Source organism: Grampus griseus (assembly GCF_964374135.1).
Source record: "Grampus griseus genome assembly, chromosome: 11".
NCBI lineage: Eukaryota > Metazoa > Chordata > Mammalia > Artiodactyla > Delphinidae > Grampus > Grampus griseus.
Window position 1 is genome coordinate 44,324,034 of NC_139005.1, and position 60,948 is coordinate 44,384,981.

The following is a 60,948-nucleotide window of genomic DNA, read 5'->3' on the forward strand; positions in this document are numbered from 1 at the left end:
TCTACTGATTTTCAAGAACAGTTTCTTACTACTTCATGCAAGTTTTTCAGAAACTAGAAAAGGAGTGTGCAGACAATTATTATTATTATTTTTTTTATTTTATTTTATTTTATTTTATTTGTTTTTTGCAGTACGCGGGCCTCTCACTGTTGTGGCCTCTCCCGTTGCGGAGCACAGGCTCCGGACGCGCAGGCTCAGCGGCCATGGCTCACAGGCCCAGCCGCTCCGCGGCATGTGGGATCTTCCCGGACCGGGGCACGAACCCATGTACCCTGCATCGGCAGGCAGACTCTCAACCACTGCGCCACCAGGGAAGCCCCAGACAATTATTTTTTAATGTACTAAGTTAACTAGTATTTTACTTAGGACACTTGTATATACACACATAAGTATAAGATGTATATATATACATATACGTAAGATGGACCAGTAACATTCATTTCATGCGTTTTCATTATCCAGTTTTAGGATCAAGATAACAACTATTGGTTGGGTAATATTCATGCTGTACTCAGAAATTTTTTTTAAAATAAATTTTAATTAATTTATTTGTGGCTGCATTGGGTCTTCGTTGCTGCACGCTTGCTTTCTCTAGTTGTGGCAAGCAGGGGCTACTCTTCGTTGTGGTGCGCAGGCTTCTCATCACAGTGGCTTCTCTTGTTGCAGAGCATGGGCTCTAAGCACGTGGGCTTCAGTAGTTGTGGCACTCGGGTTCAGTAGTTGTGGCTCCCGGGCTCTAGAGCACAGGCTCAGTAGTTGTGGCACATGGGCTTAGTTGCTCAGCGGCATGTGGGATCTTCCTGGACCAGGGCTCGAACCCGTGTCCCCTGAATTGGCAGGCAGATTCTTAACCACTGCACCACCAGGGAAGTCCCAGAAATTATTTTTTATTTTTATTTTTTGCCCCAAGGCATGTCGGATCTTATTTCCCTGACCAGGCATCAAATCCGCACCCCCTACATTGGAAAGATGGAGTCTTAACCACTGGACTGCCAGGGAAGTCCCCAGAAATCTTTTTAATGTTCTTATTAGTTGTAATTGTGTATGTGGGGTTTTGTTTGTTTGTTTTTGCATTAATCACTCTTGCAGGGGCTCTTTTGTTTTTGTTTTTTGGTGCGGGGGCCGCACCGGGTGTGCATTCAGGATCTTAGTTCCCCACCAGGGATCGAACCAGCACCCCCTGTAGTGGAAGCCTGGAGTCTTAACCACTGGACCGCCAAGGAAGTCCCTGCAGGGGCTTTATGTTAAATGAAACTTACTTGGCATATACGTTTTACCTCTTCTAAGTGTTTATTTAACAAGGTCCATTTCAAAGGATTCTGTATGTAAAATACCTCCCCTGAAGTTTTCTCCCCTAAAAAATAACTTTTTAAAAAAATGCCTAGTTTTTCTAACTATGTAGTACTAGAATTTTTTAGTATTAAAAATTTACTACTATCGGGACTTCCCTAGTGGCGCAGTGGTTAAGAATCCACCTACCAATGCAGGGGACACAGGTTCGAGCAAGGGACACGGGCTCAAGCCCTAGTCGGGGAAGATCCCACATGCCATGGAGCAGCTAAGCCCGTGTGCCACAACTACTGAGCCTGCGCTCTAGAGCCCGCGAGCCACAATCACTGAACTCGTGAACCACAACTACTGAAGCCCGTTCACCTAGAGCCCATGCTCCACAACAAGAGAAGCCACTGTAATGAGAAGCACGCGCACTGCAACGAGGAGTAGCCCCTCTCGCCGCAACTAGAGAAAGCCTGCACGCAGCAACAAAGACCCAACTGCAGCCAAAAATAAATAAATTAAAAAAAAATTTTACTACTATCAACAAATGATGCTGGAACAACTGGGCATACACATGCTGGTGTGGGGCAGGGGGAGATAATGGGGAAGGAGGAATTGCCAAAAGGCACAAGGAAATTCTCCTGGGTGATGGATATGTTCATTATTTTGATTGTGGTTATGTATGTCAAAACATCACATTGTAGACTTGATATATGTGCAGTTTATTGTATATTAATTATATCTCAATTATACCTCAATAAATCGTTGCCAGGGTGGGGAAGTCTTTAAACATATCAAGATCAGAAACCATAAGAATAATAGTGACTAATTAGATTATACCAAAATTAAGGATTTCATAATTGACAGCTAATGATAAAATTTAGGAAGAGATATTTGCAATGTCTAAAATCAATGAAGGACTAATATGGTAAATACATATACACTAAACTGCTACAGGGAATTCCCTGGCAGTCCAGTGGTTAGGAGTCGGCACTTTCACTGCCGGGGCCTGGGTTCAGTCCCTGGTAGGGGAAATAAGATCCTGCAAGCCAAGTGGTGCAGCCAAAATAAATAAATGAATAAAATAAACTGCTACAAATCAATTTTTTTAAATGGGAATCTCAATAGAAAAATAGGCAAAGGAGGGCTTCCCTGGTGGCGCAGTGGTTGAGAGTCCGCCTGCCGATGCAGGGGACACGGGTTCATGCCCCGGTCTGGGAAGATCCCACATGCCGCAGAGCGGCTAGGCCCGTGCTGAGCCTGCGCGTCCGGAGCCTGTGCTCCGCAACGTGAGAGGCCACAACAGTGAGAGGCCCGCGTACCGCAAAAAAAAAAAAAAAAAAGAAAAGAAAAAGAAAAATAGGCAAAGGAAAATGAATAGGCAATTCATAAAAGGAAAACCAAAAGTAAGAAAAAATTTGAGATGTTCAAACACATTAAAGAAATGCAATGAGATTTTTTGTTGTTGTTGTTGTTGTTGTATGTGGGCCTCCCACTGTTGTGGCCTCCCCTGTTGCGGAGCACAGGCTCCGGACGCGCAGGCTCAGCGGCCATGGCTCACGGGCCCAGCTGCTCCGCGGCATGTGGGATCTTCCCGGACCGGGGCACGAACCCACGTCCCCTGTATCGGCAGGCGGACTCTCAACCACTGTGCCACTAGGGAAGCCCTTTGTGTGTGTGTGTGTGTGTGTGTGTGTGTGTGTGTGTGTGGCAATGAGGTATTTTTAATTCATGGCAACTTGGAAATTTGAGTAATGTCAAGGACTTCCCTGGTGGTGCAGTGGTTAAGAATCTGCCTGCCAATGTAGGGGACACGGGTTCGAGTCCTGACTCGGGAAGATCCCACATGCCATGGAGAAACTAAGTCCGTGTGCCACAACTACTGAACCCACATACCACAACTATTGAAGCCTGTGTGCCTAAAGCCCGTGATCCAGAGAAGCCACTGCAATGAGAAGCCTGCACTCAGCAAGGAAGAGCAGCCCCTGAGAGCCACAACTAGAGAAAGCCCCGCAGGCAGCAACGAAGACCCAACGCAGCCAAAAATAAATAAATAAAAATAACGTCAAGTATTGGCAAGAAGGTTGGGATATAGAAATCCCACTATTAATGGTGTGACATTCCAGAGACTGTGGAGCTCAATATGCAGAAGAAATTATCACAGAAACAAAGCAGACATGTGCGTACAAGGATATTTATTGCAGCATCGCTTGTGGTAGCAGGAAGCTGGAGGCAATCATTGGAGTAGTGAACAAATAAAGGATAGGGATTCCCACAATAGAGTATCTTGCAGCAGTTAGGAGCAAAGGACTAGAAGGCCATGAGGGGCGTGGTCAGAGAAAGTTTGTTTTGTTTTATTTTTTTAAGATGGTAGATATTACAGCATACTTGTATGCTAATAGGAATGATCTAGTAGAGAGAAAAATTGATAATACAGGAGAAAGGGGATAATACAGGAAAAAGACAAGAAGAAATGGACTGACGGGGCTTCCCTGGTGGCTCAGTGGTTAAGAATCCGCCTGCCGGTGCAGGGGACATGGGTTCGAGCTCTGGTCCCAGAAGATCCCACATGCCGCGGAGCAACTAAGTCTGTGCGCCACCACTACTGATCCTGCACTCTAGAGCCCGCGTGCCATAACTACTGAGTCCGTGTGCCACAACTACTGAAGCCCACATGCCTACAGCCCAAGCTCCGGAACAAGAGAAGCCACAGCAATGAGAAGCCCGCGCACTGCAACAAAGTATAGCCCCCGCTCACCACAACTAAAGAAGGCCGGGTGCAGCAACGAAGACCCAATGCAGCCAAAAATAAATAAATAAATTAATTAATTAATTAAAGAAATGGACTGAGGTGTAGAACTGGAGGGTGGGGGTGAGGGTGGGGTGAGGGATGGGAATGGGAGAGTGACAGTTAGCTTAAATAGCAGCAATGACAATTCACTGTAACAAGATGGAAGTCAGAATACATAAGTGAGGATGGAGGTAATTTGGCCAGATTGGTGTGAGATAGATAAGGATGTCTTCTTTTGATTACTTTTCACAATAAAACAAGAACCAAAGGAAAAATAAAGGGATGCTGGGTAACTGCAGAGAGCGTTCGTAAATAAAGCCTCCCTTCCTTCATTTATTGAGTCAGAGCAGCACCCAACAGAGATGGCCCCTTACTTGTCAGCTTTATCCAATGTTTACATCCCTGATGTTTAGCATAATGTATTGAAGAATGGATACCAGCAAGCACACCTGGCTATCTAGTCGGGGAGGAGAGGGTTAGGGTTGGTGATAACAGGAAGAAATACAGCTAGCTTTCAGTAATGAAGACCTCCCTGTCTTTTCTCAGTAAATACAAACGACAACCTTTAAGTAAATATGACTGCTCTACAAACAAAGAAACTAAGGAGGGTTTCCTCCTTCAGAACCAGAGCCTGAAGACTAACTAAGTCAAGGTGGATGAGTGATAAAATGAAAGTCCCCTTAAGTGCTGTTAGCTCAGTTATCACGGCAGTTTGATTCTGAGCAGGGGAAGCTCCAGTCTCGGAGTGACAGACGAAATCCTAGCAAAAAACCGAAGTCCCTTCTTCTGATCACCTGATCATCTCAGCATTGTCACCGGGTGGATGACCTTGGAGTAGTCCTACATTTCCAGTTCTGTAAACTAGAGTGAAGTCCCCTAGGTCACATAATTTTTATGTTAAGTGAAACATTATCTAAGTTGAGGAAGCACTTGAAAACCACGTGGTATATGTATGTATGTGTTAATGTTGCTATTACTATTATGACTGTTATGTAAGTGGTCAGGGCAAGATCAACGCCCAGAGGGCAAAGGTAGCCTCCAGAGAGGTAGCCTCCCCAGAGAATGGGCCCTCTAGGATGAAGATCGATACAAAGCAAGTTTAAAGAATTTTAGCCAGTAATCTTTGCTCGGAGTGAGAGGTGGAATTTTTCTTAATCAAAGTTGAAATGTTCTCGAAGTCTTCAGGCTTGAAACTCCGGGGAAGATAATTAGGGTATCTGGGCAAGATCCGGAATGCAACGCCGTGTGGGGCCTCACTGCCGCCGGTTGGGCACCAGGGGGTGCCCGTCGGATCCACTTGGAGTCTGGCTAGGTTTGGGGCAGCCCCTCGCTGTGCGCCCCACCGCCTCTGGCCAGAATCCTGGAGCTAGTGCTGGAGGTGCCCAGGGTTCATGCCTTTGGGGGACGCAGTCTCTAGTGCCCTCTCCGCGTCCCCCTCCTTCTCCTCTCCAGCGACAGCCCGGGCCCGGAAGGCCTGGGAAAGTGAGCGCCTGTGGTGGGAACGCTGGCCGCCCCGACGGCGCGGGCCGACCCCAGTGTGCAAGGGGAGGCAGCTGTTCTCCCAGGCGGCCTTGGGGGGCAGCAGAGGGGACGGCGACAGGTGCGGGAGCCCCTCCCGGAGTGGAAGTGAAAAGGCGGGCTTCGGGGTCTGTTCCCAGGCTGGAAGCCACCCCCGCCCCCCAACCAAATCCCCGGGAGAGGCCGGGCCGGCGCCGGGTCTGGAGGAGGAAGCGGCCGGAGACACTGCAATTTCACGCGGCCTCTGGGGCTCGGGTTCCTCGGCAGGGTGCATGAGTTATGGGGTTTCGAGGCGGTTCCGGGGAAACTGAGGTGGCCTGAGCGGGCGGCAAAAACACCCTCCCCCTCAAAAACACACTCGGAGAGAAGCATTCACATTCAGACGGAAAATCCCCCAAGTGACCCAACCGGCTAGGGGAGTTGAGTGATTTGGTTAGTGGGCGAGGCCAACTTGCAGGGGGTCGGGCTTTGGAGCGCTCTCCCCACCCCCATTACCTTTCTCCTTTGGAAGCATTTGGGGGCGTTTGGAATCTTGGCCTCCCCTTACTTCAGCTCCCGGAGAAAAATTAGGGCGAGACCCGTCCTGGATCTGCGCGGCCAAGTTGCCGGGCACTGGGGCGTGGGGCGCGCTCGGGGCGGGCCGCAGAGGCTCCAGCAATCGCTACTCCAGCCTCGCGCCCGAGGGGGCGCGGCCGAGATTCACCCCCTCCCCCTGCGCTCCCTTGCAGACTACACCCCTCCCCTGCCATCCCGCCCCAAACTCCGGCTCCGGCTCCGGTTGCAGTTTGCAACCTCCTCTGCCGCCGCTACCAAGTCTCCGGCGGCTCAGGTGGCTCCGCTTAGATGTCCTAGTCCAGGGCCGCCCCCCGGCCGGATTGGGCTGGGCTCCCCTCACTCTCCGCTGGAGTCATGAGAGCGAACGGGGCTCTGCAGGTGCTGGGCTTCCTCCTCAGCCTGGCCCGGGGCTCCGAGGTGGGCAACTCGCAGGCAGGTAAGCGGTGCGGGAGCACCGGCAGGCTCGGAACCTGGGATTCCGAGACAAATTCGCGGGGTGCCGGAGGCCAGGGGCAGGAGCTCGGGCTGTGCGAGGCTGGGGGTGCGGAGCCCCGGCGCGCTGGGGCCCCCTGGGCGGAGACCGTCAGGATCAGGTTCTCGGCGTGGTCCGGGCGGGGACGGGATTCCCGAACCACTACCTTGCCCCGGCCACCTCCTCCCTGCCGTGTCGCGGACCCTCTGATTTGTCTCTCCGGATAGGGCTGATGCCGAAACAGTTCACACTTCTGAGGGGCCCTGCAGGGAGGGGAGCTGGGACCTCCATTCTGTAAACGTGAGGGGATGATTGGAGGTGGAGATCTTGGAAAGAGCGGGGCAGGGAAGGGGGGGTTCTCGGTTTGTTCCCAACCTCCTGCCCCCAGGGGCTCAAAAACCTCCAGTTTTGTTGTTTTGCCGGCAGGGCGGAGCTGTGGAAGGGGGGAGGTTGTTGTTGTCTACTGTTGGAAAACAAGAGAGGCACCTCCTCTTCCGTGAGTGGGCCTGCCCTGTGGAGAGCTGAGATTAACCCAAGGGCCAAGTCCAGGTGACAGCAGGGTGAGAGGCCCCGCAGAGGCTGACTGGCCTCTTTCTCTCAAAATAATAAAGTTAGCTGGTCCCCGACTTGACCAAACTTTTTTGTCAAGACCCAGATCAATTCAACTAATACTTATTGAGCATCTACTATGTACAAAGCACTGAGCCAGGAGCTATAGGGTCAAGGACTTCCAGACGCTATTTCTCTCTGTCTTTTCTCTCGCCAACCTGAGGGCCAACAGGGCACCTGTCCTGTCTTCTGAGCTCCCTGTCCTTGGGGTGGGGCATCCTTCTTAGGCCCAGAGTCACCCCCACCCCCATTCTGTTTATTGTCTGGCTGTCTCTAGCAGTCTAGACAAGAGTCAGATTGCTCCTCTGTTCCTCCTCCCACTCCCATGCCAGCTGAGCCCACCTCTTTGGGGTGTCTCTGGGACCATGGACACCTGAGGGGTGCTGGGGTTGCTGGCACTGGAGGAACCCTGTTGATTTCCTCCCCTCCCCCCAGATCTCGGCTTGGGGTTTGGCACAGTCAGGGCCCCTTCCCCAGGGTGGGAGTGGGAGAAACACCTGTGCTTCCCTCACAGTTGCTGGGCCTAAATTTAGACCCTGGGATCTTGAGATGTGAACACTCCCAGCTGGTGGAGGGCGGGGGTCTGGGGATTGGAGTGGGAGAGACTGAGTAAAGTGACTGTGTATCACTGTCCCATCCAGACCCCTGGAATCTTCAGCTGGGAACCCAGGAGTCCCAGATCCTGGCCACCTTCCCTGAGGGAGACAGGAGGCAGGCATGGTTGGGTCTCTTTACCCTTTATCTGGATCCTGCAGCCTCTGGGCATCCGGCCCTGTCTCAGTCCTTCTATAGCCCCTTTGTCCTGGCTGTGATGGGGGGTGGGGGACTTTGGAGAGGAGGCCTCTGGTTAAGGAGGGGCTGGAGATTCTTGCTGTGACCCACCCCAGTGCTCTTTACCAAAGGGGGGGTCTGTGCCACTGGCCCTCCCTGTGCCCCTAATCCCTGCGTATAGCAGGGACTTTCTAATTCCCCTACCCCCCCTCTCCTCCCCAAGCTGCCTGGTTCCTCCTCAGAGGTGCTGTTCATACTCTCTTCCCACCCAGCCCTTTGCTCCTATTTGTGTAATATGGACTTTACCCTCAGGGTGGCAGGGAACTGGGATCTCCAACACCGTAGCCTCCCAAGCACAGACACAAAGTTTGCACAAACACATATGGGCAGGTGGAATGGATGGGGCCACCTGAAATCCTTCCAAATAAGGAAACCCAAGGACAGAACCAGTGTAGATTTCTGGGCCAATAGGGGAGCTGTGTACGTGTACAAGTGTGTGTGTGTGTGTGTGTGTGTGTGTGTGTGTGTGTACACGCCCACACCCCACTTCCCTGTGCAGAAATCGTGGCTCCCTTATCTGGGGAGAAGGGTTGGCGCCTTGACTTGGAAGAGGGGGTGTCCTGCCAGGAAGGGGGTTGGGGTGGCGCTGTTCCAGAAACGACTAACCTCCTAGTCGTTTCGTTTTCAACCCAAGGACCCTAGAGTTCCCAGGCTCCTCTGGGAGCTCCCAGCCTGTTTACCCCTCTGCTGGGTCTAGCTCACCCCTTTCCCTTCATGGGGTGTGATAGGGAATGGGAGCCCTTCAGAGGTCAGGTGGTCAGACTAGGGGTGCATCAGGGAGGAGGTGTTGGGGCCTCACCAATCTCCCTCCCTCCATTCACTCCTGCCTGCCACTAGGCTGCCACTGCCTCAGGGAAGGGTGGCTGGGACAGGTGGTATCTACCCCCCTCCCCACGGTCTTTCACTGAGCCAGAGGAGAGACAAGTTGTAGGGAGGGCTTCAGGGTCCAACATTTCCCATAGCCCCTATGTCCTCCATACTTACAAAGTAAAGTGAACCCCCAAGACTGACATGCCTCATGTACCTCGAGTCTAGGCTGTCCCTAATGTGAGTGAGAGTGCCATGTTGGAAACATTCTTTTTTTAAATTATTATTAATTAATTTATTTATTTTTGGCTGTGTTGGGTCTTCGTTTTCTGGGCAAGGGCTTTCTCTAGTTGCGGCAAATGGGGGCCACTCTTCATCGCGGTGCGCGGGCCTCTCACTATCGCGGCCTCTCTTGTTGCGGAGCACAGGCTCCGGATGCGCAGGCTCAGCGGCCATGGCTCACGGGCCCAGTTGCTCCACGGCATGTGGGATCTTCCCAGACCGGGGCTCGAACCCGTGTCCCCTGCATTGGCAGGCAGATTCTTAACCACTGCGCCACCAGGGAAGCCCTGGAAGGCTTCTTAATGAATCTCCTCTGACGATGAAATTGGGTAGAAGGCTTAGAATGGAGGCAGTCGGCTGCTGTTTCCATCCGGCTTCTCTGTATTTGCTGAAAAATACTCTAGGGCTGGAAAGTGTGATGCTGAGGGAGCTGGAGTGGGCTGGGACGGGGAGCAGAGTGAGAGGAAAGCCAGAGTTGATGAAGGGGGTGCGAGGTGGGCAGTCAGCTCCCTATCTTCCAGCTTTATAGACAGAGCTCACACTGAGCCCCCCACACTACCACCAGAGGCCCCCTGCCAGTGAGGTCACTCGTCTGAGCCCAAGGCTTGAGGGGAGAGAGGGGGCCAGCGGCTGAGGACAGGGTGTCTGGGGACAGGGTGGGGCAGCCCCCTCCTCCTAAATAGAATCGCCTCATTGTGGGCCGTACCGTGGCCCCAGGCACTGCCCCCGCCCTCTGCCCCCATCCCACCCTCAGTAGACACAATAGGGGCTGTGTGCTGCCCCAAAGAGATATTTATTCCAGGACCTAGAGAGGCAGGATGGGGGTAGAGAAGTGCCCTGGTTGGAGCGGGGGAGGGAAGAGGAGGGTAACCAAGCTGTGGTCCTTTTCTAACTTCTTTCTAGGGAGGGGAAAACAACCCCACATCCTCCTTGATTAACTCCTTAGCATCTAAAGTAGTACCCAGTAGAGGCACAGAGGAGGCCCAGGTGGGAAAAGGCAATCTTTCACCTTCCTGTTCAGGGGGCCAGTGAAGGGATTCTGGGAAAAGAGGAAGTTGAGGCTCTCAGTCTGGCCTTGCCATCTGCCTCTAGGGCGGAGGCTTGGAGGCAGCTGCCTCTGATCGTGCTAAATGTTACTGGAAGAGGGCAACCAAGGGGTGGTCCTGGGGGACAGGGCCGAAAACTTGTGTCCAGGCCTCTGCCATTCTTACCTCCACTTGGAACAGTGTGCCCTGGGACTCTGAATGGGCTGAGTGTGACCGGCGATGCCGAGAACCAGTACCAGACACTGTACAAGCTCTACGAGAGGTGTGAGGTGGTGATGGGGAACCTGGAGATCGTGCTCACAGGACACAATGCTGACCTCTCCTTCCTGCAGGTTAGAGTGCCGACCTCCTTCCTCGACCTCTTCCCCCTTGTCCTCCCTACAGAAGCCTCTTTCCTGTCCTCAGGGCTGGAGTTGAGCATTCCTAAGACTCCATGGTTCCTAAGATCCAAGCCAGTGTGTTTATGGGGCAATGATTGGAATCTGGGGCCTGTGGACTGGTCGCTGTAGCCGGGGATGCACAGGGGCTGGCCCTGAGAAGGGGGCAGGGGCACGTGGGGTTCTGCACCAGGGACCAAGAGGCACCTGAGGAGGTGAGGAAGGGATAAGCAAGGACCCTCCTGGCCTGAGGAGCCCTGAGAAGGAAAGGCTAGGAGCCTAGAATTCCTCGGTTATTTCTACAGCTTGTCTTCACTTGCAGAAGTCGTGTGGCGCCTGCTACTCCCTACTCCAAAACAGGACTTGGAAAAAATTAGAGGAGCTAGAGCTTCCTCAGTGCCTTAGGGAGGGAAAGCGGATTGACACTTCTTGCCCCACTCTCCTTCTCACCCACACGATCTGCTCCATCACAGTGGATCCGAGAAGTGACCGGCTACGTCCTTGTGGCCATGAATGAGTTCTCTACGCTGCCACTGCCCAACCTCCGAGTGGTGCGGGGGACCCAGGTCTACGATGGGAAGTTTGCCATCTTTGTCATGTTGAACTACAACACCAACTCCAGCCATGCTCTGCGCCAGCTCCGCTTTACTCAGCTCACTGGTCAGTTCCTGATGATTCCTTCCAGGCCTGCCCCTCAGCCAACCTGCTGACAGGTGCCTCTTTGAGGATGACCCAAGACTGCTCCCTCTAAGTACCCCCGTTCAACGTGCCCACCACCTTGACCACCACGGTCTAAAGGTCCACTCCTCCTTAAATGATAGAGGGCCCTAACAGGGAGCTGAGGCATCTATCCCCAGGGAGGGTCCTTATGTCCTGGTGGGGCTGGAGTTGGAGCTGAGGCTGTTACACATTCTTCTGACTTCCGAGTACAGTGTCCCTTGATGTCCCTCCTTCCCTGGGAATGGGAATCCTCCCTCCCGCCCTCACAAGTCGCCCCAAGCTGGAGGACTAGAGGGGTTAAATACCACCTGGCCACCTTCTGATTCTGCCTGTCCCAGTCAGTTGAAAAACACACAGGTAGGGCACGCGGGGGTGGGGAGGTGTGGATTTGAGTCAGGGATCTACTCTCCTTCTTTCCCTTCCCCTCCCCAACTCGCTAAACCGGATCTGGACAGGTGTCTGAGGGGGAAGGACTTTCTTTTGGCCTGCTCCTCTTACAAGGCGCGCCTCCTCTGCAGTTTGGATTTAATTGGACATATCCGCCTGCCCATGTCCTCTGCTCAGACTGGTGGGGAGGCAGGGAGAAGGAGGACTTCCCTGACTAGCCCTTGACCCCGGCACTTCTCTTCCCTACCTCAGAGATTCTGTCAGGGGGCGTTTACATTGAGAAGAATGATAAACTTTGTCACATGGACACAGTTGACTGGAGGGACATCGTGCGGGACCGAGAAGCCGAGATAGTGGTGAAGGACAATGGCAGGACCTGTGAGTGGCCATGATCAAGACTGCCCCCTTGCCCCCACCCAACCAGAGTGACTCCTTTCCCCTCATCAGTGTGTCCCTAATGTGAACCCAGCTGCCACTGAACAAACCTTGGGCTCTAAACCAAGGAGCCTGCCAGGAGGGAGCAGGTCAGTCCCCTAGAACCCGAACCGCAGAAGCAGCGCGTGAAGGAAAGGGGCTAAAGAACTCTGTGCTCTGAGTGGGAAGCCAGTCTCTGGACTGCACATCCATTTCTCTTTCCACTCCTACATCGTTGCTTCTTAGAACCTACCTAGCCCTGACCGCAGTCTGCCACTCCCTGTCCACTCACTCACACATATTCCTACTGGGTTCAGTTTGCCAAGAAGAACCAAATTCCTGGGTTGGGACTGGGCTGAGTGAGGCATGTGCCCCGGGCCCTCCCCTCAGCTGCCCTGTGGGTGGTGTGGAGGCGCGGCTCCACCCCTTGCTGACAGGTTCACTTGAGCCCAGCCCAGCTCCGCTGGGGTAAGGAGGGATGCTGCCCTGGCTCTTCGCTTCCCGGGACTGGGTGCCTGTGTGCTGACATCATACCCTGTTGATCTGAGCAAGCCTTTCTGACAGCCGCTTGTGCTACTTTCCCTCCCAACCAGGTCCCCCCTGTCATGAGGTCTGCAAGGGGCGATGCTGGGGTCCTGGACCAGAAGACTGCCAGACACGTGGGTTTACTTCATTTTAAAGACTTCAAACTCATATACACTTTCATATCCTTGCCCACCCCAGCCTGTGTCGACAGGGGGTAGCGATGAGCCTCTAAGGCAAGAGGGTGAGAGATAGCCTCAGAATTCAGTCCTGTGAGCCCTGACAGCTGTGCTTTCTCTCCGTCCGTAGTGACCAAGACCATCTGTGCCCCTCAGTGTAATGGTCACTGCTTTGGGCCGAACCCCAACCAGTGCTGCCACGACGAGTGTGCAGGGGGCTGCTCGGGCCCTCAGGACACAGACTGCTTTGTACGTACTGTTACCACCGCTTGCCTGTTCTGAAATGGGATGTGGGCTTTGAGGAGGAAGTAGGGGTCCATATGTAACATGAGTCTTATGAGCCTTCTGTGTTCCTAGGCCTGCCGGCTCTTCAATGACAGTGGAGCCTGTGTACGCCAGTGTCCACAGCCTCTTGTCTACAACAAGCTAACTTTCCAGCTGGAACCCAATCCCCACACCAAGTATCAGTATGGAGGAGTTTGTGTAGCCAGCTGTCCCCGTAAGTGTCTGAAGGGAAGGAACAATGGTAGTGGAACGAGGATTTTAGATGAAATTTTAGGAGGCAAAATGGATCAAGTTGGGTGGTTAATAGAGGATATAGAGGGCAATTGGTTGTGATCATCTAGTCACCCCTAATGAATGACCCCTATGTCCCGTTCCCGCATCTATCTCCCCATGACTTCCAGCAATTGCTCCTAGCTCTGCTCTTTGGATCCAAAGAGCAAAGGGCCTTTCTAATCCATGAGACAGCACTTAAGGAACCTCGGGTGGTCGATTGGAGCAAATGCAGTGCAGAGCAGGAGGAAGGAGGTTCAGTTAGTTGGTAGTTGGCAGTGTTCCTCCCTCATCTCTAATGGTGCCCTCCTCCCTCCTAGATAACTTTGTGGTGGATCAAACATCCTGTGTCAGGGCTTGTCCTCCTGACAAAATGGAAGTAGATAAAAATGGACTCAAGATATGTGAACCTTGTGGGGGTCTGTGCCCCAAAGGTGAGTAAGAGATGGTAAGGAGTTGGTGAAGAGATACCCTTTCCCCTGAGCCTACTCAGACTCCACCCCCCACACCCCCTCCCCAGTGAGCCTCTTCTGTGTTTACAGCTTGTGAGGGGACGGGCTCTGGGAGCCGCTTCCAGACTGTGGACTCGAGCAACATTGATGGATTTGTGAACTGCACCAAGATCCTGGGCAACCTGGACTTTCTTATCACCGGCCTCAATGGGTTAGAGATTCTGCTTTCATCCCCTGATCCCCCACCCCATCCACCTGCTCACGGTTCATTGCATTGGTTCAAGCCTTCGTATGTGGAGCTGATCAGGAATCTAGATCATAAAATCTTAGAGGCCATAAAGGACCTGACAGTGCTTAACTCCCCAGCCAGGGCTTGAATCCCCTCAGATACCCCTAAGCAATCCAGCCAGCTGAGTGGCAAGGGACAGGGACGTTGTGTCCTCCTTCTTAAAGGTTTCTAAATGTTCTTACTTAAATTGGATAAAAATCTGTCTCATGACTTCCAGCTGTTTCCCCTAGTTCTGCTTCTTGGTTTGGAGCCACAAAGAGCAAAGGGACATTCTAATCCATAGGACAGCATTTACAGTGAGTGAGTGAGTGAGTGAGTGAGTGTGTGTGTGTGTGTGAGTGTGTGTGTGAAACGTTAGGGCCACCTGTCTACTTTGGACAAAATTTTAGATCTAAAGTTGCAAAAAATGGTATAAAGATTTCCCATACACTCTTTATTCAGATCCCCCAAATGTTACCAATGTACCACATGTTTATCATTTCTGTCTCTACACACCACACACACTATATATACATGCTCTTGTTTTTCTGAACCACTTGAAGGTAAATTTCCAGACATGGTGTCCCCTCACCCCACTGAAATACACATTTCAGTGTGTATTCCTTGAAAACAAGAACATTTTCTTACAAAACCATAGTACAATTGTTTAAATCGGGAAATTAGCATTGATACAAAATGTTATCTAATCTACAGACCTTAATCACATTTCGCTAATAGTCTTGCTCACGTCCTGGATCACACATTTACATTTGGTGTCTCTTCAGTCTCCTTTAATCTGTCACAGGTCCTGACCTTGACATTGCTGATAGAGTACAGGTCAGGTGATTGGTAGTGTGTTCCTCAGTTGGGGTTTATCTAATGTTGCCTCACACTTAGCTTCTAGTTATGCATTTTGATAGGAATACTACAGTTGTATTCTCAGTGCAAAGTATCAAGGAGGCACATGATGTTGATTTGTTCCATCATTGGTGATGATACCTCTGGTCACTTGGTTAAGGGGGCGTCTGCCAGCTTTTCTACTGTAAAGTTACTATTTTCCCTTTGCAATTAATAAGTATCTTGTGGGGAGATATTTGCCTGAAGCAGTTTTTATGAGAATTGCCAAATGATGATTTTCTAACTCCATTATTCCTCCTGTATTTATTTGTAGGCATTCTCGTGTGAGGGAGAGCCTTCCCTTCCTGTTTATTTACTTACTTGTTTGTGTGTTTAATCTGTGTGGATACTTGTTTTAGTCAACATTTCAGAGTCTCTTACAATCATCATTCCAGTTGTCCTTGGTCTGTTCATTGTGGGGCCCCTTCATGATGGCTCCTGTGTTCTTTGGGCTTATACCCCTCATTCTTTGAGCATTTCCTTACTTTTTTGCACAGGATGCTGTAGGCTCATGTTATATTTCTCCTGCCTCAGCCATTTCTCCCAAGAGTCCTGTTTCCTTTTAGTGGAGAACGCTGTTTGGAAACTAAGTTCTGAGGCTAGGCGTGCTCACTGCTACTTGGTTATGCCTCTACCTTGTTGACTGGTTTTTACTGTTCTCCTCAGAGACCCCTGGCACAAGATTCCTGCTCTGGACCCTGAGAAGCTCAATGTCTTCCGGACAGTGCGGGAGATCACAGGTGAATGGGAGGAGAGCCTGCCCTTACTGAGTATACCACTTGAGAAAATCATGTGCCAGGCGTCAGGGGAGGGACCGGGCAAACCTGAGGAAGGAAGGGGAGAGGCTCCCCACTCATGTGCCCCTCTCCAACCCCTCAGGTTACCTGAACATCCAGTCCTGGCCTCCCCACATGCACAACTTCAGTGTCTTTTCCAACCTGACGACCATTGGGGGCCGAAGCCTCTACAAGTGAGTAAGGGGTGTGGAGGTCGTCGCATCTCCAGGCAAAGAACCCAGTTTCTCAGGCATCCTTGAGTGAAATACAAGGCATGGTCTCATACAGTGGGAGTTTGATGGGGCAAAGGCTAAAGGAGGGGGGAGTCCCTCTCAGTGGGTTGATTAGCCCAGAGCAAATTTGTTGAATGGAAATGAATCCACTGCGTGCTCAGGTTTTCCTCTGTAGTCTCCCCTCTCATCCAGTCTCCTTGTTCTCAGCCGGGGCTTCTCACTGTTGATCATGAAGAACTTGAATGTAACATCTCTGGGCCTCCGATCCTTGAAAGAAATTAGTGCTGGGCGTATCTACATAAGTGCCAATCGACAGCTCTGCTACCACCATTCTTTGAACTGGACCAGGCTGCTTCGGGGGCCTTCGGAAGAGAGACTGGACATCAAGCATAATCGGCCCCGCAGAGACTGCGGTGAGGGAAAGGGCCCACGGACGGGGCGATGGAATCAGGCAGGAGAGGGGTATAAGGGCTGCTCTGCCCTGCAAGTGGGAGTAGGGATGGGGGACAGAGCCAAGGAGAGGGGGACATTAGGCTGGAAGCAGTAATGAGCAAGAGTTCAGGAACAGGCTTGTTAGGAGACCTCAGACTCCTCCTAACCCACCCCTTCCTTTCCAGTGGCAGAAGGCAAAGTGTGTGACCCACTGTGCTCCTCTGGGGGATGCTGGGGCCCAGGCCCCAGTCAGTGCCTATCTTGCCGAAACTACAGCCGAGGAGGTGTCTGTGTGACCCACTGCAACTTTCTGAATGGGTACAGTGAGGGGGGAGAGTCAAGAAGGGGTTGGGGGATGGACCCAAGGGATGGAGCTGTTCACGTGGCACCTGAAAGCCTTTAGACAACTTTCTGTATATGCCTTGGTGGGAATTAGGTAGGAGGCCCTGTGGTTGGGAGATCAGAGCATAAAGGTCAGGCCTTGGAAGTGACCCACCTCCCTTTACCCCCGGCCCCCCACTGCAGGGAGCCTCGTGAGTTTGCCCATGAAGCTGAATGCTTTTCCTGCCACCCGGAATGCCAACCCATGGAGGGCACTACCACGTGCAATGGCTCGGTACAGTAGCAGCACCAGGATCTCTAAGGGAGAGAGGGCGGGGCAACACTGGAGGGTCTAGGGAATGATATGGCCAAATTTCAAGGCCATAGAGAGGCACAGGGAGGTCAGATAATGCTAGGGTCTGTGAATGGAGGATCCTAAATGGCTGGGCTAGTTCTTGTTGGGAAGTGTGGAATTGATCTTGGAATACCATACTTCCTGACCTTCTCTCTTCCACCCAGGGCTCTGATGCTTGTGCCCAGTGTGCCCATTTTCGAGATGGGCCCCACTGTGTGAGCAGCTGCCCCTTTGGAGTCCTCGGTGCCAAGGGCCCCATCTACAAGTACCCAGATGCTCAGAATGAATGTCGGCCCTGTCATGAGAACTGCACCCAGGGGTCAGTGATGGGATGATAAAAGGGTGTTGGCAGAGGGGTAAGAGTACAGAACTAGAGGGAAAGAAGATGGTGAGGAGAGCAGAAAGAAAGAAGGAACTATGACTTAAGAACCACTCCCAGCTGTGTAGTGAAGGATTGGAGAAAGGGAAACTCAGTAACAGCACAAAATGACGCTACAATTTGGGGAACCTGGAATAACCTCAGCTCAGGGGAGTTTCATTCAAGAGAGGGACTCAGGGAGGATTGGTGAGCCAGAGATGGGAGCCCTGTCTTGGGATATGCTTTGGGCTTCAGGATGGGATGCCATGGTAGGGTCTGAAACAATGTACGTTGAGAGTGTTGGAATTGAGCTTCCTGTGGAAGTTTACCAAGCTCCCATTTAAGGAGGTGACTTTCTTCTCCAGGTGTAAGGGACCAGAGCTACAAGACTGTTTAGGCCAAACACTGGCACTGATCAGGTATGGTGGGCTTGGAGATTTAGGGAGCTGGGAATATTTGGGGAAGGGCCGTTACCTCCTGGGAAGATTAAGTCTCTATTCATTCTGGCCCTCTATATACAGGCTACTATCACTGGACCTGGGGACACAAGAATCCAGGCTTCTGGTCTTCCCTTCCTAAGATTAACTTGCAGTAGTCTTGGGGTGGAGATTGAGGTTAACCCCTTCATATTGCTCAAGGATATATGTAGATGTGAATGTTAACTTCTTGCCCCAGATCTGCGCTATACCTTTAGTACAGGTGTAAATGACATTTGTAAGGGAAGTGTAGACCCAGGATAATTCTGGGCTTCTCTGTCCCACAGCAAAACCCATCTGGCAATGGCTTTAACAGTGGTAGTAGGATTGGCAGTGATTTTCCTGATCCTGGGCAGCACTTTTCTCTATTGGCGTGGGCGCCGGATTCAGAATAAGAGGGCTATGAGGCGCTACTTGGAACGGGGTGAGGTGAGTGCCTAGCTTACCCTTGAAACATACCCTATACCATCACCCTTTAAGATCCTCTTCCTTCCCCAGAGCTTTGATCCCTTTCTTCAAGGAGGTAGTATGGTCCATTAGAAAGGACTCTGGCCAGAGAAATGGGAGACATGAATTCTAGTCCTGATTTTGCCATTAATATGCTGTATGACTTTGAAGAAGTTAGCTTCCTTCTCTGTGCCTCAGTTTATGCATGTATACAGAGGAAATAATAACATTCATCCTTACAAGGTGGCTGTAAGGGTAAAAGGGGATGATGTATGTGAAAGTGCTTTGAAAAACAGAGAATTGTATAAAAGTACTCAAGGTGATAGTATTACCAACTCTCTCCCAACAAAGGGAAAACCTGACCCTCTTGATTTCTGGTCTCATGAACACAAACAACTTCCTCAATCCTCAGGTCTTTTATTCCCCCATATGCCTGCAATGCTTTCCAAGACTAGAGACATTCCTCTTCCTGCTTCCACCCCTTTGGGCTTTGCTGCTCTTGGCATCCACCTCTGGGGAGGGGGTTGGAGAGGGACATGGGAGTGGGCTTTCCTGAGTACCTCCTTTCCATCTGTTCCAGAGCGTAGAGCCTCTGGATCCCAGTGAGAAGGCTAACAAAGTCTCGGCCAGAATCTTCAAGGAAACAGAGCTGAAGAAGCTTAAAGTGCTGGGCTCGGGCGTCTTCGGAACTGTGCACAAAGTGAGTGGCCCACAGGAAGTCTGGGGAGGTGGGAAAAGGATCTAGGGCAAAGGAGGGAAAGATTCAGAGACAGGACTAGCCTGGGGAGAATGACCTTAGGCTGACTCCTGCCCAAAATTTCCCAGGGAGTGTGGATTCCTGAGGGTGAATCGATCAAGATTCCAGTCTGCATTAAAGTCATTGAGGACAAGAGTGGACGGCAAAGTTTTCAAGCTGTGACGGACGTAAGTGAAGGCAGGTGTTCTGTGTGCCACTAGGAGAGGGCTGATATTAGATACGATTATGTAGCAGCACGGTCTCGTGTTAGCAGATACTGTGTTAGCCATGTTGATGTCTTCGAATGTTGGGGGAGCCCTGGTCTGGTTTTATGTGACCCTGTTTGTTCCCAGGATGACCCTTCTTGTGTCTCTTAGCACATGCTGGCCATTGGCAGCCTCGACCATGCCCACATTGTACGGCTGCTGGGACTGTGCCCAGGGTCATCTCTGCAGCTCATCACTCAGTACCTGCCTCTGGGCTCCCTGCTGGATCATGTGAGACAACACCGTGGGGCACTGGGGCCACAGCTGCTGCTCAACTGGGGAGTACAAATTGCCAAGGTGAGAGGAGACTGGAGGAGTTCTAAGATGAAACTGCCTGTGGGCCCACAGGGAGGGGACCAGGAGGTTCAAGTGTTGAGAGGTGCCTTAGGGTTTGAGGTGATCCTGAAGCTCAAGGACCAATTTCCCCAACCTTGAGAATACTTCCTTCCCTATAGGGAATGTACTACCTTGAGGAACATGGTATGGTGCACAGGAACCTGGCTGCCCGAAATGTGCTACTGAAATCACCTAGTCAGGTTCAGGTGGCAGATTTTGGGGTTGCTGACTTGCTGCCCCCTGATGATAAGCAGCTACTGCACAGTGAGACCAAGGTAAGGTGACACAAAGGCTGGGTAAGGAGGCAGGGGTGGAGTGAAGCATGGGGACGGGAAGTACTCTGTGGTCTCTTTGAGAGGCCAGCAGATGCTGCAGGGTTAGTCCAAGGAGAAGAACCTGGAGATGCCAGAAATAAAAGTTTAGAGAGCAGCAAAGAATGACGGAGAACATGGGTTTAGAAATGCTAAGAAAGTGTGTGGAAATCAGCTGGTGACACCTTTGTCTTTAATCCCCCAGACTCCAATTAAGTGGATGGCCCTCGAGAGTATCCACTTTGGGAAATACACACACCAGAGTGACGTCTGGAGCTATGGTCAGTCCATCTGGATGCCCACCATACCATCACTGGTCCAAATTCCAAAGATGCCTTTTGAGACCCTTTCTTAGAATCTCTAAGCCCTTCAGATCCTGGGTCAGATCAAGTTCTGCCTTCTCTTCATCTGCATGCCCATGTCTACTATTTTGCCATCAACTAGTCATGTCTTCCTATACCAGGAGTGACAGTTTGGGAGCTGATGACCTTTGGGGCAGAGCCCTATGCAGGGCTGCGACTGGCTGAAGTACCAGATCTGCTGGAGAAGGGGGAGCGGTTGGCACAGCCCCAGATCTGTACCATTGACGTCTACATGGTCATGGTCAAGTGTGAGTTACCTGCTGATTTCAGCCTTTTTTTTTTTTTACTCCATTATTGCTTCATTGGACTGAAAACCTAAAAAGCATAGATAAACAATGCTCAGTGATGAAAAGTGAATACCCAGGACAGCGGTGCATGCCCCAAACGGTCTCTGCCCAATAAACACTAAGCACTCTCCACATTATTGATGCCAATGGCATCTACGTGGATGCCAGGCTCCCCACACAAAGATGAGGGAACAAAGCGTCAGCCATTTTCTAAGTAGCTTCCCTCCCTACTCCACTCCCCTCTTATCGCTCTCCTTCCTACATCTTACCCCCAGGTTGGATGATTGATGAGAACATTCGCCCAACCTTTAAAGAACTAGCCAATGAGTTCACCAGGATGGCCCGAGACCCACCACGGTACCTGGTCATAAAGGTGAGTGGAGATTAGGAGGTGCCAAGGAGATCTAGAGAAAAGGGAACTTGGCTGGAACCAGGATGTACCTTAACAATCAACCACCTGCCCTCACAGAGAGAGAGTGGGCCTGGAATTCCGCCTGGGGCAGAGCCCCCTGCTCTAACAAACAAGGAACTGGAGGAAGTAGAGCTGGAGCCAGAACTAGACCTAGACCTGGAGTTGGAGGCAGAGGAGGAGAACTTGGCAACCACACTAGGCTCTGCCCTTAGCCTGCCACTTGGAACACTTACTCGGCCACGTGGGGTAAGATTTTCCAGTTTCCCAAGACTTTCTGCACCCTAAGCCCTCTGTACACCTGCGCCCTCACGAATCCCACAGGTGTCCATATTAACTATTCAAAGGCCGCTGTGGTGAGTAGATTTCTCTCTTAATCTAAACTTCTTCCTCACTTGTTTCATCCTAGAGCCAGAGCCTTGTAAGTCCATCATCGGGATATATGCCTATGAACCAGGGGAATCTTGGGGAGGCTGCCCAGGTAAGGTCTGTCTCTTTAAGAGGATGCCAAGAGGCTGGGTGGCAGTGTCTTAGGATTGATAGGGGTAGTGTGGGAGACTTTAAAAACCTCTGAGGTTTAATCAGTGTCCTACAAAACAGAAGGCACTGAACGACCCAAGCTCCTTCTAAACAAATCTCTCTTCTTCCCTCATTTCTGTTTAAATCTCCATGTATTATTTTCCTCCTTAGAAGTCTGCAGTTCGTGGGTGTAGTGAACGCTGCCACCGTCCAGCCTCTCTGCACCCAGTGCCACGGGGACGCCTGGCATCAGAGTCATCGGAGGGCCATGTGACAGGCTCTGAGGCCGAGCTCCAGGAGAAGGTATCCATGTGTAGAAGCCGGAGCCGGAGCCCACGGCCACGAGGAGACAGTGCCTACCATTCCCAGCGCCACAGCCTGCTTACTCCTGTCACCCCACAGTCCCCACCAGGGTTAGAGGAAGAGGATGTCAATGGTTATGTCATGCCAGATGCACACCTCAAAGGTGCCTGACTTTCTGTAGCGCTTTCCTCAAATCTTTCTCTAATCCTCCTTCCACAGGCTCCTCTTGATCCTTCTGTCTTCTCTGATCATATCCCTCCCTATTCATTTTTTCCTAAGACTCCCCCACTCCTCACTGCCTATTACAATGAAGTAATACCACATACCTAGCCTCTCTTCTCAACCCTCAGGTACCTCCTCCCGGGAAGGCACCCTTTCTTCAGTGGGTCTCAGTTCTGTCCTGGGTACTGAAGAAGAAGATGACGACGACGAGTATGAATACATGAACCGGAGGAGAAAGTGCAGTTCATCTCGTCCCCCTAGGCCAAGTTCCCTTGAGGAGCTGGGTTATGAGTACATGGATGTGGGATCAGACCTCAGTGCTTCCCTGGGCAGCACACAGAGTTGCCCACTCAACCCCGTGCCCACCATGCCCAACGCCAGCACAACTCCGGATGAAGATTATGAATATATGAATCGGCGACGTGGTGGAGGAGGTCCTGGGGGGGATTATGCAGCCATGGAGGCCTGCCCAGCAGCTGAGCAAGGGTATGAAGAAATGAGAGCTTTCCAGGGGCCTGTACACCATGGCCCCCAGGTCCATTATGCCCGCCTCAAAACTCTACGTAGTTTAGAAGCCACTGACTCTGCCTTTGATAACCCCGATTACTGGCATAGCCGGCTTTTCCCCAAGGCTAATGCCCAGAGAACATAACCCCTGCTCACTGAGGTACTCAGGGAGCATCTGATGGCAGCTAGTGCCTCTGGAGGGTACCCCTCTTCTCCTTAGTCTGTCTCCCTCACAGATCTCAGCCCCATTTCCCTAGTCCTAGACAATTCCAATCAACCTTTGGAGGCCTTAAACACTCGGACACAAAATTCTTGTGGTATTAGCCAGCTTTGCACTTTTTCTCTTTCCCAAACCCAGGAAAGGAGATGGTTTTCCCTATTTTATGTGCTTTCCCAGTCCCATTCCTCAACTTCCTTGGGGGAACTCCCTGGCGATATGAAGGATTACTCCCCATGTCCCTTTCTCTTAGACTCTGACTTGTTGAGACTAGGCTTTAAAGTGTGCCTTTGTTGCCCATCAGACTTCGAAGGAAGAGGAAAGGGGGAAACCTGGCAGGGGAAAGCAAAATTTTGGCTTGTGACCCTTAACCCCCTAGAAAAAATGAGAAGCTTAAAATCTTGTGAAGAGGTTGGGAGTAGATATTAATGATTACTATTAACTGAGCATTTACTATGTGTCGAGCATCATGCTAAACTTTACCAACATTATCTAACTTAATCCTTGACACCAATTCTGTATGCTAGGTATTATCCCATTTTACAAATAAGGAAACTGAGCCTTAAAGAGATTAAGTAAATCAAATAGCAGGTCCGGATTCAAGATTTTCCAATGCATGTGCTCTTACTGTAAAGTATCAAGGAAAACTGATATATAAGTCAGAGCCCTTGAAGGGGCATTGTCTTCTTGTTTTTGCACTGAATCAAGTCTAACTCCAGCAACTACAGCCTGCTCCTACACCCAGACTTCTTATCTCAGAAGGTGGGAGTAGGGGGTGGTCAGAAGGAAAAATAACTGGGCATCTCTGTGTAAACCATAACCTACATGTGCTGTATATGATCTCCACCCAAGGGACGGATTCACAGTGGTCCCAAGAGCCACTTTTAGGAGCTATTCTCATCCAGTAGTGGGAAGCTTCCAGGTGGCATAGAAAGAGGACCCAGCTTCAGACTTCTGTCCCCATGGATGGGAAACTGGGGGTATCTGTTGTTAGCCCTGAAGTTTTTTTGTTTTGTTTTTATACGTCTGAATAAAAATGCCAACGTTTTGCAGCTTCTTGTCTGTCAAATAAAAACCTTTAGTGTGTGAGGTAGACCGCCCCTTTTCTCTGTCCCTCAGCAGTGGATAGCTACCACTATATGCTTCTTTCTCTGTCTCCTGATAGGCCTACTCGGCCCCATGTAGCTTTCTCCAGCCACTTTTCCTTATTCCCTTAAGACCAGCATAGGGCACAGTCCTTCTCACTTAAGGGTTTTACTAGGAATCTACAGGGCAACCAACTGGGAATAACAAAACAAGCAAAAACAACACGTTTAGGAAGTTAGAAAAAGCCCTAAGAGGTGGAATACTGAAAACGCAAATGTTTTAGAACTCCCATTCTCTTAAATCTCCGTGAACACTTCCCCTAGGTGCCATCAAAGCCTGTTGTTAAACAATAGTGCCATCTTCAGTGGGAGTCCCGTCTCTAGATTGGGAGGCTGTAAACGGATAATCCTTCAGAAGTCTGGCTGCTCAGTTAGCCCCTGCTGCACAGACTCCTGATCTCCTTCCACACCCGCTCTGCCCCTCCCCGTTCTCGCAGCACCTGAGGACGAGCGGACTGGCCGGGCCGGTCCCTCCTGCCACTCCAGGGATCCGGGGAAGGGCGTACGCGCCCTTAACGCAATCTCCCCGACTCGCCTCTGTTCGGCTCCACCCTGCCCCGCAGCCTCCAAACACACTTCCCCGCCGTAGCTCCGCCCCTTCTCCCTTAGCCCGTCCCTCTCTATTACGGGTTCTCGCTCAGCGCTCCTGGTGATTGTGGTTTTTCCGGGAGAGACCACGCTTCTACTCACGCTCTCCAACGGCTCCGCCTTCCCGCCGGAGCCTGACCCTTCCCAGCGTGCTCGGCGATTCCGGCGTGTGAGGCCCTCGGAAGGCAAGGCCCCAGGGCCTGGCTTAGGGACGCGAAAGGCAGACTGGGAATTGTAGTTTGATAGCCCGCGAGGGGGGCTAGAGACTGGCGGTAGGAGGGACTCGTTGTCCCAGCGTGCCCTGCGCCTCAGACCGCGCGCTCGCAGTTTCTCGCTCTCGCCCGCCCTCCGCTCCCTAGCTTGCTCGCGCTTTTGCTCGCGCTCTCCTCGCGGATCGAAGGGACTGTGGCTACAGCCTGTGGCTGGGAAGGGCGACAGAGGCGGCGGTTCAGGAGAAACGAAGCTGCAGGGGTGGTGGTGGTGGGAAGATGTCGGGCGAGGACGAGCAGCAGGAGCAAACTATCGCCGAGGACCTGGTCGTGACCAAGTATAAGATGGGGGGCGACATTGCCAACCGTGAGTGCGGCCTCAGGGGTCCGGAGATCGAGGCTGGGAGGGAGGGGCAAGGGGGACGGTGTTGAGCTGGCCCCTGAGGGGCTGGAGCGGTGGGGTCATGCAGTGTGGGCTAGTGAGGGCCCCGCGCAGGTTTGCTGGAGGTGGCGTGGTGGGGAGGCTCCGTGTCACGCCTGGGACCTGAGAGGCTAGGCCTGGGCTGGAGTCTCTGGAGATGCGGGCGGGCGAGCGGGCGGCCGGGAGGGGCGGAGAGCTGGGCCTCCGGCCGGCTCCAGCCCTAGGTGGTTGGTAAGGAGGCGAGGCGTATCTCTTGCCCCTCACCCTTCAGTCCGGATCTCTGTCTCTGATTTTGGCAGCAACGAAGCCATCTCGAAAAGGAAGAGCCCCTCTATTTTGTAGCGGCTCTCCGCCGTCAGGAGCCTAGCCGGCACGTGTTGCCAGGTCCCCTGCGGATCGCCGGCTCTCTCCGCTGTGGTCCCTGACACCAGCTTCCCTACCACGTGCTTTGTTGTAGTTTTTCGTTCTTTACTTCAGCTCCTTCCTTGATGGGGGCCGCCTTCTACTCTTTGGGCCAGCTCAGGGACCGTTGGAGGGCACCCCATAACTCTTGGAGATGTATCTCACTGTTCTCGAAGTTATTCATCACTACCTCCAATCTGCGCAAATGGCTTTAGTTAGTCGTCAAATTTGATTGTTCTCAAGGTTTTCACAACTTTAGGAGTGTTTTGAGGTCCTCCCCCCAACTAGGCAAACCTGTGAATAGTACTGTTAAAGGGGGGACTGATGTTAGAATCTCAGAATATTAGGACTGTGCTCTGACTTACTCAGTAGCTGCCCCTGCCACTCTGGACAGATGTCTCACTTTCTGACTTCTCTTTTTCCAATTTAAAACCCAGTTAGGGGGACAGAAAGTGCTTGTCTTTGGGCTTTTAAATGGTTTTGACAGTAAAGATAGGCATTTAGGATGCCTTTGATCCTATGGCTGAAAACCTGAGGTTTTCAGACTTCCAAAGAATCACCAAAACTTGGATCACAGAAATCAAATCTGAAGTCCAGGATGGGCCGCGGAGAGGGTATCCGGTGAACAAAACAATGCTTTATAACATAATGGACATGGAGTGGTTTGAATCAGAAAAAAAATTTTTTCCCTCTTGCAGTTTATAACTTCTGAGGCACTTGTGATTCCAGATACCAGTTTGAAACTCTTTTGGGTCACATACCTCTTTGAAACCTGCTAAAAGCAGAGCTTGCTGAAGCTCAGGGACCTTAGTTTAAGTCTCCTTGACTTGTTATTTGAAGAAATAAGTTTACATAAATTGGGATTACTAACATCTAATTGGGGTGTCTGGGAAGGGAAGAAGGTAGCATTTAACGGTGCATCAGCTTGGAGTCAGCAATTGCATGTCTGTCTTCCTGTTGTCCCTGACGCCTATAAATTTCCTCCAGGCTGCTTTGCATGTATGTTGGATACCTTGGTGAGAACCCCCTTAAAGTTCATAATCCTGTCCTACCACACCACAGATACCATCTTTGAAAGTCTCCCTTGCCTAAGGAGACAGATGGTGCATACCCAGTTGTCACACTATATAAGGGAGGAAAGGGAGTGTTGGCTTTTTTATTTCAGGAAAGGAAGGTAGAGATTTCGAGATTATAGGGAGGTACATTGCAAGAGACAAAACTTATTCCCTCTTTCATCCTTTGAGCAATGGCACTAGGGAATATTAGAAACTCTAAGTCCAACTTCTAGGTGTTTCTTGGATGGTAACTTAGACAACACATGCAGGACTGATACGGGGTTCTGTTCCCAGGGGTACTTCGGTCTTTGGTGGAAGCATCCTGTTCAGGTGTGTCGGTACTGAGCCTGTGTGAGAAAGGTGATGCCATGATAATGGAAGAGACAGGGAAGATTTTCAAAAAAGAAAAAGAAATGAAGAAAGGTAAAAATAATCCCTCACGAATTTCCTAAGTTTGACCCTTATTCAGTCCTGTTTGTTTTATTGTAATGATGCAACCCCTACCCCAGCACTCGTTGAGATATTTGGAAATTTGGAATGGCAGGGGGGATTCAAGCAGTTTCCCACCCAATCCAAATTGATCAAACTTAAGCAAGACCCTGAAGAAAATCCACTCATCTTTCTGAGGGGCAACAGGGCTCCAAGAGAGTGAGCAAGGCAGTAAGGCTGATTGTCTCTTTACAGGTATTGCCTTTCCCACCAGCATTTCAGTAAATAACTGTGTATGTCACTTCTCCCCTTTGAAGAGCGACCAGGACTATATTCTCAAGGAAGGTGACTTGGTAAAAATGTAAGCTTAAACTATTTTAGAGCACTTGTCTTCTTCCTAAGCATTCACAGTAGTGCCAGTTGCTAATGCTGTACTCTGCTCTTGCCTTTCAGCGACCTTGGGGTCCATGTGGATGGCTTCATCGCTAATGTGGCTCACACTTTTGTGGTTGATGTAGCTCTGGTAGGTGGACCACTTTGAACGCTGTTCAGCCAGTGGGGAGTGGGGGAGGGCGCACTGCTGCTTGCTTCTTATCCCCAGCCCCACCACCACGCAAGTTTTGAGAGAGTATCTAGAGAAATGAAAGAGGAAAGGGTGTTTTCTCTCCTGACCACTGGCTGCGTAATGGACACAAACAGATATTAACTGAAAGACCAGCTGTGTTAAAGAGCTTTCCAGGAAGGCACTCACTGCATTTCCTTATCTACAGGGGACCCAAGTAACAGGGCGGAAAGCAGATGTCATTAAGGCAGCTCACCTTTGTGCTGAAGCTGCCCTACGCCTGGTCAAACCTGGAAACCAGGTAAGCTGTTGAGTCCAACTCCAAAGCTTGTTAGAGCCAAAGATGCATTAGGCATCTACAGCTATTCTATACTGAAAGAGAAGAGGCAGGAATTAAAGAGTAATACCAAAGAGCAGTTAAATCTGAGTGCCTACCTTAGATGGTATTGTGCTAGGTGTAAGGGGATATGTGGTCCCTTTCTCATGGAGCCTGTAGAGATCCTTTTTCATATTTTGGATGTGCATCTTTCCCCAAAATAATTTGAGATAGAGAGCTTACAATAAAACACAGATACCACAGTTTTAAAACTCAATTTTAGAAGCTTATAAAACAAAAATCATAATAGTACCAGTAAATTGGTGGCAAAGAGGCCAAAGCCCCTTGCAAGACAAAATTAGGAAGCCCAGGGATCATAAACTGCTCATGAATTCATACAATTTAGTGTGTTAGACTATTAATGGAGATTTTTCTCTAACGCTTAGATTTCAGAGACCTGTTCAATACTTAAAGCATCCTCTTTTTTTCTGTGCTCTCTTCTTTACACTTTTCATCAGTTTGTCCCCATTGTAACTTAATTGCATCATTTTTACTTAAACCTCTGTTGTAGGTTTCTTACAGTGGTACCTACTTCGTAGAGCTACCATAAAGCACTTTGAACAGTACTTGGCACATAGTAAGCCCTTGTGTCAGCTATTATTATTTTGCACGTTAATTATTTTTATTATTTATATACTGTGTCTTTTCATTATTTATATTGTGTCTTTTCACTGAAAGGTACTGTTAATATAGTGGCTGTTGTCTAGCTGTGACATTAGACTTTCTGAATTCTCACCCTGTTGCCACCCCATACTGATTTTAAATAACTTCAAGTTCAAATTTCCTCATCTGTAAAGTGGGGAAAATTGAATTGTGCCTTATTATCACATGGCTGTGAAGATTGAGATCATCCATGTAAAAAAGAGTTTCTATACCCTTTCAGCAGGTTAGAATTCCAGGTATAATGGACTAAACACTATGGTCAGAAAACCTGGGTTTATACCAGGTTCTTTTGGTTAACTGGTTTAACCCTGGGCAAATCATGTAACCTTTCTGAGCCTCAGTTTCCTCCTCTAGATTGGGTTGTAGATCTGCACTATTCACCTTAGAGAATCATTATCTAAGTAGACCATCTTCGTGAAAGTGCTTTGTAAAATGGTATGCAAATGTTATTTCTAGGTTGTAGGGATGATAGGGCCTATGAAATGAAAAACCAATGCGAATCATTGCACTTGCTTGAGGATATTAGATCTCTCAGTTCTTTTTTTTTTTTTTTTTTTTTGTGGTACGCGGGCCTCTCACTGTTGTGGCCTCTCCCACTGCGGAGCACAGGCTCCGGACGTGCAGGCTCAACGGCCATGGCTCACGGGCCTAGCCGCTGCACGGCATGTGGGATCTTCCCGGACCGGGGCACGAACCCACGTCCCCTGTATCGGCAGGCGGACTCTCAACCAGTGCGCCACAAGGGAAGCCCTCTCAGTTCTTTTATGCTTCTTGTTCTCATGGTAGACAACTTACTAGCCCGTGTATCTTATCTTTTATTTGATCTTGTACTTCTAGAACACACAAGTGACAGAAGCCTGGAACAAAGTTGCCCACTCATTTAATTGCACACCAATAGAAGGTGAGACCTCAGATAGTAGGGTTGGGGGTCTAAGTATGAGTGGTTTTGCAGAATTAAGACTTTTGCTCCCTTGAGGATCCATCTTGGCTCTGACATAATCCAAGCCAAAAACCTCAGTGCCCTGTGTTTCCATAGCCAGGCACTTTGCTCTCATTACGTGGGTGGGTGGGTTGGAAACCTTTTGGGATTCTAGGTGAGTGGTACCATAGACTTTGTCCAATCTGCAGGTATGCTGTCACACCAATTGAAGCAGCATGTCATCGATGGAGAGAAAACCATTATCCAGAATCCCACAGACCAGCAGAAGTAGGTGCCCTGTATGCCACCCTGTACCTTCTGTCATACCAGACTAGTCATGAATTTATCCTTCCATACTCCAGGCTAATCTTTTTTTTTTTTTTCAGGCTAATCTTATCTACTTTCTACTCTAAACTCCAGGAATTATTTATTGCTCTTTATGGTTCCCTTTCTGTTCCTTTTAGGAAGGACCATGAGAAAGTTGAATTTGAGGTACATGAAGTATATGCTGTGGATGTTCTCGTCAGCTCAGGAGAGGGCAAGGTGAGTAATGTTTACCAGAGCTAGCGGGGTGGGGGGGGGGTGCTGAGGGTGTGTTCCAAGAGCACCAGACCAAAATGTGATCTTTTTTAGGCCAAGGATGCAGGACAGAGAACCACCATTTACAAAAGAGACCCTTCTAAGCAGTATGGCCTGAAAATGAAAACTTCTCGTGCCTTCTTCAGTGAGGTTGAAAGGCGTTTTGATGCCATGCCTTTTACTTTAAGGTACTACTGCACTTACAAGCTCAGGGCTTGGAACCAGTCTGACCCATAGACCACACACCCAGGAGCACTCTTTTATTTATTTATTTATTTTTAATTTATTTTATTTATTTATTTTTGGCTGCGTTGGGTCTTCCTTGCACGCGTGCTTTCTCTAGTTGCGGCGAGCGGGGGCTACTCTTCGTTGCGCTGCGCGGGCCTCTCATTGCGGTGGCTTCTCTTGTTGCGGAGCACGGGCGGTGGCTTCTCTTGTTGCGGAGCACGGGCTGTAGTCACATGGGCTTCAGTAGTTGTGGCTCGCGAGCTCTAGAGCGCAGGCTCAGTAGTTGTGGTGCCAGGACTTAGTTGCTCCGTGGCATGTGGGAACTTCCCGGCCCAGAGCTCGAACCCTTGTCCCCTGCATTGGCTGGCGGATTCTTAACCTCTGTGCCACCAGGGAAGCCCCCAGGAGCACTCTTCCTTCCCCCACCTTTCCCTCCCTCTCTCTCCTTTCCTGCCTAGACTTGTAGCTCCAGCCTGTGTGCATGCCTTCTCCCCTCTGCCATCTCCCTCTCATAGAAGGTAGTGTAAAAAAGCAATCCTACGCATGATTTCTGCCTGAGGGTAGGAGTTATTTAAAAACATGAGCAAAATGGTAAGACATGATAAGGAGATAAGGATACCTGAATTTGTCTCTCCCTCCCTAGAGCATTTGAAGATGAGAAGAAGGCCCGCATGGGTGTGGTGGAGTGCGCCAAACACGAACTGCTACAACCATTTAATGTTCTCTATGAGAAGGAGGGTGAGTTCTAAGAAGAGAGTTGTACTTTGGAGCCCCTGATTATGGTCCCCTCCTCCCTATAGCTCACAGAAAAGAGGATGGATGACAAGGGAACATTTTATCAAAATACTTTGTTTCTCTCATAGGTGAATTTGTTGCCCAGTTTAAATTTACAGTTTTGCTTATGCCCAATGGCCCCATGCGGATAACCAGTGGTCCCTTTGAGCCTGACCTTTATAAGTCTGAGATGGAGGTCCAGGATGCAGAGCTCAAGGTTAGTGTGGGATGGAAAGGGGCGGGCACGTGGCACTTGTCTTGGGAGTGAGGAATAAGTGATGGGAAGGTCCTGAAGAGAGCTACAGTGCTGAGAGTAGCACTTGGTGTTTGCTCCACATTCCTCAAAATTTGTTTTCCTTCTTCTATATGTTCCAGGCCCTCCTCCAGAGTTCGGCAAGTCGGAAAACCCAGAAAAAGAAAAAAAAGAAGGTTCGTTACAGTCATCCCTCTCTGGCAGGGTGAACCTGATCCCTCTTTATTCCACCTTCCTGGGTCATGGTGGGTGTATAGATTTCTGTATGTCCTTATTTCTCCCCGTCTCAGCCCTGACCTAGAGAATTAGGATATTTTTGTCCTTGGTCCCCCAGACACTACCCTAAGTTGTTGGAAACTGACATGTCTTCTCCCTCTCCTTTCCATGAATGTAGGCCTCTAAGACTGCAGAGAATGCCACCAGTGGGGAAACTTTAGAAGAAAATGAAGCTGGGGACTGAGGTGGGTCCCATCTCCCCAGCTTGCCACTCCTGCCTCATCCCCTTCCCACCACACCCCAGGCTCTGTGAAATGCAGTTCGTCTTCTCCACCCAGGACCACCAGCAGAGCGGGGTCTCCCTGTCCTCGTCCCAGTCCCCCAACCCAGCCCCCTTCCAACAACAACCAGCTCCAACTGACTCTGGTCTTGGGAGGCCAGGCTTCCCAGCCATCGAAGACTACTTTAAATAGAAAAGAGAAATTGAATAATAAAATCAGGAGTCAAAATCCATCGTCTTCAAGCCCCTCTTTCTAGCCTTTTTCTACTATTCTCTGCTTGGTCGAGGTTTATGACCCTACAACAGAACGGGGAAGAGGCTAAAGTAGCCGCCACCACTAAAAACTCAGCTGAAATGTTTTTATACCACTCCAGCGTCAGCATTTTCCCATCTGTTGGGGCTTGTTCCTCTCTCTTGTCCCACTCTCCCCAAGATTTTATCAGGGCTCAAAATAGAGGAGCTATTCTTCAGACTGTTTTTCTTCACATGTGGCAGATTCCTTTTATGATCCAGGCTGTCTAGTCAGGCCCCTCCCATTTTTAGGAGCTGGAGCCTGCGTTTACCAAGGGATTCTCATCTATCAAATGGATCCTCATTTGTAAATCTTTGTAGTCAATTTTGTTCTGCAGGACATTTTTTTCCCCCTCCACAAGGCTGTAAAGAAGTAATCCATCTCAACCATGTCCATTTCTTTGGAGTCAGTGGGATTCCTCCCTTGCTCTATCTTAGAAACCTGAGTCGGAAGCTCCACTGTGGTTTTGTTCCCTGTATGAAATATTTTGACCTCCCTTTCTTGAAAGAAAGACCTGGAACCAGAGGAGCAGACTGATTGAAGAGACAAAACTCCTGGCTTTCTGAAGCTGTGGACTTGGATGAATTGCTAGGGGTTTGGAGAGAAAGTTGACGAATTTCAGTACCTCTGGCATGCTGTCCCAGGGAACTAGGGCTCCCGCTAACTTACAAGGTTTTTAAACACATTGAAAATGACATGGCGTTAAAATAAATTTGGATTTGCTCATAATCATGTGTCTTTGTTTGCTGCTCTTATTTGATGGCGGTGAGAGAGTGTGAGTTGAAGTGGTGATCATTTGGAACCTGTTTTGTTTTGTTTTGTTTTGTTTGGCATGCAGAATCTTAGTTCCCCAACCAGGGATTGTACCCATACGGAATCTTAACCACTGGACTGCCAGGGAAGTCCCTGGAACCAGTTTTCTATAGCCATATTTTACCTTTCTAAAACAAGGAATACCTTGAGTTGGGGGGACATAAATCCTGGGTTCTCTGAAAAGAGTACATTTTCTATGGGAGTTTGTGATTTAGTTTTCTGACGTAAAAACATAAACCTTGCTGCCGACACTGTTCGGGACATTAATGTTTACTGCAAAAAGTAAGAACACTGTATGCAAGTGATCTTGATTTAGGAAGCCAGGAAGAATGCATTTAGTGTTATGCAATTTTTCAGGGCCAGCCTGAGATTGGATGGGTAATTTGTATTAGAGCTGCTTCCGCATGAGGCATTGCTGACCTGAAGATACTATGCTGAGTGAAACTGAACACATCCCTTCATGAGAACTTACAGAGAGTGGGCAATCAACAGGTGAGATCCCAGCGGATTTGATATAAAAACAATCCTGGGATTTTTTGTTTTCAAACACATTACCTTCTGCTGGTGACAATACTAGAACCGCTTAGGCACTTGGAACAAGGGCCCTAAATTTAGAAACCTTGTTTTTCCAGAGCTAAAAAGTGAAATTTTATAAAGGGAAACCACTAAAAAAGGGATTATAACAAGCCGTACCGTATCTTACAGTGAATAAGGTGAAGTCTGTATGATGAAGAGTTCTCTTTCATCCATAACTGTAGCCCAATCTTTGGGTGTCTTTTCCGGGTACTTCTGACCTAACCATACCGTGAGACTGGGAAGTTGTCTTGCCACCAAATACCATTCTTGCCCTAAAGAAACGTGTAGCTCATCTTGCTTCCCCTCTGTCCATTGATTTGATCTTCACCCTATGCAGAAGGAGAATCACTTAAGTATTTTCTGAACAAGATGCATCGTGGCCAGGAATATAGTGATAATCTGCCTCAGGCATTGTAGAGAAAGACCGGACTTGGCTAGGAAAAGAGTTTATCTTCGATAGTTACAAAGTTCTCTGTAGTATGACAGCTTTCTCGACTCCTCACTTTACATCCTTTCAATGTTCTGAAATCTTAGGACCTTTGTAAGTTCCAAGATCGAATCTCCCTGCAGCAATTTAGTTTAGAAAATAAGGTAAACCAGTAAAACAAATCAGGAGTTTTTGTTCAATCTGCACCTATCCATAGTAAAATGGAGGATATCGCCAACAAACTGCAACTCCCATGAAGCAATGAGAGGGAAGGCGGAAGTAGCTGCCCTTTGCTCGTTTGCACCTCTAGGTCTCTTATTGGAAATATGTGCTCATATTTAAATAATACAGTATCCTCATAATAAAACTGGGGAAAGGGGAATTTTGTAACTCAAACTCAAAATACTGTTTTCCAACAGAACTTTCCTAATTCAATCACTTCTCAGATACCTAAGGCCGAAACCCATTGTTACTCCCCTCGGGGAGCCCCGCCCCTAGGGGCAGGGCGAGACAACGGAAATGACGACAATGAGCGTTCCATTAAATATCCGTAGGCGGGCCTGTAGCCCTCTCTCGGCCTTAGCGCCATCTTCGGAGGTGAGTGTCTGTGCTGCTGTGTTCGGTTTCCGAGTACAATCCACTAACATCTGATCTCTGCAGTTACCATCGTTATAGCAAACTAACTACAGACTTTTTTTCTTTCCCCGTAGAAACCTCCGCGCCATGAGAGCGAAGGTAAGCAGTCCCTGGCAGTGATCTGAGGCTGTTAAGAATTGGCGATTGTGGGGGTAGACCTTGGCAAGGGAAGTCCGCCATCGTTCCGGGATCGCTGGGTTCTCAAGGGTGCCCAAGATATGTTGGGAGAGGAAGGATAGTTTGGGGAGAAGCAAAGGAAGTGGTGGGTAAGTGCTGTGGTGAGAGAGGCTGGGAGTGCGAGAGAGGGCGGGAGTAGAAGAGCGCATGCGGAATTCGGGGTTTCACGTCTGGGATCCGGGTGGGAGTCCAAATTGTTGATGTGGTTACTCATATAATGCTCTTCATATCCCTGCCTAAACTTGTTACTAAAACTAATGATACCTTGTTTTATTGTCTGCCTCTGGTTATGATCGGTTGCCAGTGGAGGAAGAAGCGAATGCGCAGGTATGCTGAGACATTTCCAGTACATGAGGGGGGAAGTGGAGCGCGCCTTGGATAAAACTTGGGAGGAACATTTGGTTTAGAAATCTAAAACAACTTTAGGTGAAAAACGTTATGAGCATTGACTGGCCAAAGCCAGGAGTTGGGACACAAGACGGTAGCATCGTATTGTTGATTTTACCCCTCGCTTGTATTGTCTAGATGTAAAGTGCGAGGGAAAGACTGAGCTCGGGTTTGTGGGCAGGAGGTGTATACTTATGTCTGGTTTTCAGGCTGAAGCGCAAAAGAAGAAAGATGAGGCAGAGGTCCAAGTAAACTTGTACACCCATGGAAGCCACAGGAGCAGAAACACGGGAAGCCAGAGGCCAGGGACGCTGGTACAAATTGTTGGACTGCTTGCCTACTGTCTAGAATTTGTCTCAGTGGATCTGGAACATCGATGGCCATTCTGATCGCCTCGACCGCCTTTGAGAGACCCACTTTGCTCGTATCAAAACGGCCCCTTTTGGCCCTTTGCCCTGGACCTTTTGACATACTGGACTAGTTCTATTCTCAGTTGTGGCTGAATGTAACATGTAACAATAAATCATATCTTTTGCTGTCTTAGCTGAAGAAAAAAATTCGTCTTGTGTGTTATGTGATTTTTATGGTTCCATTGGCTGGGGATTCTGTACCAGTACAGTCGACCTCTCTACCCCGTGATGTAGAGGAAGTCAAGCAAGCTCCTTAGGCTGCAAGTCGGGTGTGGGGGTTCTGGCCCTCGGAGCTGCTGGAGCATTGGGTGCCCTTTACTTCCTGGAAAGGGTGTTAACACACGTCAGGGAGAGTGTTCAAGCTGATCTCGCGGGCACAGGGGCAAAATGTGGTTCCCCTCCTCCCTTGTCTAGGCCTGCATTACAAAGTCGTTTTGGGGGCTCTTGGCTGTTGGGTCAGGTTGCCATGGTGACACGCAAAGCTTGCTGGGAACTTCCTGCGGCTTGTCGCGCAAGTACTTCGCACACCATAGAGTGTGGTTCCGGGTCTGGTGGCTAGAGTGTCATTTCTTCCGCAGGAAGCGGAAGGGCGATAGGGTAGGCGGCTCTTTGTCGAAGCTAGAGGACCGGCAGGCGGCAGCAGCAACTACGGCGGCGGCGGCAGGTGAGGGAGGCGGGAGACTTAGGTGGAGGCCGCGCCCGGAGGGGAGGAGTCGGGGCCGGCCCAGCGGCTGGGCTCGGCCGGGCTACACAAGGCCCCCCAGGACCGACTTGGCTCTTCCTCACGTATCAGGGCCGAATCCCTTTTCTGACTGACCCCGCTTCGCGAGCAAACGCCAGCTCTGTGACGTCACAGCCCTGCCCATCCCCTCTGCTTGATGTCACCTGGAGTCCCCTTCCCCGCTTCACTAAGTGCTCCGTTTAGTGTCCTATTCACCTGGTCCCCGGCTGAGCTCCGGCGGCACTGCACAGAACCTGCCAGGCTAGAGACATGCTGCGGTAAACTCCTAGGACTTTTTTCGCAAACTCTGGGGTGTTGAGAAGCGTCACAGTCACCGCCCTCAAGTCTAATCCGCCATCCCATTGCACTGTCAGTCGCTGCCCTTGCACGGCTCCCTGTTCGGAGTTCCTAACCCCAACCCTAGGCCGGGCTTTGATCCCCACATCCTCCTTCACCTTGAGACGGGGTGCCCCTCACGCTTTGTTCACTTAGGGCTGGTTTTCCAACCCGTCCTCCTAGGCTCTCCAAATTAGTTCTGTTCCTTACTACTCTCTTCTTACTGGCAGCTTCTCCCTTTGACAGGGGAAGTTCAATTTGAATCCTAAGGAAATCTTGACGTGCCCAGAGCTCTTGCCATTTTGTCAGACTTCATTCTTATAACAACCACCCCGTAGTTCTCCATTCTTACCCCTTCTCACACCCAAGTCTCTGTTTTTCTCCTGTTCAGAACCCAGCAGTGATGTGGAGGTGGAGACCCACAGGAGCCCCGGACTTCACCTGAGCTACCTCAGGTATCAAACAATCCTGGGAAAGTTGGGTGGGGAGGAATATCAGATATGATTATCAGCTTCTGGTGGGACTTGTAACACGGGTCAGGCTTGGATAGATGCCATTTATTTTTCACCAGGTCATTTCCCTTTTAGTGAAAAATTTGTGTCTTCTCTTTTCCCACTCTTTTTTGCTTGATTGTTTCTGTCTTTCTGAGACTACCTCCCTTTGGAGGAAGATGACCCCTCTTTTACAGATTTTCTTGCAACTCTGGCCTGTGACCTAGTCGGTTCATTTTAGGGTTCATTTTGTCTTGAAGGCAAAGTCAAGGCAATGGACCGGGTGGTTGGGGGCGGTCAAGGCCAAAGAAATTGGAAAGATTCCCTTATACTCAAGGGGAAATAATATAAAGGTTTCCTATTTGAACAGCAGGGGGAGCCTGAAAAGGCTAGGAAAGGCTTAGGAGGTCAGACACGTGGTAGCAGGGACTCCTAGTCTTGTTGGCTGTGGGGAGAGGACAGCGCTAGAACCAGGGCAGTGGACTGACGTTCTTGAGCTCTTCTGGGAAAGAGGAGACTTTAAAAGCTTTTATAGAGTCTGTAAGTAAAGAGCATCTTTATAGGGCAAGGAATGGTGTGGTTTGATGTCAGTGGGATCTTCCGATGGAGGGATAGGAGGGGTATAGAATGGGGAAAGAAAGGTCACTTGTTCCTGTGAAAGTAACTCCTTCCTATTGCCTTGATCTTGCCACAAATGGTTTTGTCCTTTTGAGGTCTATAAGTAGAGATTCCAGCTGTAGAACTCTTCCCCTGAAATGGAGGGGGAGGGGGCTGACCACCCTAGAGTTGAGAATAATGGTAATATGGGAGAGAATACCAAAAAATGACAGGTTTAGGTATTGCCCTAAAGCTGGTGATACCAGTCTTTTTACTCAGGATTTCGTGGGGTCTAGAGATCTGATAACTTCACAGAGTCCTCACCTGAGATCCCATGGAAGAGGGGGGTCAGGGAAGTAATGTCACCAGTACTCCATTATCCACGGCCCTTAGTAACTCAGCAGCTTATCTTAGCCACTGTTCTCAGTCTCCTCTTAGCCTAATGAGACACCAACAGCAGTTTTAATTTTGATTCCACAACTTTAATAAGGTCAGTTCAGAAGGGGAAATAAAATCCAACACTGTTCTCTCCCTGCTTCCTCCTTGGCATATCACCATTAGTGAGATGAGGTAGCTTCACCCCAGCTCCCTCCCTCCGACAGCCAGGCAAGTGTGAATCATTCTGACCTAGACCAGGTGCACAGGGCCTGGGCAAGACTTCTGACAAGCCAGCCAGTCCAGGCAGAATTCTCATCTGTTAGATTCTCCATCTCCAGAGCCATTATGCCTCTGGCCTGCCTCTTGCTGGACTGCCTGCCGTACAGTCAGCAAGAGTTTGGCCTCACTGGAGGACTCCTGTTTGACACAGCTCTCCTCTTTCCTAGCAGTCACCAAGGGTGGCAAGAAAAGGAAGAAAGCCCTGAGTTGGGGGGGACCAGGATGCCTGACCGGGACAGCTATGCCAACGGCACTGGGAGCAGCGGTGGAGGCCCTGGAGGCGGTGGCAGCGAGGAGGCCAGTGGGACAGGGGCAGGCAGTGGCGGGGCCAGCTCAGATGCTATCTGTAGAGACTTCCTGAGGAATGTGTGCAAGCGAGGCAAGCGTTGCCGCTATCGCCATCCGGACATGAGTGAGGTGTCCAACTTGGGGGTGAGCAAAAACGAGTTCATCTTCTGCCATGACTTCCAGAACAAGGAGTGTAGCCGCCCAAACTGCCGATTCATCCATGGCTCCAAGGAGGATGAGGATGGCTATAAGAAGACAGGAGAACTGCCCCCTCGGCTGAGGCAGAAAGTGGCAGCCGGCCTGGGCCTTTCACCAGCTGACCTACCAAATGGGAAGGAGGAGGTCCCTATCTGCCGTGACTTTCTCAAGGGTGATTGCCAGAGAGGCGCCAAGTGCAAGTTCCGTCACCTGCAGCGGGATTTTGAGTTTGATGCCCGAGGTGGAGGAGGTGCTGGTGGTGGGGGCTCAACAGGCCCAGTTCCCCCAGGACGACGTCATGACCTCTATGATATCTACGACCTCCCTGACAGGGGCTTTGAGGACCATGAGCCAGGCCCCAAGCGCCGGCGAGGTGGATGCTGCCCCCCAGATGGCCCCCATTTTGAATCATATGAATACAGCCTGGCTCCACCCCGAGGGGTGGAGTGCAGGCTACTAGAGGAAGAGAATGCCATGCTCAGGAAGCGGGTAGAGGAGCTAAAGAAGCAGGTCAGCAACCTTCTGGCCACCAACGAGGTACTGCTGGAACAAAATGCCCAGTTCCGCAATCAGGCTAAGGTCATGACCCTGAGCTCCACTGCACCAGCAACTGAGCAGACTCTGGCCCCCACTGTGGGCACTGTCGCCACTTTTAACCATGGCATCGCCCAGACTCACACTACTCTCAGCAGCCAGGCTCTACAGCCTCGCCCCGTGTCCCAGCAAGAACTGGTGGCCCCTGCGGGAGCTCCAGCCGCTCCCCCAGCTAATGCTGCACCGCCTGCTGCTCCACCACCCCCACCCCCACACTTGAACCCAGAGATCACGCCACTGTCGGCTGCTCTGGCTCAAACAATTGCCCAGGGAATGGCACCCCCACCTGTCTCCATGGCTCCTGTGGCTGTATCTGTGGCTCCTGTGGCTGTATCGATGGCCCAACCCTTGGCAGGAATCACAATGAGCCACACCACCACTCCCATGGTGACTTACCCCATCGCCTCCCAGAGCATGCGTATCACAGCCATGCCACACTGATGGGGCTAATGGACATTCCCCTGGTATAGCCTCCCAGGGCTGGGGTCGAGGGGCCCTTACCTACCCACTCGCCTAGCCCTCCCAGGCCCTGTCCAAAGGGCTCACTCATGAACTAGGACAAGAGACTACAGGAGTTTGCTTCTGAGCAGGGGTTGGGTTGGTGTGTTTTCTCTCACCTCCCTTTTATGAGGGTCCTCTTGTCCATCTTCCAGCCTCACAGAGGGGGCTTGCATAGGAATGCAGACTGAAGCCAGCAGAGGAAGGACTGACTGAGGGGTTGTGTGTTCTCTGATGGGAATTTGGGGGACATCGTTGGTCTTGTCCTCTCTTCTGCACAGCACAGGTTCCAGCACTGGCTTTGGAAGAAAAAAATACCCTGCCCAGAGGGGAAGCCAGGAAAGATTGGGAAGTGGGTGGCCAGGAGAGAAGGCCTGATAGGAGCCTTCAGACAATTTGGGGCCTAGCTGAGTTGGACAATACAGGAGCTGCTCCTGGGCCCATGGGAAGGCGGGGACCATAGTACTCCAGCCCAAAGACTAGGGGAGCATTCATTACCTTGGCTTGGCCTGGACATCCATAGGGCAGGGCCCACCACGTTCCAAAGAAATAAAAAAATATATTTTTAACAAATGGAGGCAGTGAAAACTTGCTTAGATATTCTGTGTGGAAGATGGGAGCAGTAAATTGATCTCCTGCCAAAATGAAATAAAGACCCCACTCTCACATAGTGGTAAGGATGGATGGAGGCCAGTGAAGAAGGGTAGGGACCCAGAACAAGATCAGATGGGGCTTTGGGGAAGGTATGTTGTGAGGTAAAAACATTGGAGCCACCTAGTCTTGTTTAAAAATAGTCCCATCTGTTTTGGTTTCTATCTGCAGGAACTATTCACAGGTTGCCTTAGTAACCAGGGCTCCTAGGGTCATTTAGGGGGCAGGTACTAAGAAGGGTGGATGTGCTGGGACATGGGAATGGGATATGTATCGACAGATCCTTCCCTTATTCAAACAGAGCAGGGCAGGTGGCAGTTGCTCTCTGAGTTGACAGCAGTTGATGTAACTCCTACCCCATCCCTTCCTCAGTCACCAGTGCCTTAAGCCTTCAAGGCTTAAGAGGTGCTGGGGAAAGGAGAGTTCTTCTGGGGACACAAGCCTCAGGGTTCGTCCCTTTCTTCCCTCTGCCTCCACATAGAACCACAGAGGTTTTAAATCCAATTAAGAGTCAGTAAGGCCAAGGGTCTCAGTAGCCAAACCTCAGTTCCTCCTCAGCTCATGGCTGATGGAGGGGAAACAACTCAAGTGTCTAGTCTATGGGACAGTGGATTTGGGGGTAGAGAGAGTGATCCTGGTTTGTTCTTTCCCCATGATATCTGCTGCTACCTCTTGCTCTCTTGTCTGGTTGATCACTCAGGTTACACCTGGGGTTGGAGATGGTGGGCTAGGTTAAGGCCAGTCATTTAAAAAAAAGGGGGGGGGCGGTGCTGCAGCACGAAAGACTAAAAATGGGCAAATACTGAAATATTGTTTGTGGATTCTAAAAACCACATATTGATAAGCCTGATGTTGATTTTCTGGCACAATTCTGGTTTATTAAAAGAGATGGTTTATGAGCATTTAGACAAATGTGATCATAGATATCAACATGAATTCATCCTAGCCAAACCCTGACAAGCTAACTTTATTATTTTTTTGCCAAGTATCTCTAAAGAGATAGATTTGGGAAACTGTAGATGTCGTATGTACTTTATTAACGTGCTCCAGCTAAAGACCACCAGGAATACACCTGCAATTGAACAAGTTGGGTTTAATGCTCATTGCAGTGATGGAGAGAGGATGCCATTTGGAACCACGGTGTGTCTTGCAAGAGGGTGTTAGGAAGGACCCTACAGGACTTGAACTTCATTAAGTGAGTCGGGGGAAGGTTCAAGGAAGTGGAGCTTCACTCTAAATTGAGTGCTGTCAGGGAAGCAGGGAAAATTTTATAATTGCATATCTTTATCTTCTCTAGAAAAAGGGCAGACTAAAGTGAAGCTGAAGCTGCATTAGCTGGGAGAGGGGGATGTTTGGTGTTTTGTGGTTTGCACACTGACCTTGTCTAGTGCTTAAACAAAATTGTGAAGTGATCTTGTTTTTTGCCTCACTTCATCACAGTCACTGAGTAGTCTTGTCTGATATTGGTGTTTTGTGAGATTGTGTCCAACAGTACCTGTGAGCCCAGGTCAGATCCTAATAATTCCAAAGCCTAGCTGTGTCAGGCCAGCTCCCAGATGTCAGGAACTGCTTTCCTCTTTCTCACCTGCTAAGTCATTGCAGATAAGAGAATAATTATGGGTCAGTTAACAGTAGAGTTTGATGGAATCAAAACTGAACATTTGTGCCTAGTAAATGTTGACTAGCACATTCATGTTAGAGAAATCCCTAGTCTCTAGTGATATACCCAAGGGCTATGGTTTTTTTTTTTAATTGTATAAAAATATGAAAAGCCCAGTTACCAACAGTAACACAAGGAAACACTAAGTAATATGGAAAGTGTCTGTAACTTGTATTGACTAAATTAATACAAAGGGTCAATTTGGACTGACCGACCTTCCCTCTAAAAATTGCTTGAGCCTATCTGAGAAACAAATGCAGAGATCTATATTAGCAATAATTCATGTGAGAACAACATGGGACTTCCAATTGGCTGCAAAAAATTAAAATCTTATTCTTCATGATATGTCAGTTAATAAATATCAAGAGGCTGCTATGTTCTAGGTACCTTTCTAGAAACTCCATAAGGGTAAAAGAACCATAGTGCTGCATTGTAAATATAGTAGTTCTACCACGTCTATCTGAGTGGAACCAGTTCTAAAGTATTGTGTGTTCTTCTAAATAGTTTTTGCAGAGGGCCATTGGCAAACCAGTGGGGTATCCGAAAAAAACTGGCAAGAGAAGACTGAGGGTTGACCAAATAGATGTCTTCAGATATATGAAGGGCTACCTTATGGAGAAAAAGGTCCTGTGTTGCTGCATAGGAAATAAGCAGAGAGTTCTAGAAAAATTGCTAACATGTGAGTACTTAATATAAACCAAGGTACTGTGTTAGGCACTTTACATGCAATATTTCACTGACACAATGGGCATTATTATTATACTTGTTTTGCAGAGGAGAAAGACTTAAAGAGGGTAATCAACCCAAGTCTCCACAACTAGTAAGGAATGGAACTAGGAATCTCTTCAGGCAGTCTGACTCCAGACTTGGCATAAGAAAGTTCTAATGATAGCCATCCAGCAATGGGACCACTACTTTCCAGTAACTTACAAGGAATAATACAGAGGAAGTTTCCTCAAATCCCGTTGCCCCTTCCATCTTGGAGAGTAGGCTGGGACCAGATTACCACATCCAACCCTGGGAGGCAGCTGTAGTTTACATATAAATGCAGATTGCAAAACCAGGAAGTCTAAGTGCTCTCCTCGCTTAGACACTTCCTCTAACAAATGGCCATCCTTTTTCGTGTTACCCACTTACTGCTTATCACCACCAGGTGGCACCTGGGCAGCAGAATTGTCAATGGGCGGGGACCCATCTTGTTTACTTGTTCCGGTGCCTTGCAGCTGCTGATTCTGTGGCTCCTGGGCCCCAGCTGGGAAGAGACCTTCCTGGGGATGAGCTTTTGTCCTCCATACACTGTCTTCAGTAGGAGGATCTGATGATCTAGATAGGATGAGAAAGGGGAAAAGTTTGAAAAGGAACTTCCATAGGTCACCCTCTTCATCCCCCAGCCTAAGGGATCCCTTCCCCTACTCCAGTGTTTGGCAAATTTCAGTTTATAGGGAGGTTTCCTTCTGAGGATGTTCATCCATTTTCCTGCTATAGTTCTGGTTCATCAAGTTGGTGGGCACTCACCTCCTCCAAACTCCTTGAGCTCCTTTTTTACCTGCTCATCTCTGAGAATACAGAGAACATAGGAGGCAGATGGAAAACTGTTCCTTACACAGTTCTGCAAACTGAAAGAAGCAGTTTAGATACTGTTTCAGAGAAGTAGAGAAAGGGAAGTGAGAAAATTTAAGATTAAGGGAGGGAGGGATAAGTTTTAAACAGCTTTGATGAAACATAGCCTGATGAAATCTATGTCCTGCAGAGCCAGATAAAATTTAACAGCTGTAAACCAAACAGAATAACACAAGCCCCACATACATCGCATTAGAAGGTAATCATGACCAATCTGTCCCTCCTGGGCTTCCAATCAGTCCAGTTTCTAAGTCCCTGGACAACAGTACACCTCTAAGTCCAGTTAACTAGTAACAAGAGTCATCATCAATATACCCTGCATTTTTTCCTTCCTAAACCTACACAGTGCGATGTAGAACTTAGTTCTACATCTGACTGTATTCTAAACCTTCCTTATAACCCAGGCAAATGAGAAACAGAATTGTCTCATTACTCTTGATTTCCCATTTTAGTGTCCTAGCAGTTCCTCAGGGTCAGGAATTCTTGGAAAATGTAATCATTTCTGCGGCAGCTGAGACCCCACCCCCCTTGGAGCCAATTTAGTTTTAATTTGCTCTTTAAAATAGAGATGACTAATTCTTGGACATAGAATGAACTAACTTGGAGATTTCTAAAGAGAAATAAAGCCTCACTTCCTATTCACTCCGCTTTTTTCCCCCCTCCCTCTTGCCTGAAGGCTAGATTATCTCAATTCTGTAATTTTCGGGTTCTCCAGTTTTCTCTAGAGTCTGTCGTTACACTGCATAGACAAAATAGAGGACTGGGAACAAGATAAACAGGGTCGATCATCGAACACTTTCATTCCAAATAGGGTAATTTACTTTCCTTTTATAAGGACAACCAGCAAAAAAAAAAGTGGAAGGATAAGGAATGTGCTTAAAGTATGAAAACGTGGGAAAGGAGACAAATGAACATGTAGGAATCGCAGACCAAGTTCTGCCAAACCGTCTGAAGGGAGGGGAAGGAAATCCCGACGCTCCACAACCCCTCAACTTCGCAACTCCAGCTCTCTCTAAAACAGAGTAATTGCCGGTGCGGCTCTGCATGACGTCATACCATAGGCACTCCAATCCCACGTGGGGGAGCTCCTGGTCCCGCCTCTCCTCTTGAAATTGTACGCCGCTCCTCCCCCTCTTTCTGGCTAATCTCATGCTGCTCTTTAGCCTTTTTTCTCCTTTTCCCGCCATCTCAGACCGCCCATCTTGGCACTCCGGTCCAATCAGGAAGGTACTGCCTCTCCCGAGCCCTTTCCTCTCCCCGAGGCAGGGGGCGGGGTTTCGGTCTTTTGACTCCACCTTCATCTATGCGGCACGGACCAACCCGAACCGTCAGAACGAATGGGCGTGGCTCTAAGTCCCCTCCCCCATTCTGGGGTTTATGGTTTGTAGGCGGGGAATCTGGTCTCAGAAGTAGGCAACCTCTAGCTGGTCTCTGGGTCGGGCGGGTCCTCCCAGAGGTGGCAGCATGGACCGCTCTCCTAGAGACCGCCCCAGCCCAGTGGACCAGCCCTACGTTCCCTCCGACCCCCATGACCAGCCTCCCACTGCTCACGCAAAGCTGGACCAGAGTTCTGGGAACCAACCTGCCGGCCCAGGCGCCGCGGGTGAGGCCTTGGCGGTGCTGACTTCGTTCGGGCGGCGGTTGCTGGTGCTGGTGCCGGTGTACCTGGCCGGGGCAATAGGACTCAGCGTGGGTTTTGTGCTCTTCGGCCTCGCCCTCTACCTGGGCTGGCGCCGGGTCCGCGAGGAGAAAGAACGGAGCCTTCGAGTAGCGCGACAGCTGCTGGATGATGAGGAGAGGCTCACGACGAAAACTCTTTACATGAGCCATCGAGAACTACCTGCCTGGGTGAGCGACCACCCTCAATCCTCAGTGCAGCATAGTCCCCTTCTTGCCCCTTAGTTCTCGGGCTCTCCCTCCCTGTCCTTAAAGTCAGCTCCGCATCTTGGGACGATGGGCCCCAGACTTTCCCCTTTGGCCCGCTAGCCTCTTACCTGCAGGGACGCGCCACTCTTTGGACCGACTATCCACTACCCGCCCCCCCTTCCACACGCCCGGATCCCGATTCTTCCACAGAATCAGGACTTCTTCCTCTACGCTTGGGCAAGAGCAATAACATTTGGGGAGCCCGTCTCAGCCGTGGCTCTTCCTCCAACCAAACCGCTCGAACGCCCCTCCTCGTTTCTGGTGCCACTCACACTGCTCCTGGGCGTCCCTGTTCCCGTTGCCGCTCAGTGGGTTCCCTCCTCTTTCCTGTCCTCCCCAAGACTTTTTTTTTTTTTAAACCTATTTAAGGCCATAAGGTTCTTCTCCCTCTTCCCGCTCATATCCCGAGACCCTCCCCGGGAGCATTGCCCAGTCGAGCTCCCGCACCCGGATGGACCCTCCGGCCCTAGCCTTCCAGCCTCAGGCGGCCTGGCCGCAGCGCAGCGGAGGCGGCTGCTGGACAAAGGGCGGGAGTACTGGGGGGAGGGTAGTGTGACTGCTGCAGTGCCCGCTGCCGCACTCCACCGCCCCTGGCCGGCCCCACCCTTTTCCGGGCTGCGGGCTGCGCCTGCTGGGTTGGGGCCAGGACCCTATTTCTACGCCCCCTCTCCTGTGGTAAGGGCCCTCGATGGCTTCTCAGGCCTTGCAGATGCCGAGCCCGTTACCCGGCCCTTCCCGGCCCCTCCCTTCCTGCTCCTCCCAGCAGAGGTGCCTGCCTGGGGGAATCAAAGTTGACACTAGGCAGGGCTTCCCTGGTGGCACAGTGGTTAGGGGTCCGCCTGCCGATGCAAGGGACACGGGTTCGTGCCCCGGTCCGGGAGGATCCCGCATGCCGCGGGGCGGCTGGGCTCGTGAGCCATGGCCGCTGAGCCTGCGCGTCCGCAGCCTGTGTTCCGCAACGGGAGGGGCCGCGGTGGTGAGAGGCCCGCGTACCGAAAAAGTTGACACTAGGCAAACACAGCTATGCTTCCCAGACCCTGGACTGGGGAGGAGAAAGGGGCAGAAATGGTCCCATGGGACTTGTAGCCCAGGCAGCAAGAGTCTCTGTTCTTCCTACTTCTCATCATGGAAACTAATTTTCCTCCTAAAGCAACTACCCCTCCTCCTCCCCCAGTACAAAGCACAGGTGTCCTTCCTTCCCATCAAGAGTAACACCGATTAAAAAGAAAGAAAACACCAGCCTGGGCCTGTATAGCTCTTCTGGCCCCTCCCTAACACAGGAGCCGCATCCTGCTTCACCTCTTGGTGTAGAAGCCCCAGTTCGAGGGGCAGAGGGAAGGCTGGTAAAAGGAACCAGGACTTCTCCAATCCCAGGATTTCCTCCTCAAACTCTGATTTGTCAGGACCTCCCCCTCCGGAAAGAATGTGCCCTTCTCTTCCCTCCTCCTCCTCTCTGCCCCAGCAGCTGTCATCGTTTCACACCCCTGAGCTATCTGCAAAGCAACTTTGTGTGGCTGACACTGTCAGCTCCCAGGGCCCCAAACCCCCTGGAGGAATGAATCCTCAGGACATCCCGGCCCCTCCCCCAACCCCTGGGTGTGAGGAGGCCCTGTCACACTTAGCTTTCCTTAGTGAGCATCCACCTGGCATCTTAGGAAACTACGGGCAGAGGACAGTGCTCCTCACTATCTCCACGTTCTCCACCTCCAGGTCAGCTTCCCAGATGTGGAAAAAGCTGAGTGGCTAAATAAGGTGAGGGTTGCTTGTCTTGGGTTTTGTTTTTCCTGAGGGGGAATGGGGTTCGCTCTCTTGTCAGACCCTGCCACGCTTCAAATCTAGCCTCCCCATGGGGAGGAGTCTGAAGGAACTTGCCTTTAGAGGGAAGGCAGTGCTCTCCTATGACAAGCTCCCTTTCCTCCCAGATTGTGGCCCAGGTCTGGCCCTTCCTGGGCCAGTATATGGAGAAGCTTTTGGCCGAAACTGTGGCCCCAGCTGTTCGAGGATCTAACCCCCACCTGCAAACATTTACATTTACACGAGTGGAATTGGGTGAAAAGGTACGTGTGTAGGAGGGAAAGTAACGACAGGGAAGAGATGGAGCAGGGGAGATGGGTGGCCCAAAGGGGCCTTTCCCTCCCCTCTCAAGCATTCATCTCTGCAGCCACTGCGCATCGTAGGAGTCAGGGTTCACCCTGCTCAGAGGAAAGAACAGATCCTGCTGGACTTGAACATCAGGTAATGCCACTCACCACTCTTCCCGATTCCCTTTCCTGGTCACTCTGACTACTTCACTCCCCTTACCCACTTCAGCCTAGTACTAACCCTCTGTTCTCTTCCTCACCAACTCCCAGCTACGTAGGTGATGTACAGATCGATGTGGAAGTGAAGAAATATTTCTGCAAAGCAGGAGTCAAGGGCATGCAGGTGGGGCAGTTGTCAGGGGCCTCCATAAGAAGCCTTTGCCCTAAGTTTCATTAGATATGGGGAAGTGGGAGGTTGGGAAAACCAAGGCTGGGGAGGTCTGGGAGGGAAAGAAGGCCGTTTCTGAGGAAAGGCTTTGTTCGTCTCTTCCTGCCCCAGCTGCAGGGTGTCCTACGGGTGATTCTTGAACCACTCATTGGGAACCTTCCTATCGTGGGGGCTGTGTCGATGTTCTTTATCCGACGCCCGGTAAGGGAAAACGTTGAGGAGGGGTAGGGAAGCGGGGGAAGCAGAGAGGACTGGAAGCTATGGGGAATGGGGGAGGGAACTGACAAGTAGGCTGAGGGTCTGGCAACTGTTGGATGGGTGTGACCATGCCACCATATGCTCTGTCCCGATCCCCCTGCTCTTTGCTTCCAGACCCTAGATATCAACTGGACAGGGATGACCAACCTGCTGGATATCCCAGGACTCAGGTATGAAGGATTTATCAAGCACCTGCTAAGTGTTCCAGCCCTGGTTTGGGGGTTTAAGGGATACAGAGCAGTAAAAGATGCAGCTGATGCCCTCTAAGAGCCTTGACCGTAGTTGGGGAGATCAGACAAATACCCCTGAAAAGTTTCATACTGTGATTTTTCTTCTGTGGGGTGACTGTGCATTTTGGTAGAGAATGAAGTGGGCTACAGACTCCTCAGCCAGGGCAAAGGGCAAAAGAAGAGCTGCGATGGCAGTGAGGAGGGGACAGAGCAGTAGGTGGGAAGTCAGGGTAGAAGAGAAGCAAAAAGGTATTTTCAAGAAAGGACTTCCCTCTAGCTTTAAGGTCTCTCTTGGTTGTGGGAAACATAGTTGGCGGTGGGGAAATATTGACACACTCACCTCCTTTTCCAATCCCCCATTCAGCTCCCTCTCTGACACCATGATCATGGATTCCATCGCTGCCTTTCTTGTGTTGCCCAACCGATTATTGGTGCCCCTTGTGCCTGACCTTCAAGATGTGGCCCAGTTGCGTTCCCCTCTTCCCAGGGTATGGTCTCTCCCCTATTAGATAGATCATTCTCTCGGGAACCCTGTGGTGGGTCTTTAATTTCTCACAATATGATTCCTACCCTCAGGGCATTATTCGGATTCACCTGCTAGCCGCTCGAGGGCTGAGCTCCAAGGACAAATACGTAAAGGGCCTGATTGAGGGCAAGTCAGACCCCTACGCACTGGTGCGAGTGGGCACCCAGACATTCTGCAGTCGTGTCATTGATGAGGAACTCAACCCCCAGTGGGGAGAGACTTATGAGGTGGGAGAGCCAACAAGTGGGGCTATGTCAGATGGGGAGGCTCCAGGAGATTTGAGAGAATATGCTGATTGGATGATCTTCACACCTGCGGACCCTCATCCCTCTGTGTTCTTCAGGTTATGGTACACGAGGTCCCAGGACAGGAAATTGAGGTGGAAGTGTTTGACAAGGATCCAGACAAAGATGACTTTCTGGGCAGGTGAGACTCTGCCTGTGTTAGGATTCTAAATCCCCAGGGCCACCAAGGTCTCAGAGGTACTTATAATCCTTTTCCAGGCCTGGGAATCATATTTTCATTTTCCTTCCCAGCCTTCCCACCCCTCATCCCCACCACACACACATGCATATATATTTCCGGAGGGTAAGAAGGGAGTCTGAGATGTGCCAGTTATTTCTGTGTGGATGAGAAGGGGGCCAGTGAATGACATGTTGCTAATTGTAACACTCCCCTCTTTTCCCTTTCACTGCCCCCAGAATGAAGCTGGATGTAGGGAAAGTATTGCAGGCTGGAGTAATGGATGAAGTAAGTTGAGAGAAGAGGAAGGTGGAGGGTGCTGTCCCCCATTGTGTAGACGGTGGTTGCTACATTGGTGGGGAAGAGATTGGGTGTATATGATCTCTACTATACCTCACTTCTACCTCTCCCTCCAGTGGTTCCCTCTACAAAGTGGGCAAGGCCAAGTTCACTTAAGGCTAGAATGGCTTTCACTTTTGCCGGATGCAGAAAAACTGGAGCAGGTAACTAACACTGAAAACAGGAAGCTAGCAGGGGAGAAATACATAGCTAGAAGTATGGGGGGCTGGAGGGATGAAGGTCTGACTACTACCACCCCACACCAGGTTCTACAGTGGAACCGAGGAGTCTCCTCCCACCCGGAGCCCCCATCAGCTGCCATCTTAGTTGTCTATCTGGATCGGGCCCAGGATCTTCCTGTGAGTGTGGCTTCTGAGGGCAGGTGAACAGGAAGCCATGGGTGCAGCATTCCCACACTCTCCCTTCCCCTGGCCTGCTCTGCTTCAGTAGCAACAACATGTAACACAAGGGTTCCAAAGAGGGGGTCCAGGAGTACGATTTTTTTTTTTTTTTTTTTTGGCCTGCGCTGGGTCTCGTTGCTGTGTGCGGCCTTTCTCTAGTTACAGCGAGCGGGGCCTACTCTTCATTGCAGTGTGCGGGCTTCTCATTGTCGTGGCTTCTCTTGTTGTGGAGCATGGGCTTTAGGCGCACGGGCTTCAGTAGTTGTGGCACGTGGGCTCTAGAGTGCAGGCTCAGTAGTTGTGGCGCATGGGCTTAGTTGCTCCGCGGCATGTGGGATCTTCCTGGACCAGGGCTTGAACCCGTGTCCCCTGCATTGGCAAGTGGATTCTTAACCACTGCGCCACCAGGGAAGTCCCGTGAGTTATATTTTTAAATTATCTATTCAATCGATGTTTTCTAACTATTTGTATAAAGTTGTTCATAATATTCTCTTATAATCTTTATTTATTTTATTTATTTATTTTTGGCTGCATTGGGTCTTTGTTGCTGTGTGCAAGCTTTGTCTAGTTGCAGCGAGCAGGGGCTACTCTTCATTGCAGTGTGCGGGCTTCTCATTGTCGTGGCTTCTCTTGTTGCGGAGCACAGGCTCTAGGTGCACAGGCTCAGTAGTTGTGGCTCGCGGGCTCTAGAGCGCAAGCTCAGTAGTTGCAGTGCATGGGCTTAGTTGCTCTGCAGCATGTGGGATCTTCCCGCAACAGGGCTCGAACCCGTGTGCCCTGCATTGGCAGGTGGATTCTTAACCACTGTGCCACCAGGGAAGCACGAGGGGAAGGATTCTGATGACAGCTGTCCTTCCTTCACTGAAACAAAAACAAAAACAACCAAGATAGTGACTTCTGAATTCTACCCCCCCACAGCTGAAGAAGGGGAACAAGGAGCCCAACCCCATGGTACAGCTGTCAATTCAGGATGTGACCCAGGAGAGCAAGGTGAGGGCCAGGACAAGGATATCATTGTGCCAGGTGTCGTGTGTGTGTGGGGACAGGAGGAGGGAGGACTGTTCTTGGGATGAAGTGTTCCCTTTAGGATGCCTGTAAGAGGAAGGGTTTTCTGGAGAAACAGGACTGGGACTGTGGCATGTACCTTGATTACATCCTGCACATCTCCAGGCTGTCTATAACACCAACTGCCCGGTGTGGGAGGCGGCCTTCCGGTTCTTCCTGCAAGACCCTCGAAGCCAGGAGCTCGATGTGCAGGTGAGAGAATCACCTATCAGTCCCTCCTCGATACCCTATTCTGTCTTCTCAGATCTGCACCATTTCTTCTCTCCATCTTCTCCTTTGATCTCTATTTTCTCTTCTTGTTTTTTTTTTCGGCTGTGCCGTGTGGCTTTCGGGATATTAGTTCCCTGATCAGGGATGGAACCCAGGCCCTTGGCAGTGAGATCACGGAGTCCTAACCACTAGGCCACCAGGGAATTCCATGATCTCTATTTTCAGTCCACCTACCTAGACTCTCCACCTCTTCTACTCTCCACGGTTCCCCACCTGTCTCTCTAGAATCATTTTTATAACTGAGAATTGTGCACTTAAAATGAGTGATTTTTGTGGTATGTAAATTATGCCTCAAAAAAATTATTTTTTAAAAGAAGAGAAGGGGACTTCCCTGGTGGTCCAGTGGTTGAGACTGCGCTCCCACTGCAGGGGGCACAGGTTCAATCCCTGGTTGGGGAACTAAGATCCCATATGCTATGCGGCACAGCCAAAAACTAAACAAAAACCCTGTTAAAAGAAGAGAGGAACATATTGAGCACCAGCTAGACACCTAGCACTTTTTTTTTTCTGGTTTATTTTTATTTGATTTTAACTTTTTTTTTTAATTTTTAATTTGACATTGGAGTATAGGGTTAGCACAACATTGTGTTAGTTTCAGATGTACATCAAAGTGATTTAGTTATACGTATTCATATACCTATTTTTTTCAGATTCTATTCCTATATAGGTCATTACAGAGTACTGAGTAGAGTTCCCTGTGCTATATAGTAGGTCCTTATTGATTATCTGTTTTACATAGAGTAGTGTGCATATGCCAGTCCCAGCCTCCCAGACATCTAGCACTTTTAAGGTCATAGAAAAATCACAAAATACAGTATCTGCCCTCACGAAGCTTACTGGCTGGTTTCAGAGAGGAGACAAACATATATAACCATCTAAGAATGATTCAACATTAATCATTGGGAGTAAAATACCCATAGTATAGTGCTTAGGATGGCCAGAGAAAGGTACAGAGGCTGGAGTAACTAGAGAGTCTTTGTGAAGGAAGTAGGATTTTCAGAGGGTCTTAAAGTATCAGTAGGATTTAAATAGGCAGAGAAGAGCAGAATGAGAACTTTCCAGGTAATGAGACCAGAAAGAGCAAAGGAGGAAGGGACTGTAGAGTAGGCAGAGGACTGTAAAAGGATGGCCTGGAGTGGAGCAAAAGGTTTGATTGGCACAGAGAGAATGAGCTGCAGCTGTGTCATCATTTCCGCAGTCTACCTCCCTTTTCCCTAATCCCTCACTCCATCCCCTCCTCCTGTGCCTATAGGTGAAGGATGACTCCAGGGCCCTGACTTTAGGGGCGTTGACCCTGCCTCTGGCTCGCCTGCTGACTGCCCCTGAACTCACCCTGGACCAGTGGTTCCAGCTCAGCAGCTCTGGCCCAAACTCCCGGCTGTACATGAAACTGGTTATGAGGGTATGGAGGTAGAGGGGAAGGGCCTCGTGGATTCCTGGTGGTATTAAGAGTAAGGAAAGGGGATCCTCTACGATGAAATGAGCTAGTGTATCTGAAAGCATCTAGCAGACGCACAAAAAATGTTTGTTGATCTAACTGGGGGAAGACATGGTGTCTGAGTTGGGTGAGTGTGGAGTGAACCCCCCAGAGATAAGCACAGCCAAGGCAGGGACCTAGTTTCCCTGTCAGAGCCCCTGCTCTGCCCCCCCCCCAGCCCCCACATACCTTGCCTGCTGGTGGCTAAATGCACTGCTTTGATTTGACAATCACACTACCCTTCCCAGCTCTTGTACTTGGATTCATCAGAAGTGCGCTTCCCTGCTGTGCCTAGTACTCCTGGAGCTTGGGACCTGGACGACGAGAGCCCCCAGACAGGCAGCAGTGTGGATGCCCCACCTCGACCCAGTCACACTACTCCTGACAGTAACTTTGGGACGGAGGTAAGTCTATATCTGGAAAGTACTGGAGTCTGTTTGCCCACCCTACGTGCGCAAAGCCTGTTTCAGGGTTGGGTCTGACAGTATTCTCTCTTTGACCGCCACCTGGTGCCCCATCTGTCCCTTTTACAGAATGTGCTTCGGATTCATGTATTAGAGGCCCAGGACCTGATTGCCAAAGACCGTTTCTTGGGGGGATTAGTGAAGGGGAAGTCAGACCCCTATGTCAAACTAAAGCTGGGAGGACGAAGCTTCCGGAGCCGTGTTGTTCGGGAAGATCTCAATCCCCGTTGGAACGAGGTCTTTGAGGTCAGAATTGAGGGCTAAGACTCTTCCCAGTCTTGCCCCATTCCTCCCCCAGCTCTGAGAGTGGTCTAAAAAACTTCTGGGGTTCAGTTGACTGGGGGAGGTGTCCAGTCATTCTGAGAAGAAAACGAAAGGATCCCACTATTTTCTCCCACTAGGTGATCGTCACATCAATTCCAGGCCAAGAGCTAGAGGTTGAAGTTTTTGACAAGGACCTGGACAAGGATGACTTTCTGGGCAGGTGAGGCGGTCGGGGGGCGTCCAGCGGGGAAGATGGGCTGGGCCTCTGTAGACCTTGGAGACAAAAGACTTGGCTCTTTACCATAGACCTTAATCTTTCTCCTCTACAGGTGTAAAGTGAGTCTCACCACAGTCCTAAACAATGGCTTCCTCGATGAGGTGAGCATGGAATTAGAATCAGCAGTCTGTCCTGATCTTGACGCATGGTTCATTCTCATAGTTCCTGTCCCCACGCCCCCAAGTCTTAACCCTGCCCACTTCCACAGTGGCTGACCCTGGAGGATGTCCCATCTGGCCGCCTACACTTGTGTCTGGAGCGTCTGACCCCCCGTCCCACTGCTGCTGAGTTAGAGGAGGTAAGGAAAGATGCTGGAGGAAGGAAGGGACCCAAGAGGGACCCAAGATGGGTCAAGGTAAACTCTTCTATGAGCTTTTAAGGCATATGCCAGGCCCCAGAGTGTCAGTTACCACTCCCCAGCTCCCATGTGTCCTTCCCCAGGTGCTGCAGGTGAACAGTTTGATCCAGACTCAGAAGAGTGCAGAACTGGCGGCGGCCCTGCTCTCCGTCTACCTGGAGCGGGCTGAGGACCTGCCGGTGAGATATGCTCCCCACGCCCCATAGCTCCCTGGCCCTTCTTCTACATCCCTCAGGTTTGGATGCTCCTAGTGTATTTGGAATAGTAAATTCCAAATTCCTCTCTCCCAGGGTGGTGCTGGGGTGGGAAGAATTTTCTGTTCGAGGCCAGGAGGGTGAGGGCTGTCAAGTGGAGACATGGGGACATGGGCCACTGGCTGTGGATGTAATTTGTGAGGGGAGGGGGGAATCTGCCTAACTGGTCCAAATTTAAGAATAACATTCTCTTTCCAGCTCCGAAAAGGTACCAAGCCTCCCAGCCCTTATGCTACTATTGCCGTGGGAGATACTTCTCATAAAACTAAGGTATTAGGAAATGCTGCAGGACTAAGAATGGGAGGGATGAGAGGCGTAGAGGAGAAAATGTCAACACTGATCATACCCCTCATCTCCACCAGACTGTTTCCCAAACGTCAGCCCCTATCTGGGATGAGAGTGCCTCCTTTCTCATCAGGAAACCAAACTCTGAGAGCCTGGAGTTGCAGGTACCGTAAATTCATTCTACAAACATTTTGCAGATTGCTGTCACAGGCCAGGCACTGAACCAGGCACAGGGCATTCAGAGATAAAAGATGTTCTTATCTTTTTGGAGCTCACACTCTTCTTTTAGGAGAAAAATAACCAGAGAATACTTCCTGACTGATAACTGCTGAGGTAGGGAAAAAAGGAGGGGTTCTAACTCAGACAAGGGAAAAGGTGAGGTAAGAAAGATAGTAAGAAAGGCGTCCTTAGCTTAAGGGTAAATAGGCCCTGACCAAGAAAAGAAGGACAGGAAAACTCTTAAGGCTGAGAAGGGAATGGAGGAGAAAGAAGGCAAATTATACATTATAGAGGCAGGAAAGAGCAAGATCACAAAAAAATTATGCTAAGAATTTGGATTTTATCCTAAAGGCATAGGGAAACATTTGAAGGAATGAGAGGTAGCATTCAGATTTGCATCTTAGGAAGATGGTGTCGACATCAGGGTAAAAAAATGAACTGAAGGAAGGAAGCACTGGAGGCAGGTAGGTCACTTAAGAGACTGTTAGAGTAATTGAAGCGAGAACTGACAAAGGCCAGATAGTGTTTGGTGGTTATTTTGACATGGAGGGGGAAGAGGAACAAAGAACACCTAGGTGTTAACTCCTGGGGTTTTAGTGTGGATGGACAGATAAAGGTGCCATTGCCAACACGGGGAATGCACCGAGCAGGAGTTTTTGAAATTGAGATGTCTGAGGGCTGTCCAAGGGGAGACAGCCATCTGGAAGGTAGATCTGTGGCCCACTGTGGTGTTCCTCCCTCTCCCTCTTGTTTGAGCATCATGAGCAAGCAACAGGTAGCAGCTGCAGTCACAAGCGTGAGTGAGATCTCTCAGGGCGTGTGTAGAGTGAAAAGAAGACAAAGGTTGGACATGCTGGGCGCTGCAACAGAAGGGCAGATGGAGGAAGAAGAGCACTGAAGTGTGGCCAGGGTGGTGGGACGCTCCCCAGGAGAGAGTGGGTTCCAGAAGCCAAAAGAAGAGTGTTTCAAAAGACAGGAAGTGGTCAAATGTTACTGAGAGGTGAAATGAGGTGACTGAAAACTATTCACTGACTTTTAAAACTAGGAGGTCACTGATGACTGGAGCAACTTCAGTGGCTGGAATGGAGTAGAAGCTAGATTTCAGTGGGTCGAAGGGTGACCAAAAAGTGAAGAGGTATGGGAGGTGGGGAGAGGATGGGGGAAGGTAATATAGGAGTGCTGACTTTCTCTATATGGAGTAAGTCAAATACCTTCCAAAGTTGATAGAACAGTAAGTAGAGAATTACATGAATAGAAACCAACAGAATGTCAAATAATGCGACTATTAACAACACTGGCAGAGGTAGAGAAGAGATGTAAATAAGCTCAATTTGTCATCTTGAATAGCAGGGAATCAGTAGATATTAAAGTTGGCAAATTCTGAAATAGAGGTATAAACATATTAGTTAGAATTACGCCAGAACAAAGAAAATAGGAAGGGCTCATTACATTTGGAGTATGGACATGAGGACAGGATGGGCAGGAAACAATTTTATTCTATTTTTACTATTCTTTTTTCTACGCTATGCAGGTATTACTGGGATAATTTGTGAAAGCTTAGGAAGTAAAGATAGTACAGTCTACTCTGGTTAAAAAAGAAAGGGAAGCAGGGAAGTGGGACCAGCAGCAACTATTACCACAGCTCCCCTGCCCTTCACGAAGGGGAGTCTCTCCAAAACCACTCAAGTGTCCAAGCATTTGGACCTGGAATGCCAAGATTAAATCACTTCTCTCTCTCTCTTTTTTGCCTCTGGCCTCGCTCTGCGGCTTGCGGGTTCCCCTACGAGGGATCAAACCCGGGCCCTGGCGGTGAAAGCGCCAAGTCCTAACCACTGGATCGCCAGGGACCTACCCAAATCACTTCTCTCTTGACGGCAGTCCTGTTGCTCCACAGGTTCAGGGTGAGGGGACTGGCGCATTGGGCTCGTTATCCCTGCCCCTCTCTGAGCTCCTCGTGGCTGACCGGCTCTGCTTGGACCACTGGTTTACGCTCAGCAATGGTCCAGGGCAGGTGCTACTGAGAGCACAGCTCAGGGTGAGTGCCAGGAGACAGTGGGCAAGGGGAGGGAGGGCGGGAGCAGAGGGTCGTGTCCTTCTAGCCCGGGAGCGGAAGGACTCTGCGTGCTGCTTTCTTGTTTACCTAGATCCTGGTGTCCCAGCACTCAGGGGTGGAAGCTTACAGCCACAGCTCCTCATCTCTAAGCGAAGAACCGGAGCTCTGGGGAGGACTCCCTCACATCACTTCCTCAGCCCCAGAGCTCCGGCAGCGCCTAACACACAGTGACAGGTAAAGCGCTGGGTCGGAAAGATGGGACTCAGTCAAGGATACAAAGGATAAGCTACAGACTCCCGAGGCACTACCTCCTCCCAACGCTATCTCCATCTCTCCACAGTCCCCTTGAGGCTCCAGCCGGGCCTCTAGGCCAGGTGAAACTCACTGTTTGGTACTACAGTGAAGAACGAAAGCTGATCAGCATCGTTCACAGCTGCCGGTGAGACTCCATCCCTCACATCCTCCAGGTTCTCCCCGTCCCTCCCCTCAGGTTGCCTCATCACCTCCTTCCTCCTGTCACAGGGCCCTTCGACAAAATGGACGGGATCCCCCCGACCCCTACGTGTCACTGTTGCTACTGCCAGACAAGAACCGGGGTACCAAGAGGAAGAGCTCACAGAAGAAGAGGACCCTAAATCCTGAATTCGATGAACGGTCAGTCAGTGAGCATTCAAGTGAAGAGATGGCAGGCTCGGGAAGGGCCCCTTCCCCTAACCCCAGTCCCTCCTCAGGTTTGAGTGGGAATTGCCCCTGGATGAGGCCCTTCGGCGAAAGCTGGATGTCTCTGTGAAGTCTAGTTCCTCCTTCATGTCAAGAGAGCGTGAGCTGCTGGGGAAGGTAAGAAGAGGGCAAAGGTGGACCAGGCAAAGGTGAGAGTTAGAAGTTGCTGGTGGAAAGGCTTGTAGTCCCTATTAGGGAGTAAGCACCCTGGTGACATTACTTTACAGATGTACTTTATAGTACTTTACTACCCAATTACCTCTGCACTGGTTTGGGACCAGAAGTGTGTCAAGGTAGGATGTGGTCTTTGGAAACATCAAAAGTAACATCTCACCCCTACTATCCCCCAACACAGGTGCAGTTGGACCTCACTGAGATAGACCTTTCCCAGGGTGCAGCCCAGTGGTGAGTGTCTGATGAGCTGGGGATGGGCTTGGATGCTTAAGTAGGAAAAATCCCAATCATAGGAGGGAAAAAGGATGTAACCCAAGCTGAGAACCACTGATCCTCGGAAGTATAAGAGCCCTCAGATCTTGTCTCATTTGTAAGAGGACACAGAAGTCATCTTTCTACCTGAGCCCTCTCTGCTTGTTCCCACAGGTATGACCTCATGGATGACAAGGACAAGGGCAGCTCCTAGGAGCCGGAGATTACCAGCCTGACTGCTCTGTCTCCTTGCCTCGCCTCTCGCTGCATCACCGCCTCAATGTGATGAGCCTAAAGGTTGGGGCCCGGGGGCAGAGCCTGCACCCCTCAGCCCTCTCACCTCCCAGGCCCATGCTAGGGCCTTTGCGTGACCAAAGAGGAGGACCGTATGTTACCCTTTACTGCACGGCCTTCATCCTTCTGGGCTCCTGGGGCAGGGACGTGAGCTGGCTATCTCCTGCTCTGCCTGCACATTCTCCTTTCCGTCCAGCTCCTCAGGGCCTTCTGTGTCTGTGCCTGGCCACTGGCAGTGGCATTAGCTCATGCCAAATACAGCTTTTTGAAAGACCTTTTTTCTCCTTCTTCCCAAACAGCAGTCAGGGAGGGTGGAAAGGCTAACCTCTCCAGCTGAGAGCCTCTTGGACTACTGCATGCAGCAAATGTACAGCCACCCAAACCCCATGTCCAGTTCTATACCCACTTTCCTCAAGCCTGTCCTGAAAATTACACCTGCTGTGTTGACTAGGGCCAGCCAGTCTCTTGAATCACTCTGGGAACAGTAGATTCCATCAACGCCTTCAGGTAGCCAATACCAGTCTTGGTGTGGGGCCTCTAGCTGGTGCTGTACAGGGGGCTTTGGAGGACCCAGGACAGCAGAGCCAATTTTTTGTCCAGGTGCCTAGGCTGTTAACTCACTGACTAGAAATGAATCTCTTAGCTTCGTACCAACTCTGCCAATCCACTGTATCTTACATTAAACGTCATACTCAAATCATCTGTGGCTCTTTTCCTTAAGGGCAGAGAATCCAGCCTACCCACCAGGTGTTTATTCCAAGTGTCAAAAGCCTTTATTCAGTTCACAAATGATGTCTGTTTATATTTTTAACAACTGATTATCAGTTTTTTTTTTTTTTTTTTTTTTTTTTTTTGCGGTACGCGGGCCTCTCACTGCTGTGGCCTCTCCCGTCGCGGAGCACAGGCTCCGGACGCGCAGGCTCAGCGGCCATGGCTCACGGGCCCAGCCGCTCCGCGGCATGTGGGATCTTCCCGGACTGGGGCACGAACCCGCGTCCCCTGCATCGGCAGGCGGAGTCTCAACCACTGCGCCGCCAGGGGAGCCCCCTGATTATCAGTTTATTAAAAAAGTTGATTTAAAACATCTGCCATGGTGACTTCAACCTCGACTCCTGGCTCAGTACTGATGGAAGTAATCTTATTAACAATCGCAGAAGGACTGTGCGTGTCACTGAGTCGCTGTGGATCCTCACCTGAAAAATGATCCCAAGTCCTAGAGCCTTCACCACAGGAATTTTCCTTGTAGTTATTCTCACAGTCTTGGTGGGCATCCGTCCTTTCCCCTTGAGAGTCTTTTCCTTTGCGCCTCTGATCAAGTCAGCACATACCTTCTCCGAAGACATTACGCTGTAGCTGCTTAGAGTAATTCTAAGTCAGTGTATCTCCACCTCTGGTTCTCAGAGTCTCTCTTTAAGAGCCAGGCCGTGGTGCAGCTTCCTGACCAACTTGTTCCTCCGTGAGAGCAAACAGTGGTGAGGTAGGCGCAGGTGGACTGGAGCTCCCTGCAGCTAAGACTGCTTCTTAGAGATTGAGTCAAGTTCATTAGTGGTCAGAACCTACTGTGGATGCAATCACCAAGATTGTTGGTAGCGTTCAGGGTGGTCAAGGGACCTGTGTGAATTAGCTGCTATTGAGTTTCTGGTGCGATTCATTCCCAGTCACAGTGATGAAGTCTGTTACCGATTATTATCCTCTGGGCTTTCCAGGGAAAGGATTCCTAAACCTGGTGAACTTGGAAGCTCTGTGCCACAGCACAGGGTCACAGAGTATCAGTGGCATGTTCAGCCACATCCAAAAGGGCTTAAGGCCCCACCCAATGGGCAGCTACATGAGAAATATTTTATACCCATTCAGAGCTGCTCACCCTGAGCTCAGCTCCTTTCGGGACCCTTCCTGGAATGCAAGCTAGAGAGACTGTGCCCTATCCCTTCTAATTACCACGTGAAGGGAGAG

At 50.1% G+C, this 60,948-nt stretch overlaps 4 protein-coding genes and 1 long non-coding RNA gene across 8 annotated transcripts; all 5 read left to right on the forward strand.

Annotated features, from left to right (window-relative positions):
- Positions 1-6,493: 6,493 nt before the first annotated feature.
- Positions 6,494-23,872, forward strand: ERBB3 (erb-b2 receptor tyrosine kinase 3; the record flags this gene model as incomplete). Its single annotated transcript, XM_082665784.1, has 28 exons — positions 6,494-6,575; positions 10,367-10,518; positions 11,037-11,223; positions 11,923-12,048; positions 12,678-12,743; positions 12,916-13,034; positions 13,143-13,284; positions 13,661-13,774; positions 13,883-14,003; positions 15,624-15,697; positions 15,837-15,927; positions 16,174-16,379; positions 16,584-16,716; positions 16,924-17,014; positions 17,239-17,393; positions 17,798-17,851; positions 18,196-18,337; positions 18,936-19,055; positions 19,181-19,279; positions 19,469-19,654; positions 19,813-19,968; positions 20,210-20,285; positions 20,468-20,614; positions 20,929-21,026; positions 21,123-21,311; positions 21,472-21,543; positions 21,753-22,047; positions 22,235-23,872. The coding sequence occupies 28 exons, from the start codon at positions 6,494-6,496 to the stop codon at positions 22,756-22,758; spliced, it is 4,017 nt and encodes a 1,338-aa protein (XP_082521910.1). The 3' UTR covers positions 22,759-23,872.
- A 1,006-nt stretch (positions 23,873-24,878) lies between these two features.
- Positions 24,879-32,950, forward strand: PA2G4 (proliferation-associated 2G4). Of its 2 annotated transcripts, XM_082665876.1 has the most exons (14): positions 24,879-25,139; positions 26,945-27,073; positions 27,335-27,440; positions 27,533-27,602; positions 27,850-27,942; positions 29,518-29,581; positions 29,809-29,887; positions 30,064-30,142; positions 30,233-30,366; positions 31,050-31,144; positions 31,270-31,397; positions 31,556-31,609; positions 31,828-31,894; positions 32,730-32,950. In XM_082665876.1, exons 1-13 carry the CDS (start codon positions 25,052-25,054, stop codon positions 31,891-31,893), a joined length of 1,185 nt encoding a protein of 394 aa, XP_082522002.1. In that variant the 5' UTR covers positions 24,879-25,051; the 3' UTR covers position 31,894; positions 32,730-32,950. The 2 variants fall into 2 exon arrangements, with proteins under 2 accessions (XP_082522002.1, XP_082522001.1); XM_082665875.1 differs by having other exon boundaries at positions 31,828-32,950.
- A 1,665-nt stretch (positions 32,951-34,615) lies between these two features.
- On the forward strand, positions 34,616-35,796 carry LOC309829839. 2 transcript variants are annotated; one of them, XR_014297437.1, is made up of 4 exons: positions 34,616-34,634; positions 34,748-34,772; positions 35,155-35,177; positions 35,447-35,796. It is a non-coding gene; the product is annotated as an uncharacterized lncRNA (long non-coding RNA). The 2 variants fall into 2 exon arrangements; XR_014297438.1 differs by lacking the exon at positions 34,616-34,634 and having other exon boundaries at positions 34,659-34,772.
- Positions 35,797-36,255: 459 nt separating this feature from the next.
- Positions 36,256-39,971, forward strand: ZC3H10 (zinc finger CCCH-type containing 10). 2 transcript variants are annotated; one of them, XM_082666355.1, is made up of 3 exons: positions 36,256-36,311; positions 37,096-37,159; positions 38,617-39,971. In XM_082666355.1, exon 3 carries the CDS (start codon positions 38,672-38,674, stop codon positions 39,968-39,970), a length of 1,299 nt encoding a protein of 432 aa, XP_082522481.1. In that variant the 5' UTR covers positions 36,256-36,311; positions 37,096-37,159; positions 38,617-38,671; the 3' UTR covers position 39,971. The 2 variants fall into 2 exon arrangements, with proteins under 2 accessions (XP_082522481.1, XP_082522482.1); XM_082666356.1 differs by having other exon boundaries at positions 38,620-39,971.
- A 5,380-nt stretch (positions 39,972-45,351) lies between these two features.
- On the forward strand, positions 45,352-59,695 carry ESYT1 (extended synaptotagmin 1). Its single transcript, XM_082665467.1, has 31 exons — positions 45,352-45,806; positions 47,595-47,636; positions 47,807-47,941; positions 48,046-48,119; positions 48,236-48,308; positions 48,465-48,554; positions 48,726-48,781; positions 49,206-49,329; positions 49,418-49,594; positions 49,711-49,793; positions 50,069-50,117; positions 50,246-50,332; positions 50,435-50,527; positions 51,488-51,559; positions 51,740-51,826; positions 53,157-53,306; positions 53,630-53,785; positions 53,915-54,091; positions 54,247-54,329; positions 54,439-54,487; positions 54,595-54,684; positions 54,828-54,923; positions 55,197-55,268; positions 55,361-55,447; positions 57,397-57,537; positions 57,647-57,789; positions 57,896-57,994; positions 58,078-58,209; positions 58,287-58,392; positions 58,631-58,680; positions 58,876-59,695. The coding sequence occupies exons 1-31, from the start codon at positions 45,423-45,425 to the stop codon at positions 58,913-58,915; spliced, it is 3,297 nt and encodes a 1,098-aa protein (XP_082521593.1). The 5' UTR covers positions 45,352-45,422; the 3' UTR covers positions 58,916-59,695.
- The last annotated feature ends 1,253 nt before the right edge of the window (positions 59,696-60,948 follow it).

Coding starts and splice junctions, on each gene's coding strand:
- ZC3H10 (XM_082666355.1), top strand. CDS start 38,672: ATGCCTGACCGGGACAGCTATGCCAACGGCACTGGGAGCAGCGGTGGA.
- ESYT1 (XM_082665467.1), top strand. CDS start 45,423: ATGGACCGCTCTCCTAGAGACCGCCCCAGCCCAGTGGACCAGCCCTAC. Junction 45,807..47,594: donor ATCGAGAACTACCTGCCTGG/GTGAGCGACCAC, acceptor CTCCACCTCCAG/GTCAGCTTCCCAGATGTGGA. Junction 54,924..55,196: donor AGCGGGCTGAGGACCTGCCG/GTGAGATATGCT, acceptor TTCTCTTTCCAG/CTCCGAAAAGGTACCAAGCC.
- PA2G4 (XM_082665875.1), top strand. CDS start 25,052: ATGTCGGGCGAGGACGAGCAGCAGGAGCAAACTATCGCCGAGGACCTG. Junction 27,603..27,849: donor TTGTGGTTGATGTAGCTCTG/GTAGGTGGACCA, acceptor CCTTATCTACAG/GGGACCCAAGTAACAGGGCG. Junction 29,582..29,808: donor TAATTGCACACCAATAGAAG/GTGAGACCTCAG, acceptor TCCAATCTGCAG/GTATGCTGTCACACCAATTG.